The following is a 69,661-nucleotide window of genomic DNA, read 5'->3' on the forward strand; positions in this document are numbered from 1 at the left end:
GTTATCTCCCAAGAAGTGCTTTCTTTATAGCCATTAAGATGGGCTCAGTAATTTCAATGATGCACTCCCAAGAAATAAGAGTTGAAGCAAAAGAGAGCATCAAAAAGCAAATTCAAAAAAAAAATTAAGCCCAACCCACTTCCTATGAAAAGGAATCTTGTAAATAAACAAATTCATGAAGCATAATGCAACAAGCATAGAAAGATAAAACAAGTGTAACTTCAAAATTTTCAGCATAAAGAGGGGAAACTTAATATTATTACGATGCATATAACCATGTTTTCCTCTCTCATAATAACTTTTAGTGGCAACATGAACAAACTCAACAATATAACTATCACATAAAGCATTCTTATTCCCATGCATAAAAGTATCATTACTCTCCACATAAGCATAATCAATTTTATTAATTGTAGTGGGAGCAAATTCAACAAAGTAGCTATCATTATTATTCTCATCATCAAATATAAGAGGCATAGTATAATCATAATAAGCTTTATCCTCCATAGTAGGTGGCACCAAAATACCACTATCATTATAATCATCATAAATGGGAGGCAAAGTATCATCAAAGAAAATTTTCTCCTCAAAACTTGGGGGACTAAAAATATCATGCTCATAAAAACCAGCTTCCCCAAGCTTAAATTCTTCCATAGCATTAGCAATAATAGTGTTCAAAGAGTTCATGCTAATAACATTGCTATTTTGCAAACAAAGTTTCATGGGTTTTTTAATTCTCTCTTCAAACACCTCATGTCCTAACTCAAGATAAATACTATAAAGATCTCTAATATTTTTGTTGTTTTCCATTAAGCCTAACTAGTGAAAATAAAAACAAGAAACAAAAAGATGCAATTGCAGGATCTAAAGCAAAATAGCTTCGAGCACTCACACACCGGCAACAAGACTAGGAGATAGCTTAGTAGTCGGAGGATGTGAATACCTTTTACCTTACCTCCCCGGCAGCGGCGCCAGAAAATAACTTGCTGTCCACAACTGGCGCGTGGTTGACGTGGGAGGTAGAAATCTCTGTGGTGTAGCTTTTCTTCGTTCCCCGGCAACGGCGCCAGAAAATAGCTTGATGTCTACGCACGCTTTTATTCCTGTAGACAGTGTTGGGCCTCCAAGAGCAGAGGTTTGTAGAACAGCAGCAAGTTTCCCTTAAGTGAATCACCCAAGGTTTATCGAACTCAGGGAGGTAGAGGACAAAGATATCCCTCTCAAGCAACCCTGCAATTACGATACAAGAAGTCTCTTGTGTCCCCAACACACCTAATACACTTGTCAGATGTATAGGTGCACTAGTTCGGCGAAGAGATAGTGAAATATGAGTAGTATGGATGTATATGAGTGGTAATAGCAATCTGAATAAAATATGGCAGCGAGTAAACATGCAACAGAACAGTAAATAAACGGAGATTCGATGTTTGGAAACAAGGCCTAGGGATCATACTTTCACTAGTGGACACTCTCAACATTGATCACATAATGAAACCACTCTACACTCTCTTGTTGGATGACAAACACCATTAATTGTGTAGGGCTACAAGAGCACCTCAATGCCGGAGTTAACAAGCTCCACAACATTCGATGTTCATATTTAAATAACCTTAGAGTGCAAGATAGACCAACGCAATTATACCGAGTACTAACATAGCATGCACACTGTCAACATCAGCTATGAAAGGGGGAATAGATCACATCAATACTATCATAGTAATAGTTAACTTCATAATCTACAAGAGATCACAATCATAACCTATACCAAGTACTACATGATGCACACACTGTCAACATTACATCATGGAAGAGGAATAAACTACTTTAATAACATCACTAGAGTAGCACATAGATGATATTCAACTAGATCACAAAGAGAGAGATCAACCACATAGCTACGGTAGAGCCCTCAGCCTCGGGGGAGAACTACTCCCTCCTCATCATAGGAGACAGCAGCGTTGATGGAGATGGCGGTGGTGTCGATGGAGATGCCTTCCGGGGGCAATTCCCCGTCCTGGCGGCGTGCCGGAACATAGACTTCTGTCCCCCGAATCTTGGCTTCGCGATGGCGGCGGCTCTGGAACTTTTCTCGTATCGTGGCTTTTCCGTGTAGGGTTTTCGCGACGGAGACCTTAAGTAGGCGGAAGGGCAGCCTCGGAGGGGCCCTGGTGGGGCCACACAATAGGGGGGCGCGCCCCACCCCTTGGCCGCGCCACCCTGGCGTGTGGGGCCCCCTGGCTCCTCTCTGGCCCTTCTTCGGTGCTCTGGAACCTTCCGGGAAAAATAAGATGTTGGGCGTTGATTTCGTCCAATTCCGAGAATATTTCCTTACTAGGATTTCTGAAACCAAAAACAGCAGAAAACAGGAACTGGCACTTCAGCATCTCGTCAATAGGTTAGTTCCGGAAAATGCGTATAAATGATGTAAAGTGTGTATAAAACATATGCATATCATCATAAAAGTAGCATGGAACATAAGAAATTATAGATACGTTGGAGACGTATCAGAGACGTCATTTTGTTAATGGAGATAAGGTGCTGCCAGCCCGCCGATCAGTGACGTCAATATTTCCAATGTCAACAAATTTCAGAGCAGCGTATAAAACTAAGCCAAAGAGAAAGCAGGTGACATGGACAAAACCTCTGAGGAAACATGTTAAAGTTAACGTCAACGCCTCTTTTGATGAAGATTCTCTTCGATGTGCGGTGGCCGATGGGGATGGTGATCCTAGATGAAACCGGTAACTTTATTACTGCAAGTAATGACAAACTTGAGTTTGCTCAAGATTCCTTAACCGTTGAAGCTTATGACATACGGAATTCTACTATCTCAAACATTCGGATGTAACCAGATTATAATGAGCTCGGACAGTATGCAGGTGGTAAAAACAATGAGGAATGGAGGTCATGTGCAGGGTGTCGCTGCAGCTATATTTGATGATTGTTATTATCTATTTACTGAGTTTGTGAAGATTCAGTTCGACCATGAGCCAAGAGAAGCAAATGCAGTTGCGCATGAACTAGCTAGTATGGCGAAGGGTTAGGGTCAATCTGTATGGATCTACCAGTATCATTACTACCTTTGTTGATTTCAGATGTAACTTTGATTCATAATTAATAAAGAGGTAGTAAGTTGTCAAAAAAAACTTGATCCTCATATTTAGATGGCATATTCAAACTCTATGTTGTGGATTATGGTGGTAACAAGCGATGATTTAGGAGGCATGAACTATTAGGTAATAAGTATCTCAAGAATAAGGCATTGTCACAAGTGACAGCGAAATCCACGGATTTACAATTTTGGAACGGTCTAATAAAAGTAAAAAAAAAACTTTCTCTGAGCTTGGATCCATTGATATAGGTAGTGTTCATCAATCAACCCGTTCTTGGAAAAACACATGGCTAGGATAAACACCACTATCTGAATCATATCCGGCCTTAGATAGTAGTACGTTTAAAAAACATTTTAGTGGCCGATATTTTATCTCATTATCTTTGAATGTGGAATTTGGAGGAACACTTTCCGGAAATAAATGAGAATCTTAGCACCAGTTGGTTAAGACACTTATACTCATTAACCTAAAATACAAACAGGATAAATTTGTATGGAAGCTTATTACTTCAGGGATTTTCTTAGTTAAATCCATGTATACTAATTTCATGAATGAACATACGGTCTTCTTGAGAAAATATATATGAAAACTAGAGGTGAAGATTAAGATCTTTTTGTTGTTCCTACACACACACACACACACACAAAAAGTTACACTTACAAATGATAATTTGAAAAATCGTAATTGCAATGGTTGTAAGAAATGTGCTTTATGTGACTCTGATGAGTCTATCAGTCATTTATTATTCTTAAGTGTCCCTTTGTTGGTCTTTACCTGGAGAGTAGTTCATTTCACTTGTAATATTGCTCCACCAAAAAATTATAAGAAATTGTACGGTAATTGGTTGAACGGGATATATAAATAAACTAAAGCAAAAAAAAATCAAGTAGGGACCTATGCTTTAGTGTGTTTTTATGAAACTGCATTAACGGTTTAAATTTTTGCAAAGATTGAACTACTAATTTTCTATAGGTATAGGTTATTCATGTGCCTACTCACTGGATCCACGAGTAGTATTTTTTGATGCCGGAGGCGCAACAGGCACCTGTCTATTATGGGTGCACACATTAAGATACAATTGCACTTGCTATCTACAACAAGGGTGCCTGGCTGGTTTCTGGACGAATACAATTTTCATAGATGACTTGTTTTTCTATTCTTCCACTAATTGATCTTTGTGTACATCATGTAACCCGTGAGATGTAGACTCTGAAACTTAAAATTATGCAATAAAGTAGGTTGTGTGCATTGAATCATGCAGAGGGTCGGGGCTAGGTAGCCTACGTTCCCTAGTTTGAAAAATAATACTAAGGCTGCTTAGGCTGCACATAGTGGGGACTAACTTAGACTAGTAACATATGCCATGTTACTAGTCTAGGTTAGTATCTTCATAGTGGGTAGTAACTTATATGTGATGTCATGCATTGTGTCATTTATTATGTTGTAGACTCATTTTTCCTTGGGGTGTGTGATGTTATGGTAATATAGCTAGTTACCACCTCACTCTCTTTCTTCATTTATTCGCATGCCATGTCACCAAAATGCCTTGAGATGTGTGATGTTACTAGCTATGTTACTCCCACTATGAGCAGTCTTATAGGGGAGAGTAACTTAGACTAGTAACATATGTCATGTTACTAGTCTAAGTTACTACCTTCATAGTGGGTAGTAACTTAGATGTGGTTTCATGCAATGTCTCATTAATTATGTTCTAGACTCATATTGCTTTGGGGTGTGTGATGTTATGGTAACATAGTTAGTAGTTACCATCTCATTCTCTTTCTTTATTTATTGTTATGTCATGTCACCAAAATGTCTTGGGTTGTGTGATGTTACCACCTATATTACCCCCACTATGAGCAGTCTAAGGTCTTTGACGATGGGGAGTTTCTTAGCACCTTTTTATAGGAGCAATTACAACATTAGAGACACAACTACCCAAATTCATTGTCTCTTAAGTCTTAAGTGTACTTTGTTAGCGATATTGTATTTAACTATTTTTTTAGTCTAGTGTATGAGTGTGATTGGACTAGCCAAAAAATATTTCCTATGACGGCGTGCAAGGGTTATATTTTAGCAAAGATACAACAGTCCTATCTTTATTCCTTAAATGACATCGCACATCAGCAAAGTGCCTATGATATCACGTTAAAAATTCTTATTGTTTATATATGTCATATTTTTATAAGAGAAATATATTAATATCAAACATACATCAATTACACCTAGCATGTGCAACAATATGACATCCAAAGTTAGTCGAGACATCAAATATGCACACAACAACAACAATAAAAAAAAGGAAGAAAAAAATGCCATACCGAACTGAATAGCAAAGCACCAGGAACAACCACCACCAAAGGCCAAACCATGCTCCCATAACGACGCCTGCAAGAAGGAAACATTGCACAAACACCGTCGTCACCTGATTAAATATCTAGTTATCACCTAGAATATAGTCCAACAGATGTCTTCCACAAGGAGACGAAAAGAGATCCAACATTGCCAGGTACAACTAGAAAAATGTCAAACCTAGGGTTATCACCCCGGAAATCAATACTTGGTGCCCAAGAGCACCACCAAAAACGAATCCCCGCCCCACTTGTCGAGACTGCTGCAAAACACGAATCATCCAGATCAAGGACTTCACCACATCGAAACTCACCTCTACCATCACTTTTGATCACAAACTGAACTGAGCCATCAAGATCTAGTGTTCAACCGATGCAACCAACTTGACATTCCTCATGATTGCCAGCACCATGATAAACACAGCTAAATATGTCATGGTGTACCAGAAGGTGTTGACAATAGTAGCACCATGATGGTAGATCCACACCTGTCAGTGTGGAGATCTTGTCGAGGAGCTGAGCCGTGCCGCCCCTGCAAAGCTTCCTGCCATGTACTATACCACCCGATGCATGTGACGAAGATGATCTCTTGTTGCAAGACTGGTTCCAGAAACGGATCCGACGCCTTGAAGACCAGGCGTGAATCCATGGGCACCCACCTTGCCCCTACGTGCAGCACGTACGCAACAAATTAGTTGAGCCAGGTTGAGTCGGTGATCTCGGATGTTGGTCGGCCGAGCCAGGTCAATCCGGTGAGTGTGGAGGCAGATCGGATGGGGATGGAGACTGAAGTGCTAAAAACCGGGGAAACAAGCAGGGCCGTTCTGCCACCACCATCTGATGTCTACCATTGGAAGACCACCTTCGATTGCGGCGGGGAAGGGGAGGTCGAGGAGGGGGGTGGCGGTTGGGGCAATAGGGTTCCCCAAGTCGTACGTCGAAGACAATGCGAGGGTTTGTTGAGGGTGTGTGAGGTCCATGCCATACTTGTAATTGAGATGATATGTGAAACCCTATGTAGATTGTGGTGTTAATTACTAACCATTTACGAGGCTAATTGTTTTACAAGTGTGACAAGAGATTTTACTCTCCAATGATGCATTTGTTGGTTCACAATGCTTATGTTATTTTTTGTTGATGGTAGTGAGGTTGACTTGGAGGTGGACGACTTCATGACTTAACTAGACTCTTCACACGCTTGGCCTCGATGATCTCCACTATGGCGCCGATGAGGAGGAGGTGATGGCCGATGAGGAGGAGGCAACCGAGGAAGAAGTAGTTTCCAACGAAGAGGATGAGGTGGTCGAGGAAGAAGGCACTCAAGGAAGCGCGAAAAGATCAAGGACACAAAAGTATGGCGCACAAGAAGACATCGATTTATGCCATGCTGGGATGAATGTGTCACCTGATGCAAAGGTTGGCACATATCAATTAAAGGAAGAAAAAAATTGGAGTAGGATCAAGAACTACAACACCAACACTATGACCAATCCATCCAACCGCACTCAAAGCTCTATCAGCCACCATCCATTAAAGAGCAATGCAATCGATGAGGGGTTTTTTGGGTGAACTTGATCAATATTTTCTCTTTTGGGGTGAACTTGATCGATGTAGTGACTTTTGAATGAACTTTATACTTTTTTTAATTTCAATTGTTTGATTTGATGAACTATATGTATGTCTATTATCAATCCAGTTATATGTATGTGACAAAGGCTAAAAGAATTGATAAAAACTATTATAAGATATTAAATATAAGGGATTGTCTAGAAACTGCCGTCCTTTAAGAAGCTGAGTTTACTCGACCAAATAAGAGACTAAATTTTAAGGGACCAGTTAGAGATGTTCTCAGTAACTTCTAATATACATCAAAAAAAGAGTTTTTTTTTATCACTTAAAAATTATAGGAATATCATTCATGGGTGCAACATGCTCCATGCAATTTATCCCAAAGAGAGAGAACCTTAGAAACTATTCTGGAAGTTAAAGATCATGTTATTACCATGTACCCTCATGTGTCATTATGGTGATATGCGTGTCTAAGAGCATCTCCAGCCGCGTCCCCCAAACCGTCCCCCAAACCGCGCCGGATCGAGCGTTTGGGGGACGTGTTTCGTTCGTGCCGCGTTTGGGGGACGTCGCTCCCCAGCCGCGTCCCCCAAACGCCGCCCCCAAACATTAAAAGTATTTTTTTTTCTAGAAAGAAACTATTTAATAATATTCAAATTGGTTGAACATAAACAAATTATATATAAAACTTCGAAAAAATATAATTAAATACATATAAACTATCTACTTCTTCTTCTTCGCTGATGGCCCCGCCTCGTCGTCGTCATCGCGGTGGCGCTTCCTGCTCGTCACCTCTTCCGAAGAGGCGGTGTCGGCGCTCGACGCGTCGTCGTCGCCGGTGCTCGTCGGCTGCGCCTTGGCCTTGGCCTTGGCCTTGGCCTTGGCGGCCTTCGCCTTGGAAGCCTTCGCCTTGGCCGCCTTCGCCTTCGCACGGGCCACCGCCGCCGCCGCGGCCTCGCTCTCTTCTTCCTCCTCCTCCCAGCCCAGCCATTCCTCCTCGCCGTCAACCGGCGGCGGGGAATCGTCGCCGCTGCTCGGCGTCCCGGCTTTGTCCCACCAATGGCGCCAGCCGACGAGCTTTCCCTCGGCCGGAGGTGTCGGACGGGAGCCGGGAGATGTAGCTCATCGTCGCTGGAGGTGTCGGATGGAAGCTTGGATGAATGACGGCGTACGTACGGGTCTTATTGAGCGCGGATGAACGGCGGCGCAGAAGTCGAAGAGAGCAGCGGTTGCTCTTCCGAGGAGTCGGCGCTCCATTCCGGCGGGGTTGGCGCGTCGTCGACGCGCTTGCCAATGCGACGGTTCCGCTTCCTGTCAACTGCACCGTCGCTACGTATGTGGCGGTTGAGCGTCCGAGCCGCTGACGGGTCGGCCCCGCGCCTCCTCGCCTCTCATTTCGTTGTGTCCGGCGTGCCCGGTGCGTCCCCTGTGGGACGGGGACGGGCTCGGGACGCCGGACACCGTATCGGGGCGCGCCGGACAAAAAAGAGCTTTGGGGGACGCGGCTGGAACGCTTTTTTTGTCCGGCGCGCCCCAAATCCCTTTGGGGGACGGTTTGGGGACGCGACTGGAGATGCTCTAACCAGTAGTCTTACAGAACTCATGCATGAGAAATGGTTGATGACCCCTTCCCAAACGTCATATAAATTCAAAGGGTACCCCGATGGGTTCATCCAGAAGTGCAGCGTACGGGATCACTGCACCGGAAAGTTTGTATAACAAACAGCAGAGCTTGCCATATTGCTGGGATAATGGAGGAAACCAAATCACTGCGGCTACAAGTATGCTGGCTCATCCAGACGGAATTCAGGATCCTTAGTTTTGGGCAGGAATGCTAGCATGAAGATCTACCAACATGGTCAACACCTTCATGGTGATCAGATGGCCACTGGAGAACTCATGTGCAGTTTCGCGCTTTGAGATTTTTGGAAGCGTCAAAGTTTACAAGCTGCCAACAGATGGGGGTCTTCATTTGTTTTCCTTTTGATGCTTCAGCGGTGGACTTCTTGGATAGCTTGGTCATGTGTCCGTAGCGGTGGTGTGGTTTAGGACAATGTGCGAGTCACACCCCTCTTCCTTTTCTCCCCAATTCCACTTTCCCCAGTCCCTTCCCTTACCAAAGTTCCTCCCAGAAGGAGGCCCTGATCTTTTCCATACCTGGACTCTACCGCTTCCGACGTCACCATGGCTGCGACAGTGTTGCCCACGAGGAGCTCGCCGGCCAGGTCCAAGGCAAGAGCACAAGATGGAGGTGGTGAATCTCAATGTCAAACGGCTGGCGGGCGAGCAACTTTGTTGCTGAACATGCGATCTACTATTACCAAGGTATTCGTCTAAAAGGACGACCTGCACGCTGTGTGTCCTCGGCTACTGTTTCTACTTTCTTCTTTTTTTTTGGTTGTTCGTGGTAGGTTTCCCTCTGGTATTCCCAGTCATGGATGCTGAAAGTTTGTGTGCTCCTTTTTTGTGCGCATAATTCATGCTTTTGATATTGGTACATTATGTTGCAAATAATTGGTAGCTCATGGCAGTAGCTGCAGTTTTTCCCAATGCTTTGCATCGTGTTGGCAAGTGCCATGTCCTGAAGAAAGCTAAGGAATATCTTAGGAACATTTAGAGCAGCCGAGAAACATTTGAAGATTTTTAAAAGGTGCAGAGCCTCCCAGTAGATGAGTTTGAAACTGCATAGAAAGAACTAAGAGCATCTCCAGTCATATTCTTCAAAGTATTTATTTGGGACACGTCGGACATTTTTTCGGTCCCAGTTCCGTGCCCCAAACACCTCTTCCGCCCGGCAGTTCCGCGCCCCAGACACCTCTTCCGCCCAGCGCGGCCCAATACGCTGTGTGGCGCCTTAAACCCATTCCCGCTCCACGGGAGATGCTCCGGGCATGTTGAACAGAGCGAGAAATGAGACAAGTAGTGGCGGGCCCAACACATCATCGACTCATTGAAATCTATAATACCTAAATAGGTGATCCCCACTAACTATTTCTCTTGACATGCAGCCCTCCCACGTCAGCAAGTCTGCCCCATGCGTCCTTTGTCATCCACGTCAGCAGCAATTAGTAGTAACCATGCAGATCAAACGTGACCGCCATTTTGCAGCTAAAGCCCATATCATCCCTCTACCGGTGATCCTCTTCCAACCAGCAATGAGAAGCTAATAAGGCAGCTAAGGACATAAGGCCCACTAAAAAAGCAACGGAGGTTGATCGAAAAAAGAAACGAAGCGGCCGACGGCCTCTTTCTCTTCCTCTCTCCCACGATATGTGCAGCGCCTATTGAGTCCTCGCCGCAGTAATGGTGGAACGAATCGCTTGAGCCGGCGAGGCAAGCGAGCAGTAGCTGGCGGGCTGCCTTTTTATTCTTCTCCGCCCACCTCATTTGTGCCCCGTGTCACCAGTCCACCCTCTCTCGGTTCTCCCTGCATCAACCTTTCTCGGTTCTCCCTGCATCAAACCCCTAATCTGGATTTGAATGTCGAGTGTCAAAGTCTTATTACTATCAGCAATACTAGCAGTAGCAGTCCTCGGTGGGCATTACTGGACTAAGGAACTCTAGAAGCAAAGGTAATACCAAGTGTCATATTGAATCAGAGTGTTTGGATTTATCCATTTGCGGTGTTGACAAAATTTTAGTTTGAAGATGCACATCTTTCATACACATTACTGGCAAAGCCTGTTTGCGTCCCAATATTTCCATCTGCTGTCGTGCTTGATAACAATTCCTGCCATGCTCTATAATTATCTTTCTTGATTTTATTTGTTGTATTGCATCAACTTCTAATGCATTTTACTCTGATATTCTGATTTTTTTAGCAGCAGTTTGGTTGATGAGCTGCTCTGTTGTCATCGTTATAACTTCGTGACCGCGCCTCTGCTCTGAGAGTCCACAGATTTTGTACTAGGAAAATCGATGAGCTTGAATTGGTGTGGGCCAGATTTGAAGTCAGCTTTGTCGATATCTGGTTTCTGCTGGTACCGTTTGCACTTGCCTGTTTATTATTTTTCCCATGACGTCCTTGAGTATGTTCAGATACAGAGTCATACATTTGTGTGTTAACAGAGCTTCCACTTATGAATTTATTATTATATTTCTACTCTTTTGAGAAATAGAGCTACCAGCAGCAAATATGTTTTGTTCCTGAAATTCATGTTCATGGTACTACCGTCAGAAAAAATATTTTGTGCTCTAATGCACGTGTATTCATCTCTATTATTGGTTATCCAAAAGATTGCAGGTTATCCAAAAGATTGAAGGTTATCTGAAACACATGGCAGTACAACATGTGATCCCATACATTTGTACAGGCTCATATCAACATATATTTTGTATTTTTGTTGGAGACATGTTTAACTTTATTTTTATGAGCACCAACCTAATAACTCTGGATTACAGAAGAACACAGAATTATTTTTATGAGCACCAACCTAATAAGTAATAACTCTGGATTACAGAAGAACACAGAAATATACATTACCATTCAACCATCTAGCACTATCAATTTATCTGGTGTAAGATTGTTTATTCTGTGTGGTTGTTCAACATGATTTTGACATTACTGAATCTCAGGTTACCAGGTCAGGTACTTTCAACTTCACGATTTTATTATATTTTTACTTTCCACTAATGTCAATATTTCACGCTCTGCACTTGTCTGTGAGGATTATGTAGAAGGCCTGTTCATGATCAAGTGTAAATATTGACACTAAGTAGTAAATGGAGGCATGTTCCGTTCATATCTAAATGATTACACTTGGTACATTCTATACATCAAGTCTAAATGGAGGCATGTTCCTTTTCATGATCACGCTGCCTACATTCTACAGATGGTAAGCAGCTAGCGCATCCTTTCAAATGATGAGGTGGTAACACATATTAGTCGGTGCTTGGATTATAAGCATGATCCCAAATGGAGAGCTACCATTGGATAAATAATCAATTCAGTTCATATTTCTCTCATTTCCATTTCTGCAATTGAATAACAATGTCCCATATAATGTTAAACCAAATTCCTTCACTAAAACATTTGCTTTTACTTTATGTGCGGCTTCTCAAGGTGACTTGACATAGCTGTGGTTTCCTCATGGTGTTCAGGACAGATCCATTAGTCCGTCATTGCTCCTAAATTTTGAGAATGAACCTTGCACCAACAAAAAAATGACAATAAAATTGCGGTACACATTCTTTGTAGTTGGTGCAGCCAAAAAGTAGTTGACCTTCTGTGTAAGATATTCATAGAGTACGCCCGTGCATCTGTAATATGAAATTTAGCCTATTTGAATATAGCAACTCAATTCCTTGCAAAAAGGATGGTTATAGCAGTAGGTTGCTTTCCTTATAAATTGGCGATTGAGGAAATCTCCTACTGTTTCCCTCTAACAATTCCTTTTATTCAAATTTTATTCATGCTAATATCCCACAACAACAAACGTAGCGGGCAATCATCTAGTTTAACCAGTTTCCCGCAGCATAGCGCCCTCCCGCCACTTACCACCGCCAACCGCACATTCCACCAAAAGATTTCACCTCCTCCCGCCCGCCGCTACTCTCTCCCAGCCATGGGCCGACACACCCCAAAAAAGGCACCAGCGGCAAAGACAAAGCCGGACGGCTAGACCAAAGAAAGATGGCAGGAAAACTACCAACGGCGCAAATTGTCAACAGCGAAGCAAAGGGGGCGGCAAGTGGTGGAGCAGCAGAAGACGGCGACTTCACTTGGCCAGCAGAAGACCCTGCTAGCCAGTGTCGCTGCGACCGCCACAAGCCATGGAGTACATCAACCAGCTCATACACCCGGTTTCTTCGGCGAGGCCGCATCAACGACGCCAAGGTGCGTAACACCAAACTTGTCGCCGCAGTTCAAGGATGCACTAACGCATGGCACCTTCAACCCGAACGCCGAGTTCTTGATTTGGGATATCCGTGTGAGTGTATAATTTGGGCATTGGTTCAGTGAAAACATAAATTACATTTGGTTATATTTCGTCCAAATAACAAAGTTTGGATAGTTCTTTTTGGACTGAAATAGGTGGATATTTCGGTTCTAGGTACAACCACTTCTTTCAATTTTATTATTTCGCATTTATAAGCCATACACATTAGTACTAAGTGATTTCCGTCCAAATAACATAAACTACAAGTATGCTGGCTCACACAGAGTATAATGTTTAATTGCTTACGAGCATTAAATTAAGTGTTTTCATGTATGAATGTTATTCAACATTTTTTTCCTTCGAAGTGTCAACTTCTGTACAATTTTCTTGTCAGGCTAACACTGTAAAGATGTATTACTCTGTTGAACAACGCATTGCTTGTCAAGGCTAACTCTGTTAAGATGTATTACTCTGTTGAACAAAGCATTGCAGTGGAATCTGATTAACCAGATAACAGTTCACAGACAAATTAACTGGCACAGCCGATTCAGGCGAGCTGGTGACAATTTTTAATTCTCAATAGAGAATACCAATGAAAAGCCGAAAGGATTTTCATGCAAATTGAAATGTTTATTCGTGCAATGTCATTAAAGCATATTAGCTGCGCACTGTTTCGCATTACATTTGAAAACAAGATTAACACAGTTCAGAAAGTAATGGACATGTAGTTCTTGAGGAGAAATAATAATTCACACAAATGCATTTCTCGATTAAGTAATGAAGTACTACAGATTGTTCGAGAAATTTATAGCTGGGAAAAATCTGAGAAGCACAGAGAACTGCAATTGTTCTTTTTTGTAAGAACAGCCTTTGATAAAAGCTCAGACAGGCAAGATAATCAGTATCAAAGATTTAGCATCAGACAATTAGATGGTACACGAAAAAAAAGTGAGCTTCTACGTAATGAAAATGTAGCAGATTGTTCGAGGCCGTCACAGCATTGAAAATTCTGAGCGGCACGGAGAACTGCAGTTGATATCACCAACCTTCAATGCAAAGATTCGCCACTTTATCAGGCCCCTTTGCTCTGCAAATTGGCTAAATTCGTTCGTTTTTATGACAAACAGCTTTAGATGGTACACGAAAATACAGTAAGCACTACGTGATGGAGATGTAGCAGATTGTTCGAGGCCGTCACAGCAGGGAAAATCTGAGCGGCACGGAGAACTGCATTTGTTATGGCCAACCTTCAATGCAAAGATTCGCCACTTTTGCAGGCCCCTTTGCTCTGCAAATTGGCTAAATTTGTTCTACTTTTTGATTCAGCATCACAGGCCAAATTGTTTCTGAAGAGTCAAATCGTATTAACTATCGAACTGGAGATAAATGTTGGTCAAATCCAGGCCCGCGAGATCAAAGCCCGAAGGCGTCAAGGCGAGCAGACATATGCAGACCACCGGTATCGGTGCTCTCCGTGCACAGTACCATGCTTCCTTCCTACCTCGGTCCAGAGCATCGGCTTGTTGTGCACGGCAAGAATTCACAAATAATTATGGCAAACGAAAATCAAGAAAATCTTCAGAGCAAAAGTTTCATGGTTGATCAGATAATTGTAGTCTGTATTTTGGTCAACACAACAGTAAGTTTCTGAAAAGGATTATCCTCACATCAACCTGCGCAGGACAAGGTAGAAGGGAAAAGCGAAGACCAAGAAAGAAATCTGCAGTAAAATTCAGTGGCAGGCTCAGAAGGATCCATTGGTTTCTATCAATCAGGAGGAAGAAAACGAAGTTCCTTCCCTCAGAAAATCCCTTTACCATAGCATCACAGCAGCCACAAACTTCTAGGGAAAAAGCGACAGAAGAAAAGCAAACGACGAACAGAATCAAGCATACGCTAACGGAGAAGGATAAAATTTGTAGATCTCGGCTAACAAAATAAAGACACAGATCGTGTTCACAGGCTGAGTTGCGACGGCGGCGCCAGGGAAAGAGAATGCTGAAACTAGAAGGGAACCTTGAGGTTATATAGCTGAGACTGGTGGGCTAGGGTTTCGGAAGGATTGGCTTGTAGGAGCTTAATTGGGCTACTCCTCCTGTTTTCTCAGGGCCTATTCTAGCCCGGTGCTAGAAAATAGAAGTAGCCCATTATTCTTTTTGAAACGGAAGTAGCCCATTATGAATGGTACAGCATTAACCCTCCTAAATTTCCTAATATTCTGTCTAGAACTAGAACTCGGGAAAGGTACGACCCAATGAGAGACGAGTGAGACGTCTCAGCTGCGAGCCTGCGACCCCAATATAGGCCTATTTGATTTATAGAAATAAAATACAGAAATTGTGTATAATTTAGATCTTACAAAAGAATCTACATAAGTTATTTGATTCATAGGAACATATCCAATAGAAAATAATTTTATAAAAAAATTGTAGTGCAAATTCTATAGGAAAAATATTTTAGGTCACACCTCATGAAAAATTATTTTGCTACAATAAAACACACTTCATCTTCCTATAGAATCATCGCATTTTGGATAGTTATTATGTCCGTATTTGTTCGTATTTGGTGGCCAACGGACATCAAGGAAGTCCAGGTCCAGGTTTGTATGTGGTGGCCAACGGATATTTGTGACAGAATGTAGAGACCAGTAAAGTTCATAGCCTTCATACAGCACGAGTTTGACAAGATGCATAGTAGCGAGAAGCAACAGAAGATGATACTAGCACACATGTGCTTGCTATATCGAAATAAAGCAACTAAAGATAGATATGCTCTTATGCTCTGGTACCACTCAAGGGGATTGTGTATGTATTTCGAAAAATTACATCTACAAGAATATGCAAGGTCTATACTACCTAGTTGCACTAATGGGATTCGGTAGGCACCTAGTAAAGCGGAAGAGCTCGATGACAATGATGATCTGGCGATCCCTGTAACTAGGTGCTACCTCCTAGCCACGAGAATATCTCCTCCTTGCTCCAACAATCGAATAGACGATTCCTCGGGCGTAGTCCACGCGTCTAGAGATACAATCCGCGAGGGCTTCGCCGTCGTCCAGGACTAGGCAATCGCGACGAGCGTGGTGAGTAGGTAGGTTTGAGCTGCTATGATGGCTACTTGAGGTGTCTTTGGCTTTATGTTTCCCCTTGAGTCCATCGACATGAAGGGTAGATCAAGATCTCTCACCAAATTTTGCCTCTCATTTTCGGGGATGGCACTCAACCGAGAACTGGCCCTCCCCGGTTGTCCACCTGCTCCGAAACTTGTGTTTACGGTAGAACTTAACTACGCCCATCGAAGGCTCGATTCGTTGGCTGCTTTCCTTCGCTCGTCGAGTTGTCGCTTTGTCTTGATCAACTCGCGCTTCTGCCGATGGAGTAGGTGTTGGTATGCCATAAGCTATTCTCAGGTTGCGTCTCGTGCCATAGGGACCGCGCCACTCATAGCTTGCCTTGCATTGTCCCAGGTTTCTTGCGGGATCCGAACTTCGATCCGATCTCTTGTGTGTTGGTCACCGGTTTCGCTATTTTCACCACGGTCATCTTCGGCTTCACGATCCTCATTGTGGTCACCTTCGGGTGGGATTCTTCACCGCTTATCCCTTCTCATGGCGATGTCCACAGACCCGATAGGACGAATACGAATATGAAACCCTAGAAAACGAATATGGAAGCCCAAAGAACCAAAGAACGAATATAGGACTTTAGAGAAAGACTCGGAAGACGAATATAGGAGCCCAAAGAGTAAACATAGGACCCGAGAGGACAAATATGGAACTCTAGAGGAAGACTCAGAAGACGACTATGGGAGTCCTGGGGAAAGCTCAAATATGTCACCGCAGTTATAGCATGAAGGTAGATTTAATAATAAACATGGAGTTATAGATAATAAATAACTTTTATTATTATTGTCTCTAGGGAATAACTCTTTCAATGCCATCACTGCGCTCCCTTCGAGGCATGGCTCGAGCGCTGACTCCACCGGTGGCTGGCGATCGAAGTCTGGCGGGCTAGATCAAGCTTGTCGGAGAGGATGAGTGGCGGGCGAGATTGATGTTATTGGAGAGGATGAGTACTCGTTGCATCCACATAAATACTCGATAGTAAAAGAGAGCGCCGGTGGTGGGACACACTAGTCACCGAGCCATGTGTGAAAGGAAGCGTGAAATAGTTGACTCTTCTTAGTGTGGGATCACGTTTAACGACACTTACAATGCATGGCTCAAATGTTTATGCCTTCTCTTCCCCAGGCCAACAATAAAAAGTGCCGCAATTGCGTGATACCAACCACGACACCAATAAATATCGGTACGGACTCACTCACGGTGCATAATTATCTGCCTTCTTATCTAGAAGCCGAGAAAGCAGTATATCTCGGGCAAAAAACTTTTACAAGTGACTACGACTTGTACCGTCCAAACCCGATAATAGGAAGCTTTTTTGTAGTGGGCGAGCACCAGAGGAATGCAACATGCCAACACAGGACCTCCAAGCCGTGTCTTCAAGCACAATGCCCCTAACATTGATATAGTATGTCGAGGAAGCTGCCATCATGTTGATCCAGCTTCGAATCAAGGATTTCGTCCGAATACAACAACCAACTCCAAGCGAATGGGGGAGATGTCAACACACTTGGTCGATGCAAAGCAAGGAGAGGGAAAACACCCGTGGGCGCCAACGTTGTCGCCACCAGCCAAACTAAAGATGGGCATGAATTTCATCCCAATCTTCGCACACCTCCTCCCATGCCCGCCGAATTGGGGCAACGTCATCCATGTTGCTCACACGCTCACACCACCGCCGCTACAGCAAGCCACCGTAACATTTTGGCAAAATCTACAATAAGTAATTTGGATGGTGGAATACCATGTTATACTCCCTCCGTCCAACAAAAGATGTCTTAGATTTTTCTAAAATTAGACGTATGTGTCTAAATACATCCAAAGTTTTGACAAAGTTAAGACATCTTTGGCAGGATAGAGAAAGTATTGTTGTTGTTTTTTTTTTCTTTTTAGTTTTACTTGTGCTGATATGGAAAAAAAATGTGTATTTCAGAAGAAAAAAAATAGAGAACTTCTTGGAGCCGGAGGAATGACTGATGTATTCGGTGCAAACAAGTTGATGACTAGATGGAGGAATGACCAGATGTATCTTTGAAATCTATGCACAACTGATCTATCTCCTAGGCATGTACTTTTCTCCATGTTGATGAATCGAACTGGATTACTCCATGACGCCAGTTTCTCAAAAGTTCGCTCATTATTTTCTCTCAAAATCAATGCACGAAGAATATGGCAACCAAAGGAACCCAAAGAAAGGAACATGTCAAAATACATATATTCTTTCATTGCCAATATCAGCACATTCAGTTACATTACCGATACGGTACAACAGCATCGCTGAAGCAGGACCCCAAACAACATTCGGATTAGCAAAACACTGCCACCATCATGTGTTGTTAGGTTAGCCCAAAAATGTGCTTGCAGCAGTCAAATAAGCATTTAGTTACATGTTAACTAAATAATCAGTTAACTCTAGCAGCAACAGAATGAACTTTGTCAGGTAAAATAACACATACGTCAGCCAAAATCATATTAAAAAATCCTTTTTGCCTTTTGGTGATATTCTATATAAATGTACACAGGTATCAGAAAAAATGGCAGCAATTAACTCAGGGTGGTGCAAATATACACAAGTTAAAGAGTCAGGTGGTTGCTGCGTCCTCGCCCAGCCTCTGCAAGTTCCCTCATTAGAGGTTTCATTTCCTGTTGAGTCCAAAACTGGATGCAATAGAAGAGGTCTCGTGTCAACTTAACAATCAACAATATCCCTGTATGTTTGTAGCAAGAACCGCTTCTAACAAAAATCAGTACATCTGAATATGTAATAAGATTTGGGTATATAATTCAATCTAACGTGACCAGAGTGCAGTGAAGTTACAGTGGCTTTTACAAAAGGCTTCTTTTAAATTTAAACAGGGATCAAAATTAATTCAAGGCAGTTCAATAAATAAACCACTAAAATTCATGACCCCTATTTCTCGCCTTCAAGATAATCCTCATTTTTGTTTGCAACTATTGCTACTTAATAGCCTATCTATCTGAGGTGACATATCAAGTGCACAAACACCAAAAACATGTAATTATGCAACCCTTTCTGATTTAATTATCCAAAATGATTAAACTAAGCAGATAAATATGAGCAAATAGTGAGCGTAGGTGAAGATTCTTGCCTGTTGGTACCTTCGGTACCTTCATGACAGACACCAAAAACAGAAGGTGGGGGAATCTAGTATGTTCTCCTGAGTCCTCATCTAAGCTTCTGTAGGAACTGTAAGTTAAAAAGTTATATGTTTTACATTCTCCTGCTGAAATCTTCTCCCTGTTTGACAAAGCATGTATATCTGTTAGAAATAAACATACATGGAAAAAAATTACATCATCCTGCAGAAAAAATAGGAAGAAAATTACAACTTAGTGGACACTAGGGCATGCATATTGTAGTACAAAAAGAGAGGCGAGGTTCTAAGGAAAAACATAATTTCACAAACATTTCTTACCGGTAGAACAGTTGGAAATTCAGTTGACTTCAATAACATGGATTCTGTAATTTGTCATATGTCAACACTGAGAATTTTGAATGTAGCAATTAATGTCGCAGGAGACTCTTGACTTTAAACCCATTTGGCAATTGTCAAAATTATGATCCATAACCATGGCAAGGTGACTCCCCTCCATCGATCCATTCAGATCAATATACTGATTCATCCTGACAGACTCTTGGTAGTATCATTGTGGGGAGATGCCAAAGCAACTTGCCATGACACATCACTATTCACAGGAAGAATGTTTGTTCTGTTATTTAACACTTTCATGGTTGATAGATTCCAACGACTGCCGAATCAGTTGCAGCAGCGCCGTGACATTGTGGAAACTGAATTCAAGGACTTCTCTTACAAGAGCAATGCCATCAACCTGACCCTTTCCAATATCAGCAACATAAGCAGCAAATGAATTTTGTGATTTTCTTGTTCCGTCAAATGCATAATTAATGTCGTCTGCCTGTAAAAAACTGAGTCAAGAAAAAATACTCGATACTAGCAAATCGAGCAGGACATTCACTGGACGATCATAAAGATAATTCGTGAGACATTGCCATGCATTACAAGTAGTCCACCACAACAAGGGGGTGTTACCAAGAACTAACCAACCTGAACTAACAAGACAATTCACACATAATATACCAAATGGTTAGAAGTGTCAAGCTTAATGCACTAGCCAACGCAACCAAAAGTCCGAATTGATGGAAAGGGCTAGTACAATTCAATTATACACTTCACAACAACCCCTCACGTGTGACGGGAGAAGAGAAAGTCAACACGTGAATAGAAGAATAGCACACGTATGAATGAGCATATACGCGGCGAAAGAGGAGGGCAACAACAATTTGAGGATAAATTGCGAAAGCCAGGACTCGAACTCGAGACTCTGGGCTCTAATAACATGTCAAGCTTCATGCACTGGCAACCGCAACCAAAAGTCCAAACTGGTGGAAAGGGCTAGTACAATTCACTTATACACTTCACAACAAGAAGATTATTGATATTCGTGAATATGAACAACCTGAATTTATAGTAGAGCAACACTTCATTTTTTCCCCCAATCATGCAAGTGGTGTCACAACAATTGCCAAACAAGTGCATGCATATTCAAACAAGTGCACAGGTGCATTTGCACAAAAATAGGGGACTGCTTCACCATGTGTATGAGAATCAAGTCAAAAGAATTCCACAAAAATTAAGGAATCAGGACAAAATAGTATATGATGTTTTGTACTATATGTAAGGGACATAATTTGGGAACGTTGGTGCCTAGTCAAACCTCAGTGTCAGGTAATCCTTTATAATTAGACCTGAATCTTCTGACACATACTAGGTAGCGAAACGAAAAGAGTAGGATGGCCTATATGTAGCGTACACACTAGTTTTTGCATATGAACGCTCTTTAGTACCATTGCATGCCATCTAGAAAACTGAAAAGATCAGAAAAAGATTCCACCAGAACAGCAAGATGGCACAATTTGCAAACATTGAGTTCCATGATAATATTACAATCAGCAGCATTTTCCCACACTAAACTGAATGATCAATCATCAATAGAGAAAACTAGTTTGCGCAATGCAAAGTTTTAGAATTATTGGCTAACTAAAGTCAATTTTGATTTATCATGAGCATTAGGTCCTACACATCCAATGTATAACTTGCAATTCTGATACTGAATGTCAAAAACACTTACATAAGCAAGCAACCCCATCAAGTGATGATTGTTCCGAGGTATGGAATTTCCAGCAATCTGAGGAGAGTACAAAGCTCTTGCAGAAACAGCCTTAGCAGCTGTACTCTGGTTATTTAAATTGTCAACATCTGAAGCAGACGATGACGGCGACTCAGCTAGCCCAAAAAAAAGAGAAAAGAATTTGAGCTATCAGAAGGTCAATCGATTCAAAAAAAGATGAATGACATACTTATTTACGCTGATATGACCAGATAAGACAAAAGTTGCCTTTGTCTAATAAATCTGATACTAGAGCAGATGTTTAGACATCTCCCCATTCTGAAAAGAGATGCATTTAAAATTTCACATAAGAGGTGCACCATGATCATGGATTGAAAACTTACTTCACCTCAGTCCTTAATTGGTTGCGTGTGAAAAAAATAACTTTTCAAATCATGCTTTCAAAATAAAAGCTGTTACACTTCCACTTTATGATAGAAAGAGTAGAGATCAGATACTCAGATATTAAAGTTTACTAGTTTTGGAGGTATATTTGGTTCGTGGAATGGTAACCCTGAAACTGAAATTTACGTTGGGTCAAGAAATAGGATATATTGGTTTTCATCACCATACAATTCCATAAAAATGAGGAACAAAATAGTTCCACAAAAATCAGATTGCCTGCCTGGCGATGCACCAACCTATTCCAGGAATTCGTTCCTCAAACATAGCAAACCCTTAACTAATAGCAGAGGTTTCGGGAACTATTTAAATAATTAAGCAACTAGATGAGTTAAAGCATATGCGGAAAAACCTGGAAGAACCATCAAAGATGTTGCTTGCAATGCATGTTTGTCTTTAATTGCACCAGGATGTTTGTAGAAGGCAGCCTTCATATATGCCACTTCCACACATTTATAGGCCAAAGCAGCATTTGCCATTTTCTTAAGTCGCTCAAATTCACGGGCACAAAATCTATTGAAACAAGTCAACAGTGAGATATTAACATAGGTAACTGCTAGTAAGCATCCCATGGCATTGAAATATGTACTAATGTACATAAGAGCTGGAATAATAAACTAGCCACTAAATATGCAGACTTTCTGTAATAAAGCAAAAGGTGCTTACAAAAGATGGAAGTCCTAACATACTAAGTATAGAGCAGCAGGAATAAGTAGGCAATAAAGGCAGGGTATATCAAACCAAATACTATCAACAGATTGTAACTACTGTCTGCATGTTAGAGACGACTTTGTTGCTTACCCACAAAGGTTGCCTGTTTCAGAATATAGTCTCATAGCTTGTATAGAATCCCCTTGTTTGGAGCTATCAATACTTGGAGCCTCCAAAAGAGATGCAACATGGAGGAATTTCAGGCCAGCCTCAAAGCACATGCTTGCGCTCTCAAGGTCATCGCCCTTTTCCTGCAGCAAGGGATGCACATGAAGGACATCAGAGTCTGCATCAAAAACATAGTAGAAAATGTTTCAAGTGATGTACCAAACATTCAAACCTTTAAACGTTTGGACAAGTGCTTCAAATCTCGAGCCTCCTTCAGTAGGACAGATGTGTTTATAGGATTCGGCGCATCACGACTAAGAGTTGCTTGCTTTGTATTTTCGATAACAGCCTTCTTTAATTGTTTTGCCTTGTAGGAGACATCGCCATTTGCTGTATTATTTAATGCTGGCTGCTGCTTACTTCCTTTGACAGTTGACAAAGGTATTTTCAGGTCCTTGTGTTCTGCATTCTCTTTATCAGGCTTAACCTGAGTTGGATGCTTCCCGGAAGTCAACTTTGCATGGTCAAATTGGTTTGAGTTTAAACGAGGCGGTCTTTCTCCATTTTGAATGGACGGTGTCTGTTTGTCATCACCATTGCTATGAACCGGAAGGGTATGTGAATTAACTTTCTGCGCCTTAGATGGATTCAATTGACTGTTCCTTGTACCAAGTCCAGAATCTTCATTTTTTGAGCATTGGTTGTCTTTTTTGTCCTCCAACTCTCCATCCTTCAAAACATGAGGATGCAAGTCTCCATTAAAGCAACCAGAACCATGAGCCTTGGAATGATCAGGACCCGATCCCAAATCATAGTTTTCCTTGGAAAATGACAAACCACTTTTCCCTGACTCTTGCGAAGGCACAGTTTCTGCGACAACACATGGGTGCCTTTTATGTTGATCCACAAGATTCTTATCAGAAGTTCTCAATGGTGAAGAAGAAACTGATTCTACAGGAGAGGCCCTTGTTTCTTGAAAATCAACTTTACTCTTGTGGGAGCTAGACACCTTAGATGAACTGGAGGCGGCAGCTGTAGATGACATATTCCTCCGCATGGAGCTTTCAGAGACTAATGAATGCTGGAGATGGATATTCTCGTGGTGTTGCTCACTTAAACACTCTTTCTCAGCATATATTGTATCACTACCAGTCCCAGAAACGGGGGGCCTGGAGTTGGCAGCTTTCTTATCATCTGTCTTTGAAAACTTCAGCTCTTGTATGGGCTTTTCCTTGGCACCATTACTTTCACCTTCTGTTACAATATGCTTTGAAAATGCTTCGCTAGCCACAGGCTCAGGACCACGCTTGCTTAATTGTCTTTGTTTTGATTTCCTTATCTTAATGGATAATTCTGGACGATCAGATCGCCCCTTATCTGAAGTTCTAATGCCCCCGTCTGAGATAAATTTATCATCATTGCATTTAATTGATGAAGATGGACCATATTTTCCCATGCTAGATGAAACACCACTATCAGGCTGCAAGATTTTTGGAGTTTCCTTGATTGAAGGACTGCTTTTGCTAATTTCAAGCTCAGAAAGACGGCGCTTGGCTGGCTCACTGAATTCCTTCTTCATTTTCTTTGATGCCCTAAGATTATCATGATCAACACTGCTCTTCGATTCTGGATGTGTCTTATCTTCTGCAATAGTTTCTCCTGCAGAAATTAAACCATTAGAATCAAACTACTGAAATTAGATAGAGAAAAATGATTAGGCCTTGTACCTTTATCTGAAAATCCCATGCGCTTTCGTTTTTCCCTGTGTTTACGGAAGTGGTCAACATCATCAGGTTTTCTACTTGTAGAAGTCTGTAGCTTCTTTGATGACTTTGGCATCTCAGCTATATTTGATACATTTGCATTGGATTCAACTTTCGGCGTCCCAGATGTAGTGATGGACTTCATATCGCCCTCAACAGTTCGTGAAGTCGTAGTTGTGCATACTCCTGATGTAGCAACATCATGGCGAACACCCAAACTAATGTTATTTTCAGGCGCGCGAAGGGCTTTTGTGGTCTCGTCCTCACTTATTTTGCAGTTATTCATTCCAGGCCTACAAGAAATTATTAAAAAAACGTTAAAAAATCATGGAGATGTAAAGCAAACAGCATATCAGCGGTGCTTGCACACCCAATTATCTATACATGACCACAAACATACAAATTCCAGAAGCAAACAGCATATTCAGCAGTGCTAGAGATTAAGTTCGAAGAAATTTCTGGAAGCAGAACACAAACATACAAATTCCAAAATAAACCAGAATGAATTCAATATATTTTGTTGCTCTAAGGAAACAGAACAGTTAGAAATATTGCACCCCAAAAAAGTCTAAAAATAACACGAAAGAACACTTAGTCCAGTGAGTTATATTGCAGTTTAGAGAATATATAAAAGAGTATGACTAAGAAAAGACAGGGGAAGATCTAAAACTGCATAAAACAGGGAGTAATGTCACTTGCAGAAACTTACAGGAGCCAACTCTGCATGCTACAACGCCATTTTTTGGGAAGTATATCTGGATTCATCCCATAGGGTAAAAGGCGCCATTTCTCACACTTGTCACAGCAAACCCATTGTTCGTTTATTACAACAGGTTCCACAACAGGCGCAACCACGGATAATTCCATAGCCTTATTCGCACATGCTGATGGCACAGGAGCTGATCTGTCAAAACTAAAGGGAGAGATCTTGTGGTCATGGTCATTTCCACCATCTGACTTGCCCTTATCAGTTTCTCCAGATGAAACAGTCTCCTTCTCAGGCTTCACACTCGTATCACTCACATAAGATTTTCTAGTGAATTCGCTCAACTGTTTGTGTGCCTTAAGCTTCAGCTTCTTCCCAGGCAGAGCAGTTTGCGAAGAGGAAATTTTCTTTTTCCTTTTCAGCATTCCAGAAGGATTTCCACCTACATTTTCTGTGATGATATCCATGGATACTGCACTAACTAGACCCCCCATGCCCTTACTTTCGCACTGAGATTGTTCATCTTTTACATGCAAAACATTTCTTTTGTCTCTGTCAAGTGATGTTTTGTTAGGAGGAACATTTGGCGGTTGACTTGGAGTTGTAGAAGGTCGATCATTATATCCATCAGAATCATATTTGATTTTATCCAAAAATCCTTGATTAAATGTAGGTCCTGTCTTACTGTCCTTGCTCAAATCTACACTTGCTTTTAAATTTGCTTTACCCTTTTTATGATGATCATCATTTGCTGAAACAGCTTTAACATCTACTATTGGCTCAATATCTCTGAAAGAACTCGCGTCCCTACCTCGTGCTTTCAGTGGACCATTCTTTGTTTCCTTCAGGTGATTCGGAATATCAGCCACCAATTTTTCTGATTCCTCAACTGAATGTTGTTCTGTCTTCATGCTTCTAGGTAAGAGGACTGAACCTGCATCATCTGACATATCCAGTAACTGAGGCATAGTCCCCTTATTCACAATTGTTGAATCATTATGTCTGCATTGTGAATTCTTGATACTTGGGAGGTGATCTTTCTTTTCAACATACTTATTTTTATTTGACACCTTATTTTTGTTATCTCCTGCAGCAGAGGTCATGGGACACCAGTCTCTGTTCAGTTCTGCTTTGTCATAATCAAATTCAGGTGCTTCATGTTCCTTTGTTACAGATGCTGACTTTTTTCTCAGCGACATAATATTGTCTGCAAGTGGTGAAAGCAAGAGTCCTCCAGGAATAGGATGGCAGGTCATTATCTGTTCAAACAACACAGTGGATAACCCTTTTAAATCAATCATCTACTATTTTTTCACCAAGATTAAATTTATTAATGGAGCAAAATGTAACCTGCAAAATGGTATGCGGAGATGCATCTGGTAAATTTTTGGGCTCAGGAGCTCCAGCGCTCCCACCAAGGCTGTCATCCATAGAGGATGAAGGAGAAATGTCGAGGCCCAGACCACTGTAGACAGCAGCAGTATTTCTTGCCAAACTTCTACTGCTGTTCACCTTGATACGTATTTTAGGTGCCTTTTGCTCAGGACCATTGGCTGCTCTGTTCAAAATCTGTTGATGAGGATTACCATTGATCCCATTCGATGTTCTTCGACAATAATCATCTTTTCTCTTGCTATCTAATTCAGTCTTGACAAAATGACTCTTCTGTGCACTCTGGAAGTACATAATAAAATTTCATACGGTGCTAGTATATAGGCAGTACAGCATGGATCCTATTAAGTCAACATATAAAGGTGAAATTTGCAGAAGTATACCTCCACTGGAACATAAGGTGATCTAGAGGCATTGCCATGGTTTGGAGGAACTGCAGGACTTCTAGATTGAGATATAATAGACAGAGAACGCTGGGGGTACAAGAATGAACCATAACCTCCCATTTGTGACCCTATGTAGTGAAAAGATTTTTCAGATACAGCAATCCAAGAACAGTACCTCTACAGAGCAGGCAGGGTGGCAGCTTTGTTTCCTCTTACCCGAGTTCTCAGCACATACTCCACCTTCATAGTCCTTCTGGAAATGACCCAACAATTTTTGAAGTTTTTCATCCTGTAGAGATATATTTCGCTTAAAAGTTAAGCTTCAATAAAGAGAAAAATGCTTGCTTAAGAATTCATACAAAAGATAAGGAGCATATGTGAAAGAAAAAAAAAAGCGCTATTTAAGAGCACGCACAGCAACTCAATTACTCAAAATGAAGACCTGGTTTCTACAGCTCATTAACAACAGTTAAATATGTCCACCAAGAAAGGTCCATGCCAGAAAAATGCTGAAATTCAAATATTAACCAAGAGATAAGGAGTGCAGAAGTCCAGAATAGCTCTATACTTGATATATGTATCTATGGGATATGGTATTATTGGTATGTCATTTTAGACCATTGCACCAATAGGTCTGCAAAGACACAGGCATATCAAGCAACAAAATAACAATTATCCAGCTGAAAACCATTTTGGATACTGAATCAAATTTCTAATATACAACGAAAATCTCATAGGATACTGCATTCCTAATCCATAAACTATTCAGCTCTTATCTCTGCAAGGTTCTAAAAATTTGGTAATCGGTATCCGTTTGATCACCCACCTAACAGCGAGTATGTGACCTAACCAACCCCTTTGTGCAACATAAGTAGCGCTTATACGGTACAGGTAGGGGAGCCCATTCCATGTACAGGGGATCGTATATCTGTGTATAGAACACTCCACTTTTGCCAAAAGCAGAACTTTCTGTAAGCAACCTAGTACTCAAACTCCTGATGCACAAAATCAGTGCTCATATTTCTACCAACCCTACCAGCACACATATTCACATGTGGAATAATAAATAAGGAATGGTAAAGTGTATGATTACAAACATAGCAATCCAAAAAGCTGTCAGCTAATGTTTGAAGCAGGAGTCATGTGAATGCACAATGTTGTCAGCTAACGCACGATAAAATACAGGTATACCCAATTATTTGGCATCAATCTGAAGCTTCTAACAGATCATTTTATTCTTTGCGGGCTTATAAAAAACATAACACAACCAAAAACAATAACGGTTATGTTTTAGCAGGTTTAGTTGTTGCTTCTAGGTTAGAAGCTGATGAGCAAAGCTTATCAGAAGCAACTACGAGACAACAGCAAGTGGTTTGGTAGGACTTTTTTTATGCGTGTTGACAAATGTGGATAGTGATCTACAGAATCTACCATTCAAAAGATAAATACGCTATCATATTTAATAAGCATGAACTTGGCACAACAACGTATACGGCTCCAGTGCCACGTGACCACGTCAACTCCCCCACACCAATTACTCCATTCTATTTATACACAATAAGTAACCGCCTCGCACACTTGTCACCAATACAAAATGTAACCGAAACCATTATAGTTTCATCATGTGTGCTGAAACGATGCAAGCAACAGAACTATTTGCAGCTTAAAATTATGAAAGCTCCTGAACTCGACTACAAGATGTGGCAGAAGTTGCTGCAAACTAACATAGGAGCACACAGTAGAATTTTAAAAAACTAATTTGAGCATTACTTACTCCACACATGGTTCCCAGGAAATAACACATTGGCTGCATTTTCATATGACCGCAGCGGCAGGCGATTGCCCCGAATTTGCAAAACCCCAGCCATGGTAAATACGTTCTAGATTTAAAGGAACAGCCGTGCTGATCAGTAATCGCGTCATCAACCACAACCAGCCGCGGATAAGCAGCGCACGATTTCACATTGCCACGACCGAGGTAGTAGCAGCAAAATTACCGCCGCACGAAACAACAAGACGAGCACGCCACGGCACCGTCAGCTGCTCATCCATCCAAAATCCAATCCAATCCACGCGGAGAAGAAAACAAAAACAAAAACAAAAACAAAAACAAAAACAGGAAGCGGACGGAGAAGCAATCGCTTACGATGTACGTGAGCGAGTCGGGATCAAAGAGCTCGTCGCCGCCGCCGCCGCCGTCGTGGAGCTGGAGCTCCCCCTCCTCGCGTCCCGCCTCCGTCCGCCTCGCGCCGCCCAGCATCTCCTCACATGGGCGCGTGACGGCGCCCCGCGATCGCCCCCACCCCACCAGCGGACGCGCCGCGCCGCCGCCGAGATCACGGCCGCCGCCGCCGCCGCCGCCTTCGCGGCCCTAGGGTATCCTGCGTCGTTTTTTATTTTAGATCTTCCTATTTCTTTTTACTATTTCGTTATTTTCTCGCTCGCTCTCGCTCGCTCGTCGCCTTGGGCGTGCGCGCTCTGTCTCTCTCTCGGAGGAGGAGAAAAGAAAGAAAATAATGAGAGAAAATATATTCCGGGGCAGCGGAAATATACTCTGCCGAATATTAAACGCGCACGGACGCCGGGCCAGTATCTAGCGACCTGCTTTTTTGCAGATTGGCCCCTGCGCTTGTGCTATCTGGTACTGACGCGTGGGAGGCCTTGTTACCGTTGGATCTGCGTTTAGCGGCTGGGATGGGGTCTGTGAGGGAGCAAAAGGTAATTTATGTGTTTGGCGTGGGTGGATGTGCACGTCGTGTCATGGCGTGCGCAGGTGCAGCAGCTCGTAGGAAAAGGAAACGTGTGCCGATTGGGTGAGACCGAGAGCATCAGCTGCCTGGTGACGAGACACGTATGTGATGGTCTTTTGCCGTATTGGTCTCCTCTCGTGGAAACCAGCCAGCGAACAGGAACCTTTGGAGGCATCCATGATGTGTGGCATGGCACCAAGCACCTGTTTTGTTGCGTCATGAAGAGGGTGCTTATCTTTTTTCATCCAAAGAAGAGAGGGTGCTTATCTGATTGCTGTGTAGCAAGATGTGCACGTGTCCTCTAGAGTATATCACGCAATCTAGGAGATTCAACATCATGGGTTTGATTTGATAATCTCACACGTCGAAGTCGCGCAAGAATCTGAAGGTACGTACCAGTATTTTCGAAAAATAAGAAATGGTGTTCAAAAGTTTCAAAAATATGACTTCTTGTTGCACAAATACATAAAAAATAAAGTTTAGTTATATAAAGACGTAAATTTTGTTGAAATAGTACTATAATTTAGTTAACCCAAAATACGGTTTTATGTAGACATCGATGGCGGTCCTCAAATTTGGCATTTTTTGTGTTGTTCGCGTGTGAAAGCATAATTGTATTAACAAAATATGTGCATACTAGACTTCTGCATGCACTTTTTGGAACATGAAAATCTTGAAGTTTACGAAAATCTCGAATCCCTCGTGCTCGTGCGTTGTTTGTAGTCTCCAGTTTGAATGGGCTAGTTTCCACACATATCTTCGAAGGTGTGAGTTGTGTCTTCTTGTGACAACTTCTTACGTGACGATTTGCCATGTCGGAAGATATGCAACAATCTTATGCCACGAAAGAACATAATATTTGTTTCCGGGTATTGGAGCTAGCCAGTTTCCATGCCTATCTCGAAAGGTATGAGGTGTGTTTCTTGTGACAATTGTTATGACTTACGTCTAAGGTAGGGTTGGAGTATCATTGGATTATTATGACGATATTCATGAAGATATCATGGAGATTGTGGTAGTTATGTGGAGAGATCTAGAAAGAATTATGATGGATTATGTATATTGTGAGAATTTTGAGATAGCTACTACTGAAAATGCTTGCGCCTATCCACGCAGTAAATTGTGGTAGTTATGTGGATAGATATAAAAATATATGGTAATTAACAAATCAATTCGTGTACTATTCATGAATTTTCCATAGCAATGATTCCTATAAAAAAATGCATTGAAACAATGTTTTTATTAGGACAAAATAATCTCATTAAGGTATTATGATAATGGATATAAAGCTTCAATAGAAGTTTAGACTTGTTTTTAGAATCTATACCTGGAGTTCAAATGATCATGGATTGAGTTTGAAGTTTATGGGTTGGAAAATCTTGCATCATGATTTGAAAGTGCGTATTGTAAAGCAACACCTTTTAAGATTTAAAGATGAAACAAATGAATTTTATATTTCTTAGGCAAAGAAAGGTTTCAAATTATTTGTGATACTTCTATTTTTGCAAAATATACATGAAATATAGAAATATTATGATGCATGAAACGCAAATTAAGGCCTCACCGAGGTAGTCCGGCTGAAGTGGTTCAAAGGACATCATCCTTATAAGGTCCGATGAGTTCCAACAATTCAACAATAGCAAGAGGGTGTTTTGGAATATCATATGTGTTGTGTGAATGTATTTTTCCCATTTGTAACGTTTTCTTAGTGAATGGAAGCCATCTTTTACATTTTTTCAATTATAACTTGGAGCTTGACAACAAGCTGGCAATTGTAGGTTTAGACTTCCTTGTTATAATTGGATTTGGAAGCGGGGTGAAGTTTCACGGTGCTAGTGCAACCGCCACAGAGGCTAACCTAAGTATCTCAAGTTGACTTTTAGTGCTCTAACAAATGTTGACAATTAGTCTCCAACAACAAGGGGAGAATCACTTGTCACTTGTTACTCAATTATATTGTTTTGATGTCTTGTATTCAATGGTGAAACTATAGGTGTGTCAGGTTCCCCCGAGCCCATGAAAACTTGGCCTATGAACCCTAGCTAAGTGGTTCATTTTTTCAGGCATGATTGTATAAGAACACCTACCCAACCCATTCTCGGCACCCCAAGATACGTTTTCCACTGTTTGTGTTAGTAAATTGCATATACTAGTTCAAGTAGTTTTTTTTTGCGAAAATTACGTTAATCTATTAATAATCATCAATAGAAGTATAAGCAAATCCAAAAGCAATAAAAGTTACAAGTAGGTCATTGGACCACCTAGTGATGACTATAGACACTGACACAAGCTGAAGGTGCACCGCAGTCATCGCCCCTCTATCACCGGAGGCGAGCAAAGCTTGTTGTCATAGACAAATGGGAATTCGCTGTGCCTAGTCCCCAAAGAACCAGTGCACAAGAGCAACAACCATCACAAAAGATGACAACCGTAGATCGGAAGAGACTGACCTGAAACCACACTTGAGCGAAAACCGACCTGATCCTAAGAGATCCATCCGGCACACGACTCCACATGCCCTCCATCGATACTAGACGCAACACCTGAGCGAGGATATGACGGGGAGGACCTTATCCCGACTTTAGGATGTAGCCTCCGCCTCACCATCCCAAAAAATACAAACAACCTATCAAAACACGAAAAACTCTTCTGCCGCGCGAGAGCCCGCCAAGGCCCCAAGAGCACCGGAGGCTAAGCAGACCGACGATGCCGCGTGCAAGAGGACGAATCCCTAGATGAGTTTTCTTGGTCACCTCCTGGTCCCGGTACCATACGCACATACCGGTTGTATTGAATCGACGATAAATTATTTGACGGGTAGTTTTATGTTGTCACTTAGTTTAAGTACCTTTCAACATGTGCAAAGATTCATGTAGGTCATTTGCTCTCAGCGGAGCTCTCAGGACTACTCGTAAATCAGGATAACTATTTTCTTGTGTTATTTTTTTTCTAAAATGAAAAAAAAAGGATTAGCTGAAAACTTTAAGAAACCCAGCTCACCGAGGCATCATGGCCCATTGCTCGTTTCACAACACTTTCAGATCATTTTACAAACCGAGCTTGTCTGTTTACCATACTCTACGCGATCTATTAATTCATACTAGTGGTCATAGAGTTTTTTTTTTGCGAATTACTAGTGGTCATAGAGTTGAAGTACATCGAAATACAATTGTGCTGAAACCAAAGTACACTGAAGTTTCCAAGATGTTTTGTACGGAAATACATTTGTACACCCAAGCATGGGTGTGGGTGCTTTCAAAACCGTTGGATGCGTGGAGATTCGGACAAGATGGCATGTGAGAGAAGTGATTTTGCTCTTTTTTCCCTCATTTCTGTAAAATTGGTGGGTCCCATGAACAGGGGCAGAAAGCCACCCAACACGGCTTTTGACTCCACGATTCGCTGCCGCGTCTCCTCTCTCACCCGACACGGCCGGCCGCAACCAGCATCCTCTCCTCCCGATTCTCCGCTCTCAGCCTCTCACCCGACATGGCCGGCCACAACTATCATTCTCTCCTCCCGATTCCACTCTCGTCCACCATCATCTCTCCACTTTGAACCGGAGGAGCACCACGTCCCAGTCTACTCTGCGCAGCAGCACCGGCGGCGGATGCGGTGGCGCCGGATTCGGGGGCGGCGGCGGAAGCGGCTATGCGGTAGGATGCGGTAGCGGCGGAGGATGCGGTGGCAGGGGCGGCTCCGCCGGAGGATGCGGCTCCGCTGGAGGATGCGGCAGCGGCGATGAACGCGCCGTGCGTGCGCTTGTTGGCGTACTCGGACATGATGGTGGCGGACAGCGGGTAGTCGCCACCAATGCCGAAGCCGAGCCAGAACCGGAAGAAGCAGAGTGTGGCCATGACGGTCGTCAGCGTGTGGCTGAACGACAGCCCGTACGCCACGGAGCAGATGATCATCAGCAGCAGCGTCATGCCGTACACGCTTTTCCGGCCCACCTTGTCGCCGAGCCACCTGAAGAAGAGCTGCCCGGAGAGCGTGTTGACGAACGCCACGCCGTTGACGGCGGCCGCAACGGTCGGCGGCAGGCTTCCCGGATGGGGCGACCCTGGCACGGTGTAGTAGACTCGGCCGATCAGCTTGGTGACGAGGGAAATGCAGAAGAGGTCGTAGGCGTCGGTGAAGAAACCCATGCCGGCGACGACGATCGCCGTGAAGTGGTACCACTGCGTCTTGGCGCCGTCGAGCGCCGACAGCACGTGCCACAGCCTCGACGAAGAGCTCTCCGATCCAATTCTCCCACCGCGGAGCATTTGCTTTCTTTCTTTTTTGTCTTCCTTGCATTTTTTTTCCAGATGAACACATACCATGCAATCTTTCTTATTTTTGTCTGTCTGAGGCTTAAACCTTTTCTTGTCAATCTGGTTTAAACTTCCTTTTCGAACACTTGACTTCTGCAGCGGCGCAACCAGGATGCCCGCCACAGGACAACATGATATTTTCTTAATCGCAAGAGTTTGCAAGTCAATTTCATTGATCACCAAAATTGGTAACAACACAACCATATTACATATTTACATCTACCACAGCTTGGTACAATATGGGATTCCTTGCTAGTTGTCATCGGCCAAAAAGGTCCAATAAAACATCTTCCACTAATTGCGTACTGATGACTAACACCGGGTCTGCTAGCTGAAGACTAAATGCGAACAGAAGACAAGTTCCGGACGCCATCGTCGCCGGTGGCACATCACCTTGTCGTCGCTATCGTCGGCGGCTCGCTGTGTTCGAGCGGAACCAACACGGCCGCAAGCTCCCATGTTCTCCACTGCCTGCTCTTCCTCAACGACATGGTCAGGAGCAACCTGTGATTTACTGTTGGAATCAAGTCAATGAATCAACAAATCACAAAACAAGGCATTCTAAATGTTTCGAAAATCCACAGTTTGTTGACATGTTAAATGCTCTCTCTTATGTATTGCAATGTATAAAAAAGGTAACCAACAAGAATCTGGAACAGAGCACCGGCTAGCTCAGTGCCAGCAGCCGTGGAGTAACAAGAACTAAACCGAGAACACTCACCATTTTCGGATAAGACATCAACAAGGAAATCACTCCATACAAAATGAACAATTCAACATTTTAGCAACAGGAAAAATTGGGGTAAAATATGAACTTTTGAGAGAGAGGACGGCTCTGCTTCCCTTGCCTGCCTTCTTCTACTCCGTCGCGAACCGCCGCCATCCACAGGGGTTGGAGCTGCTCGTGTTTCTCCACAGCTAGAAGACGGCATCTGAGAGAGAGCTATCAAACGAGGCGGCCAAGGCGGAGATGCGGTCGCTGCTGTTTCCTCCGCGCAGAAGCAACAACACCGCAATAACAGCAAGCCGGGCCGCACGGTCGTGTCGCGCCTGCGCAAGGAGCTAGCTCGGTGTTATCCGGCCGGAACCGGCAGGTCAGCCTCGGCGCGCGCCTCACTGGCACGCTGCACAGCCACGTCCACCTCGCGTTCCAGGCGCTCACTGCGTCGCCAGTGTCACTGGTGCGAGAGATGGCGTCAGCCCCATGCATACCGGGATTGAGTGAGAGCGCTCCAAGTGCGCCTCCGCGTTCCCAACGGGCGCTGGCGTGGCGGGCAGGAATCTGCTGGAGAAGACGCGCACAGGGGAGCAGACGCGCCGGTAGCCATTGCCTGCACGCAGCACTAGTCGTTGTCAGTTCTTAAGCAAGAAAAGAACATGGGAGAGAGAACAGATTGGGTTCCGGCGACGAGGTACTCTACCTGCACGTCGGCGGCACGGTGGAGAGGACTCGAGGCAAGGCCCGCCCACCGGCACTGTGGAGAGGACTGGTGGCGGCAAGGCGGCACGACGGAGCAGTCGTCACGCCGGGGCAAATCCGACCGCCAAACACAGCGGGCGGGGGAAAAGCTCAAATCTTTGCCGGCGGGGAGAGCACGAGGAAATTGAAGAGAGAGAAGAGAATGGAGCACCGGACTCTTTTTGGGATACAGTTAGCTGTAGAATCTCTGCCAAGGGCCAAGTCCCGACATGGACAAAATGCCTAAGGTTCTGTCCCGGGTTGCGCGGAGAAAAGCCACGGGAAAAGGAGCAGATGATGAGACAGATAAATTGAGGGATGGGGAGGAAAATGACCTACTGACATGCACAGACGTGAATCTCGATGAACCAACGAACGGCACAGAGTACACCCACACTCATGCGTGGGTGTACAAAATCCACACTCATGTTTTGTATTGGAAAATCAAAAACTCGAAAAAAGTAAAATTGAGACAAACCCATCCTCATGCTATCGGCTAACAGGGCTCCACAGCCCAGCTCTTCCAAATAGGGATAACGCAGCCCAGCTCTTGCACAAAGCATATCGTAGTCCGGTTCCTTCACAAAGGATACCGCGGCCCAATTTCTCCCTCAATAAAAATACTCCAGCCTCGCTCTGCGCAGCAGCGACCACCGGGTACTCGCGTGTGTGCAGCAACCGCAGCAAGAAGCGATCCGAAGGCGGCGAAGGCGAAGCCATGGAGCGGCTGCAGAGGATCTTCGGCCAGACGGGGATGGGGCAGCCGGGGAGCGACTCGCCGCTGCTCGACTCCTCCGAGCAGGTCTACATCTCCTCGCTCGCGCTCCTCAAGATGCTCAAGCACGGTCAGCCCCTAACCCTAACCCTAGCGCCCCCCCCCGCTCTCCCCTCCTCCGCCGGCCTGGCCAGGGCTAGGTCCCGGTGCGAGATCTGTTCTCACGCGCCGCCGACGATGCAGGGAGGGCCGGCGTGCCGATGGAGGTGATGGGCCTGATGCTGGGCGAGTTCGTCGACGACTACACCGTCAGGGTCGTGGACGTCTTCGCCATGCCGCAGAGCGGGACCGGGGTCAGCGTCGAGGCCGTCGACCACGCCTTCCAGACCAACATGCTCGACATGCTCAAGCAGACCGGCAGGTATGCGCTGCCTCATGACTTGCCTCTCCTGATTATAGTTTTCTGTCGATCCCTGTTTTCAACTGTGGACATCAGAGCATGTTAGAGATCCGTTAGTTGTGGTTTGCTCTGTCTTACATCCGTGCCAAGTTAAATCAAATTTCCAAATTTGATTCTTTTCAAAAGCTATAGGTTCCTCGATGTTAATAACCATGATGCCATATGCAATATTGATGTAAGCAAAATGCTCCCACCCATCCTGTTGTTAAAGATTGACCCTTTTTTGCAAAAAAAAGAGAAATTATCAGACCTTATTTGTTGCTAAGCATGGTCGTTAAGATATATCAAAAGCTTCCTGTTACAGCGAAGCTGGATCATCATACAACGAGGCAACTATGGAATCATGCGTTCAAAATACACTGGGTTGATAATCTAGCACTAATATTTACTCACAAAATACGTGCAAAAGTTATTCACCCATGTATGATCTGCTAGGGAAATTGAAGTAGCATTACTTCTCATGCAACGTGCAGATCATCTTGATACATATCTTGTTTTTTGTATGTTCACTGCTAGCAAATTGTTTCTAGTAATAATATTGGCCATAGCTCTAGTGGGTGCATTTTCTTTAATAAGCATTGGATGGATGATCATGTGTGATCTTTGCTCGGTTATCACGTAGGCAAACATGTTTGTTAATAGTTATATTGCTTTTACAGACCTGAAATGGTGGTAGGCTGGTACCACTCACATCCTGGATTTGGTTGCTGGCTTTCAGGAGTTGACATCAATACTCAGCAGGTCTATGCATTTTCCATCTATTTCTTATTGTTCCTTATGCATTGTAAAACATTGTTTCACAAATGTATATGTAATTTTGCCAGTCACACTACTGCATCGTATCCACTAATTTATAAATATATGTTAACCTATCATTATTGTTCTCATTTATTGTAAAAACGTCCTGATTAACTTGTTTTGACAAACCGATATGTTGGCTGTTATGCAGTCCCACTGTACTGTAGGATAGCGAAGTGAAAAAAATAGAGTAATATACTAGTATAATAGGTGATGATCTATAAGTTCGCAACAAGCCAAAGCTTAATTATTGAAGGAAAAATCTACTTATAGGCGCCATACAGATGTCTTAGCTTGCGGTGCTGTCACCCGCACGTCTGATTCCACTTGGATCCATCCAAAGACGGGTGTTGTTTTACCTTATGCTACCGGGGGGAAAGGTAGCTACAAGAGTGTTATAGGCTGACTGCTACATTGGAGCTTCTGCCTTCTAGTATCACAGTAGGCTATGCCTAGTCTCCTTTGTTAGAAGCTACTATTACTGTATTACAAGATACGACACAGGAACCTAGCAATCTGCTACAGGACGCTACAAATTAAGTAGTATGCGTAGCCAGCTTCGCTGCAGTGTGCACAAGATCTTTTGCAACGTTCATATTTTCCTTTCGCAGCATCATGTATGGACTCTACTTCACTTTTAGCATGGAGCGTGGAACAACTCGAGTTAAAAAAAAATGTAACAACTAGCTATTCCAAAAAAATGAAGATAGGTGATACACTTTTTTTAATTAACCGGTAAATATGTGCTACAAAATGGGTATCTAGGACCAGATAATCTGGTGCGGCTACAACAACTTTCGATGCTTTGGCGCTCTACTCTGCGAGCGTGGTAGTTGCATCAAACAACCTCGAAAAACCTAGTGATTGTATTTAAAATACATCATAAGGGTATCTAAACAATATGGTAGCTGCTTTCTAAAACCTGGTAATTGAATTAGAAAAGATGGCAATGGTGTCTAAACAATCTGTAGCTGCTTTCTTAAAATCTGGCAACTATGTCAGGAAACCTGGCAGTAGTATTAGAAAACCTGGCAAAGGTGTCTAAACAATCTGGTAGTTGCTTTCTGAAAACCCGGCAATTGTATTAGAAAACCTAGAAAGAGTGTCTAAACAATCTGTTAGATGCTTTTAAAAAATCTGCTAATTGTATTAGAAAAAGGAAGGGTGTCTGAACAATTAGGTAGCTGCATTCGAAAATCCTGGAAATTGTTTTCGCAATTTTTTTTCTGGCAATTGTATTACTACCTATTAATTAATTTCGAAAATCTCAAAGTTGTATTTATAAACATGTTAAGCATAAAAGTTAACAACATAGGACATTGGTTTGAATAGTGGCAAACTATTTCCTCCCATGTAACATATTGTAGTGGCAACCTACTTTATGCTTTTAGTGGACCTTATTATACTCTTTTCGGAATCTTGTACTGAAGTGGCCAAGTACGCTCGCGATATTTAACATCTTCAAAGTTGACATGCAGAGTTTCGAAGCTTTAAATCCCAGGGCAGTTGCTGTTGTGATAGATCCCATCCAGAGTGTCAAGGGGAAGGTGGTCATTGATGCATTCCGTCTCATTAACCCTCAGACCATGATGCTTGGCCAGGAGCCACGACAGACAACATCGAATGTTGGCCACCTAAACAAGCCATCTATTCAGGTAACTACTAGATAGTCTGGGCCTTATGAACGCTTGTTTTGTTAATTTCTCATAATTGGTTGTATTATCTCCATTGCCAGGCTCTCATTCACGGGCTGAACAGGCACTACTACTCCATTGCAATCAACTACCGGAAAAATGAGCTTGAGGAGAAGATGTTGCTGAACCTACATAAAAAGAAATGGACTGATGGTTTGATTTTGAGGAGGTTTGACACTCATTCAAAGACCAACGAGGAGACTGTTGAGGTGTGTGGTGTTCTACTTTTACTCAGAAGATCCGTTTAGTGGACGATGCAAGCTCACGTATTCTTTGTGGTCTGTTATTTACTTATTTGTGTTGTCTTGAGCAGGAAATGCTGGGCCTGGCCATCAAGTACAACAAGGCTGTACAGGAGGAGGATGAGCTGACGCCTGAGAAACTGGCGATTGCAAATGTTGGGAGGCAGGATGCGAAGAAGCATTTGGAGGAGCATGTCTCGAATTTGATGTCGTCGAACATAGTTCAGACCCTAGGGACCATGCTAGACACAGTTGTCTTTTAGTTTGCTTTCCAACTCTTTATGCTAAACTGTCTGTTATCACAATGCAAAGAGATTCATGCCATCTACAGGTTGGGTAGGTCTTATTGTCTGCTGTAGCACTATGCCACTATCTTCTGTATTCTTGTTTTTGCTATTATTACTGTTATTACTACTTGAAGCACTATTTTTTCCCAAAACAAATCTACTATCAATATTCTTGTTTTGGCTATTAGTGTTCTTTGTGAGACTATTTTGTTATTGTTCTATGTACCTCTAGCACTGGAGCATGTTGGCAATCTGCCTGACCGTATTGGATCACAAAGATTATGAATTTGGACCCATCTATTTTGCCATCAACAAGGCATGCATAGATAATTTTCTTTGTAGAATTCAGTTCACGCCAAATGATCTTCATTTGCCTGGCCTAATGAATCATAAGATACAAGTGTTCAAGTTTTTAAGCAGAAGTGAAGAGCATAGACTAGCCTTCATTTGCCTGACCTAGGGAATCACAAGCCTAAATTTATGAATCGGAGCTGATACACTACCAACTTTTGTAGCACTGTCCGTTGTTTTCTCCATTTTTTTCTCTTTGACCCACGCTTTAGTTTGGAAGCTTGGGACCTCTAAGTGCAACTTTTTTGTTTGGTTGATCATCTAAAATAGAGTTTGGATGATGGATAGAGATGAGAGGATGGCAAAATTGTGAAAGATGCAAGCTTTTGCAACTAAGTGCAAGAATCTGCCTCCCACATTCTTTCCAAGTGTTGGTTCACTATTCGAGTGTGGTTCAATGTCAAGAATTAACTTTGCCTTAGTTGGCACACTATGCATACCGTCAATGAGTGGTGGATTGAGGCGATACACAAAGAAGACCATGGCGTCACTTCTAATGTTGATTTTATTGGAAATAGGAGGTAAATAAACACACACATTTTCTAAAACAACGCGCTACCTCGAACATGCTTTGTAACCAAAAAAGAAAAAGAAAAAAAGGGCAATGCCGAGCCTCAGATCAGGCTTTGGTTTTGGGCTTAACCTCTCTATCAAGGCGTGGTTTGTAAGACATCTAAAACTTTTTCTTAATTAATAAAAATGGCAAATCTTTTGACTTATTTTTAAAAAGAATTTCGATGATATGTTGCAGTGAAAAAATTAATGAGCCAAATGTTGAAGCATTGAGTTGCAGACTAATACCGACCGCACTAAACATTAGAAGGACCTCTCTCGGTCAAGTCGTGGTTTGTAAGACCTCTAAAATTGCTCCTTAATTAATAAAAATAGCAAAAAAAATTAAACTTTAATAATATAGTTCAGTGAAAAAAATTTAATGATCAAAATGCAGAAGCATTGAGTTGCGGACTAAAACCGACTGCACGAAAAAAGAACGCAATATGGTCCAGTGAAAAAAATATAATGATCAAAATGCAGAAGCATTCATGAAAAAAGAACGCTAGAAGGAGGGCTTGAACCTCCGACCTTGTGGTTAACAGCCACACGCTCTGGCCAACTGAGCTATTCCAGCTTAGGTGTTGGCCTTCGTGTCGTTTCTTACAAGTACCTTTGAAAAGTTAAGCATTGGACCAGCACACGCACGCGTAATAATCCCATCTCGAAAAAAAAATAAGCCGGTCTATCTTGTCCCCCTCCGGCTGACACCTCCGCCACCCACAGCTCAATTCCGGCACGGCCGCTCCGCCACCAATCGAATCGACCCCGGCGACCACGCCAGCGTTCTCTCCTTGGTTTGTTCCCAAGTTTCCACACCGGCGGCTAACCCCTAGGACCCTAGGTCCGTGGCCCGCGGCGGTGGGATCTCAGACCAGTAGCACCGCGATGACTCGGCGTGCTGGACGGCGTTGGTCGCGCTCGTGCCGTTCCTCTCCTCGTGCTACGTAGAGAGGCCTCTCGAGGAAGGCGACGCGGTGAGCTAACCGCACTCTTACTAGTTGCTAGTACTGCAACTCGTCTTGGTGGACTGATTTCCTCCTACCAATAGTGCTATGTCAATAATCTTTGGTAGTACTCAATTGCTGATTAAGCAGAATGACGTTTGTTTAGAGCAAATAGCTTTAGTTGTCCATCTTTCATCAATTTTCGATATAGCTACCAGGAACCGGGTGGACATTACTGAAAAACAAGTTTAGGGGGGGGCGTTGTAATATTTGACAGGTCCCAAAGTATATCATGTTAGTTTGGTATGTAAACGAAGGTAAAAATTGGGTGACAGCATTATGGGTGGTGTGTTGTCTCCACGCTTGATCTACATATGTGTTCCTAACATCTGGTTGCAAGCTACAACTTATAAAGTTAATTTTGATTTCTTTCATTGTAATTACTGTTTACTGGTACGTGATTGGTGACGGCAGCTGTATTTACGGATGAACTCTTTTTGATTCATGGATGCAGGCCAGTGCAGCAGATACCGTACACACTGAGAGATCTTTTGTGTGTGGCGCGCCTGAGGAGTCTAGAGGATGAATGCGCTCATCAGTGCAGCGCTATGGGTGGTGGGCAAGGCACTGGCTCCCGTTGCCAATGGCGTGCTGGGGGATTGGGATAACAGCAAGAACCTGGGCCTCAACGTTGAGGCCCTGGGAACAGAACTGCTACTCGTGAAGGCCACGCTCGAAACCGCCAGCCGCAAGCACATCGGCGGCCAGGCCATGGAGGAGTTGCTATGGAAGCTGCGGGACTCGGCGAGCTGTGCCGAGGACTTGTTGGACGAGCTGGACTACTTCCGCATCCACGACGAGCTCCACGACACGTACGACGCTGCAGACCATCATGCCAAGGGTGGCATCCATGACCTTGCCCTCAATGCTCGTCACACTGCCAGAGCTGTGCTTGGTTTATCCTCTGCTGCCGCCCCTGCTGAACCTGGACAAGTACTAGAAGATGCAAGACAGCGGGTCGGCTGCTGCTATTGGCCACGTGCTAGGCAGAGGTCACATGGCAGTTCCTCCTCGGTGCCAAACGCCAATCAGGCTGATGAGGAGAAGGTCAGTGGATGCATGCCCAAGCTCGGTAAACTTCTCCCTCACTCATCTTCCCCACATGTTCATGATGATAATTCTGGCCAGTCAACTCTTTATGGTCCGCCCCAGATTGAGCATTCGCAAGAAACACCATTTTTGGGGTTTAATAGGGTTGACTTCTCTGAAAGAATGAAGCACATTGTAGAGCAACTGCAGCCTGTGCGCAGAGAGGTTACCAAGATTCTGCAGAGTTGTGACCGTATCACTGTCCCAGATATTGCCCATAATCGTCCCATCACCACCGGTCAAAGTATAGAGCCAAAATTGTATGGGAGGGACAATATCGTGAATAGCATCATATATGATATGACCAAGGGTAAATACCGTATCAAGGATCTAACTGTTCTTCCGATTGTTGGTCCAGGGGGAATAGGGAAGACAACTCTCATACAACACATATATCACAACAAAGAAGTGCAAAATCATTTTCAGGTAGTGATTTGGGTATGTGTATCCCTCAGTTTCAATCTGAATAAGCTGCTTGAAGATATTAAAAAATACCTCCCTCCAGTTGAAGGGGAAAAGGGGTATAGACCAGAAGAGCTGATTGAAAAACGATTAAAATCCAAAAGGTTCTTGATTGTATTGGATGATATGTGGGAGTGCAGTAATGAGGATGACTGGGAAAGGTTATTACTGCCACTCAAAACATCACAAGAAAAGGGTAGCATGATTCTAGTGACAACTCGATTTCCAGCAATAGCACAGATGGTTGGGACAAATGACCATTCAATAGAGTTGGAAGGTTTAGAATCTAAATATTTTAGAGAATTATTCCATGCATTTGTCTTTGGTGATGACCAGCGTAGAAGGGATCACGGTTTTCTTCTTGAGATTGGAGATAAGATAATGGTAAAACTAAAGGGATCCCCGCTTGCAGCAAAAACTGTTGGGAGATTACTGAGAAAGGACCTTAATTTGCGTCATTGGAGAAGGATCCTAGAAAGTAAAGAATGGGAGACTCAGACCGGTGTCAATGACATTATGCCTGCCTTGAAGCTTAGCTATGACTATCTCCCTTTCCAGTTGCAACAATGTTTTCTCTATTCAGCACTGTTTCCTGAAGATTTTAAGTTCAGTGGCGGATATCTGATCAATTTTTGGATAGGACTAGATATCTTACAACCTGATGCTCAAAACCGAACATTTGAAGACATCGCTTTGAGCAATTTAAATGATTTGGTCGCGCATGGATTTTTCATAGAGGGAATTTATGATTCTCCGTGGTATGTTATGCATGACCTGCTACATGATTTAGCATTGCAAGTTGCATCCCGTGACTGTATTAGTTTACATCGCTCCAATGCGGGATCAGTATACATTCAGCCATCCATCCGTCACTTGTCTATAATCATAGATGATGATGATGATGATACAGTGTCTCGTGAAAACTTTAATAGCCAATTAAGAAAGCTGAAGACACGATTGAAGGTTAAACAATTGCATACTTTGATGTTATTTGGAGAAATAGATGAAAGTTTTGTCAACACTTTGGGTGATTTGTTTGGGGAAGCAAAGGCTCTTCGCTTTCTCCATTTGGTTAACATGCCATCTTCTGTGGAGTCCGTGTTAAATAACTTTTCAGAACTTGTCCACCTACGATACCTATGTCTGGGGACAAAATATGGGAGGGATATGCATTTACCACTTGCCATTTCTAGATTTTATCATTTGAGGATTCTGGATCTAGGACATTGGTATGGTTGTTGTGATTTGCCCAAAGACATGAGCAACCTTGCAAAATTGCGTCATTTTTATGCCCCAAGTGATGAGTTGCATTCTGATATGCTTAACGTGGGAAAACTTGTACTCTTAGAAGAGTTAAAGATATTTAGAGCCAATAAAGAAAGTGAAGGATTTGAACCAAGGCAACTAGAGCATTTGACCGAACTAAGGGAGCTTGGCATCTATAACCTTGAGAATATACACACGAGAGAAGAAGCAGCTAAAGTAAAACTGATAGAGAAAAACTACTTGGAGAGGTTAACATTAGATTGGGATAGTGAGCGGTGTTATACTGAGCCTGGTGTGGAAGCAGTCGTCCTTGAGAGCCTTCAACCACATAGATATCTTGAAGAGTTGTGCATTAGAGGGCATGGAGGTCCTTCTTGTCCAACATGGCTGGGTGATAATCTCACTGTTGAAGCTCTTCAATCTCTTCATCTCGTTGGTGTTTCTTGGAAATGTCTCCCTTCTTTAGGGAAGATGCACGGTCTTGATACATTAAAATTGTACGATATTGCCTTAACGAAGGAGTTTGTGATAGAGCAAAGCTTTTGCAGGCTAATAAGGCTTGAACTTGTTGGCTTGGGAAATTTCGAAAACTGGGTACCATCGCAGGAGGCTCATATGTTTCCTCTTTTGCAACTACTGATTATAAGAGGCTGCCCTAAACTCTTGGGGCTGCCACTTTCAAACCACATTGTTTCCCCTAAACCAGATCAAGACGGGACCATTGATTGGTTTCCTAAACTGCAAAATCTTATCATAAAAAAATGTCCAGAATTCTTAGCGCCTTATATCCCCTGGACCAAAACTCTGCGTTCTGTTAAGCTTGGAGGTGTAAAGCTACTAGAAAAGTTTCAGTACTCCTCAGAATCATCCGATGTGTCTATTATTGGGAAGGATGATCTGCAGAGCTTAGATCAGGTGTTAGCATTCAATAACTTGACAGGTCTTGAGCAGCTGACACTCCGGGAGTGCCCACCTCTGGAGTCGAAGCACCTTCGGATGCTAACCTCTCTGAAGAAACTGGATGCAGACAGTTTATATGGTCTAGTTGGGCCATTAGGTGAGGGTGATGTTGAATGGCAACTGCCTGTTGAGTGTCTTGTGGTCCGAGAATATCGTGGTGCTAGTGGGAAGGAATTGACAGAGCTTCTCACCCACCTCCCAAGACTCTCCATATTGGGGATCAGCAGCTGTACAAAGATAACACAGCTGGCAGTGGGGGTGGATGTGCAGCAACACACAACGTCAGCAGCAGCATCAGAGGTCAAAGAAGGAGGCAGGACAATGCCAGCAACATCAGAGGTGGAAGAAGATGGGCTGCTGCTCTTACCGGCCCATCTCTCTGACTCGCTGCGGGAGTTGTACATCGACGGATGCCGAGAGCTGGTTCTGGTGGACCCTTCAACTTCTCTTCCTGCCAGAGGAGGAGGACAAAGAGGGCTCCAAACCCTGCGATCCCTCCAGAGCTTACATGTTATTTACTCCCCCAAGTTTCTATCTGCCATCAGCTTGTTTTCCTGCTGCCTTTTCCCATCTTCTCTGCAAAACCTCAGTCTTAATGGTGTGGAAGGCATGGGGATGCTGGATCCCCTCTCGAACCTCACCTCCCTCACCCAATTAGAATTGTGGTGTTGCGGAAATGATCTAAGATGCAATGGCATGGAGCCTCTCCTTGTCGCCGGGGGGCAGCTCAGAGAATTATACGTCTGTGGCAGCCCTAGATTCTTTGATGGATGGGATGCCAATCCCAGGCAGCTGCTGCTGCAGGATGATGGAGGAGAAGAGCAGCTTGTTCCACCCCCTGCAGTTTGTTCTTCCAAACTGCAAATGCTCAGTACAGATGACGCCATGGGACTCCTTGCAGTGCCCACCTGCAGCTTCCTGTCTCCCTCCCTCACCTACCTGTCCCTTTATGGGAACGGAGAGATGGAGCGTTTCACCGAGGAGCAAGAGGACGCCCTTCACCTCCTTGCCTCCCTCCAGCAACTCAAGTTCAATTATTTCGGCAAGCTTCAGCACCTCCCTGGAGGGCTGCACAAGCTGACCAACCTCAAGCGGTTAGAGGTCGATTCATGTCCAGCCATCCGGTCACTGCCCAAGGATGTCCTCCCCAAATCACTGCAAGAATTAGATGTCTGCGCCTGTGACAACGAGGATCTAATACAGCAGTGCAGAGGCTTAGTGGGAACCATCCCAGAAATCATACTATGACTGATCCAAGGTAGCAACACAAATATATTTCATTGCTTTCTTCCACCTCGCCCTTTTCTTGCATTATTATGATCTAATCAGTGTTTGTTTCCATCTACCACACAGGCCTCTGCCTTGGAGGGGTTTCGCTTGTACATTCTTCTAGCCTTTTACAACTCAATTCTCATCACACATGCACATTTGCTGCCATATGCATGACATGCGGGTGTTGTGGCCACCCCTTCCTTCCTGTACATAAATCTGGTAAGTATATCCAACTTGGAACTTTGCTCCTGCTGCACCATTCCAATTATCTAAGATGTGTTCTCCACTTGCCTCGTCTTCCCACTCGCACATTAAGAAAACCAATGTGATTTTCTTCATGGACGAGAATCATGAAATCAGTCATTTATTGACCATTTGTTTTTGTTTTCTATGCAGGTGTTCTTATGTTTGTTCTCAAAGGTTTCTACGTACTTTGCATTTAAATTTGGGTTTTCAATACTTCTCAAAGACTCGGTGGTGGTTTACTTGGATAGTTCAAGTGTGAGAATCAAAATACCACTTGGGCATAATTCAGGAATGAATTAGACTATGGTGCTACACTAGTGACATTATGGTCATCTTGTTACTTTCTGTACATAAATCTGGTAAGTACATCTAACTCCAAGTTCACTCCTGCTATATCGTATCAATTATAACAACTTCCGCTTATGCTCTTGCTATATCATGCTTCCATTTTTCCTTCTCAGGGCAGTGAAAATGGTTCTCCTATGAAAGCATTATTTAATAGTTGTTTCTCTGTGCACCTTGTTATTTTTGCTCACAAGTTGAGGAAATCAATATCACTATCAGCTAATTCCTTTTGGGAGGTTCTTTATTTCCTGGACGGAATTCATGAAATGTTGCATGTACTCACCCATTTATTTTGGATTTCTATGCAGGTGTTCTTATGTTCGTTCTCTTAGGCTTCTCCATACTTTGCATTTAAATTTCGGTGGCTGTCACTCATCCAGACTTGGTTGTGTACATGATTAATTCGAGTATTAACTATTAAGATCAAAATATCACACGGAATGGTTGTGGAATAAATCAAACTCCCGTGTTCTGCTACTGATTTTAAGGTTTTCACTTTGTTCACTGCTGCATTGCTATCATTACCGGGTGTTCTTGCATTCAACATTTCTCGTGGCTTGTTGTGCAGGTGTCTGTCGTGTTTACATCACTCAATTGTGCATCTGGAAGCTCAGGTTTGAGGATCAGAAGATCATCGTGGATAACTATTGGAAAGACCTTCCTTCACGTACAGAACTCTGGTAAGTACATCTAAATTAGAACTTTACTCTGGATGTACCATATCAACTGTGTCAACTTCAACTTAGACCTTGTTTAAAAAAAAAATCGACTTATACCTGTCACTGAAAGAAAGAACTTACCTTTAATATTCCTGCCGTGTCAGATTTCTATTTTTCTTCTGACTAGAAAAAGGGCATACCCAGTGCTGAAAGCTCCCACACATTGTGGGGTCTGGGGAAGGGTATTTCTAGGCAGCATTTCCCTTGCATTATTTTTCTTCTGATTGTATGAAAATATTTCTGCTAAAGCATTATTAAAGATTTGTCTCTCCATGCTCATTGTCTTCTCCCAAGTCGAGAAAACCAACATAATTATCAGTCAAAATGGAAATCAACCAAAATCTTTGATGTAATCACCATTTAGTTTGATTTTTGTGCTGGTGTTTGTTCGCTTTTGCCGGGATCAAAATTTTGCTTCTGCATATTTTGCGTTTAAATTTGAGTTCTTGTCATTCATCGGGGCTTGGTAGTCTACTCGGCTAGTTTGGCTGTCAGGATCAAAAAATCACTGTGGCATAAGTATGGAATAAATGAGATTTTGGGGTCATTCTACTGACATTAAGGCTAGTAATTTTTTGCGCTGCTACATTTCTACTGAAATGGCCAGCGTTTGCTTGACAATGATATAATGCTCCTCATCTGTCTTGCTTGAGCTTGTTGACTGCCGTAACATGGCACATGCGTTGGTGGCTTGACAATGAATATAAGATGCGTCCTCATCTGTCTTGCTTGAAGCTTTGTCGGCTGCTGTCGTAGCGCAGGAACATTCGAAATTGAGGAGATGGGGGTGCTGCGGAAGAGGAGGAATGCACCAGGGGTGCAGGAGGACGATGAAGGCGGCGACCGACCGTGAGACCTCTGGTATCGTTTGTGTTCAGGTTATCATCAGGAGCTACCCGTTTACTGCAGTCTGGCATTTTTTTCCTTCTTATTTTGAAGGTGTAAACAAACAACAAGAGAGACAATACAGTATGTCTCCACTTGTATCTCCACACTGAAACCAGCACTTGTTTTGTCCAAATTGTTGGCTCTCTGGTTTTGTACGCTATCAATGGTTGATAGAGGTGGCAAAAAAATGGTTCATTTTTCTGCATGGTCTAAACGCACTGGACTTGTGGAGGGCCAATTTTCCTCTGAAACCGAAAATAGTTTGTATGGATGTGTTTCAGATGGCAGATGCAGCCTACTGAACATCTTGTTGTCAGAAAATTGCCAGGTTCAGAGTTCTGTGCACTGCACCATGTAATGAGGTATAGGATGTAGAACCTATCTTTGATAACTCCAGCATGGCCCGTTTTGTCTGGTGTTTGTTGAGATGATTTCATTTCCTTTTGCATGGCTCACACTGGATCTAAGTAATCATGCATATTTTCGTATATGTTGGTTGCGATTGCATGGTTGCTGTGTATTGTGCTAAATGACATGGTGTTTCGTCTGAAAAAGTCGCATAGCCCTTTCCACCAACTGGTTAAAGCAGTTGCCTTCGTGCATGAAAAAATTCTTATATGTTGCATGCTCGTTGCTCCAATCCAAGAAGAGAGGTAGGGGAGAGCATGAGCCTTGATACAAGAGAACCGTGATGGAATTGGCCGAGTCACCTGGGAACGCTATGATGATCAATGCATATATGGAGTACATTTGAAAGCTTGGGGTATCCTTAGTTCTTTTCTCCCTTTTTTGTTCTCTTGCCTGCCAGCCAGGTCGGAAACTTTGTTCGAAGGCTGAAAGCTTTGAATATAAAAGCTGGGTGAGCCTTTTGTCTGCAAAACGTGTTATGTAGAATGCTGATGCCTCCATTGTTTTTGACTTGGCTCCTCAACGGTTCATGTTGATAAGGGAATGCAAAGGGAATACAAGTTCTTAGATAGAAACTTCATGCTTAGCTAGTAAGCTACTATGTTGTAGTTAGAATAAAATGGATAGTACCCTCAGGGGTGTTTAGATTGACGAGAGAAATAAACAAAACGAAATCAAGGGAAAAGCACACTCGTGAAACCAGTTTACTTTCTGGTCCTTGACACAAAACTATTTTTCAACGAGGAGAATTCAACAGTTATTTCAACTGGGGTAGACAGTTTCCTGGAACACCGTTACAGAGATGTTCAGCAATGCAACCAACAATACTAAAGAATAAGTTCAATGGAAACTATAACGAAGTAATAATTGGTAACCCTTTCAAAACAAACCATACATCCGGGCTCTGGAGCAACCCAATTCACGAACAATTTAATCCACAGAAGTACCATAAAGCATTTTTTGACCAAGGGAATATTACTGAGAATATCAGACATTAGAAGAACAGTTTAGGAAACTCCAAGTTTTGCCACAAACAGATCATGAAAGAGGTACATCATGCCGAACTGTGTGGGTCCACCGACAGAGAAAACATATCAACTACACCAAAGCCAACAGCTGCGACCATGGCACACTTCCAATTTCACTATCGATGCTGCACTGGAGCGTCTACATCGATTTATCAAAAGAACCCGCACCAGGATTTCTCTCCAGAGTAGAGTTCCGTCGCCAATTCTCGACTGCGCTCCTTACGGTGGCTTCTGCCTCACGGATCTCTGCGTCAGCGAACTTGTGCTCCAGAATTCCGATCGGACCTGGCTGCAGAACGTTGATTACAGTCTCAACATCTCGCTCCACCTGCCTGCGTGTGGATACAAAGAAAGCAAATTAAGACATATATATCTCCATTTAGTGATAATGGTGGGCAGGTAACTGGAGGTATTATGAGAACGATAAAGCAAATGCTTGCTCAAATTTTAAAGGTGAGATGTGCAGGTACCTAACAAATTGGGGCAACCTTTGAGGTAACAGCCTCAGGAAAGACATCACACCAATCCTTGTCTTCAATTCAGATTGTTTCCTGTAACAAAAATGGACCATATTTCAAATGAAAAATTAAGACTACTTGAAGTATCATGCCAAAGAGACAATGTATATCTATCCATGTAGCGACTTTTCCTGGTCCAGTTACTATTCATAACCATGGTTAGCTAGAGTAAACTGAACCATGGGTACTGACTTGATCTTCATTTAGCCTAGTACAGTTCAAAAGTTGAGCAAAAGTATCTCAAGGAGAACACAAAGTGGATTACGAAGTTCTACTTGCGCTATACAGTAGGTGTTCCAGAGTCTGGTCAGATTCTACGACAAACCCATCTAACAAAATGGAATTGCAAGAATCTCAAGGAGAACACAAAGTGGACTACGAAGTTCTACTTTCACTTTACAGTAGGTGTTCAGAGTCCGGTCAGATTCTACCACAAACCCATCTAACAAAATGGAATTGCAATCAAACAGCCACACAATGAGACGTATCCATGATTCAGGCTCGCCTTGCATGTTCCTCTACACATGACAAAGGTGGCTAATACAGAAACCTGCAGCCTGAAATGCCCGAAAACAGGAAACTGGAGCATTTAAACAGCCTAATCATGTAAGCAATGCAGTATGCAGCGCTGACTTAAACGCAGGGCATTTGGGTACAGCTGAAGCCCCCCTATTTCCTTCTATTGGAGTAAACTACTATTGAGTTGACTACTATTAGTTGAGAGGAATATACACCGAAAATACAGTGGCAGAGGACGACAGAATTTAAGGTCGGGCGAACTCTAAAACAAATACTCCTATACTTTAATAAGATTTCTATCTAGTTTAATATGGGAGTGAAGAGGTCCGAGTCACAACAAATAATAGTAGTAAATAATAATTACCACTAACATTAAATTAGTGCTTAAAATCTAAAGGAGACTGAAAGTATATCACTGTATATCGACAACCAATCTTTTCAACTTTCTGGTCAATCAATCCAATAAGGTAACTCTAGAGGATACGACCAGGCATCCCTTGAAAATTACAGGCTCAACTATCTTGAAGCTGATCTTGTTTTAACTTATACTTATTACTTGTGAAACAAAAGCAGCCCGCGCTACTGCCTCCTGGAGAAGTGCCACGCTGGCGCTCCAGCTAGTTGCCGACCTCCCGCTAGCCGCCACCGTTTGCCTGTCCGGCTGACCGGCGAGGCGCCCGCCCCTCGATTTGACCCTGGCGGCACCACGGTCTCCAGAGTCGAGCGATTCTGCATGACTAAAGGTCTGGAGCCGCCCGCCCGCACCAGCTTCTCATCGACTCTGGCCAAGACCACACGGCGGGCTCAACTCCCTTTCCCTTTCCATTTTCTGCCTCCAAAGGATCCAGCAGAAGTACTATCCATCCACGAATTAACGAACGCAAACACACACGGCCAGAATTAAGCTAGGGCGAGCGCCCGACCTCGCCCTACCTCCGCCAGTGGAAATACATGGACATATGGGGATATTCGCGAGGAGCGAGATGGTTTGGGGCCAACTGAGATGGAAACTGAAGAAGGAGAGGAATGATCCTGTCGGCTCCAATCGGGCTCCAAACAAAGGGTCAATGATCAGCGATCCAGATAGCTAGGTCTCCACGATCGCACGCCTCAGTCCCCCATGATCTTTCTCCTTAATCCCTCCCCGTCTCAAAACCTAGGGTTTGAAGGGGATGCACGAAGGGGAGAGACCTTACCTGGCAGCTGGCGGAGGCGCCTCCGGTGGAGGACGGGACGAGCTGAGCGGCGCAGCTCCGGGGAGAGGCGAGTCAAGGGAAGGGGAGGTGCTGGGCGGCGACGCAGCAAAGGTGGAGATGGGCAGGTGGGTGTTGGGTCAGGTCAACTCATTTTGATGGGGACGACAGGACAATTGGCACATGACTCTGTAAAAAAAATCGCACATGACAAATACTACTTCTGTACTTGTAACTAAAAAAGAGCGTATTTAGCATGTAAAAAACGTATTTAGAAAAATTAAATACTAACGTGTTTACGATATGAGGCTGCAAACCTGGGGTTATAATCTCATCTGCTGATGGCTCTATTTTTAAGGGAAAGTCGTATGGCGTATTTTATTAAATTTTTTTTTGAGCTGAAAACTGTAGGGGAGGCTCCGACAGTAAAATTTTATTAATTAGATATATGGTTACATCGTTTGCCAATATAGAAAACAAAAACTCAAAGGTTCCCTCATGTCATAGAGTTGACATAGGGTTTAGCTAAAGTACCACCCACAACATTAGCTTTTCCAGCATAGTGATAAAACTGAACTTCAACAAAATTGTGACATACGGAGGTACATTCTTTATAAATAGCAACTACTGGTCTGATGGAGTCATGACCTCGATCAATTGGAATTGAGAGTCACAAGCAGGTGAGTCGAGTTCTTCCAAAAATAAAGAGCTCTCGGGTTTTGGCTGGTTTCCTACTAATAAACTGACCAAGGTTTTTTTTTTTGGCTGTCAGGATCATGTTTGGTAGAAAATTGGTTCTAAAAATTAGTGGCAAAGCAGTGGCACGAAGCACCCCACCCTCCTCCCGCACCCCACCCTCCCAGCCCTAACCGCCGCCGCCGCCGGTAGCGTCGCCGGGGCAAAGTCCCACGGGGCGTGGCGGCGGTGGGGGCCCTTCCTCGTCGATGCGTGGTGGACGGCGGCCGGATCTCCCCTCCTCGACGCATGGCGGACCGACATGCGCGGATGGGATGGGCGGCGGCGGCCTGCGCTGCGCCCCCCTTCTCCCGTCGGCTCTCCCCTGGTGGACCGGCCGGCGCGGATGGGATGGGCGGCGGCGGCCTGCACTGCGGTCTCCCTCCTCCCGTCGGCTCTCCGCAGCACTCCGACAGGGGCTTGTGGTGGGCGGCGGTCAGGCCCATGGCCTGCGCCAATTTCCCCCGCCTCTCGTCGGTGAGTGGAGGCGATCTCGGGCTTCACCCGCGACACGAGGTTGCCCGGGGCAGCAACCTTGGGTACGACGGTGGAGGTGGCCCCCTTCTTCGCCGGAAAGGGTCATCCTGTGGTTGGTGGTGGTGGATCTATCGATCTATCACTGCGTTCCGGCGGAGAGATGGAGAAGCATGGAAGCCGGCGACGGTGTCGCCGGTGGAGGGTTGGAGTGGCCAGCCCGGGATGGTCGCCGACGTGGGGGTCCGACCTGAATAAAGGTGGTGGTCCTAGGGTCTCTCTTGCGTGAAGAGGAAGACCTACCGGAGGCCTGGACTCGTGATTTGGCTAGAGTGTTGAGTTCCGGAAGGCTCCGCCGGCGAATGTAACGGTGCTTTTTGCCTGGAGTTTGCTGGATCGGTGGTATTCGGTCGTGCGCACCCATGCTTTTATTTCGACCGATTGGTTCTGGAGGGAGCGGCGTGAAGCTCTTTTTCTATGTTGACATCAAGTGACTATGGATCCATGATGAAGTCGGAAGAAGAGAAATTCATGAAGGCCGGAGGGGAGGACTAGCTAAGGGAGGTTCAAGTCTCCGCGTTGTTGAGGGACTTGCTTGGTGTTCTGGGCTTCACAGCAGCGGTATGAAAGTGGGGGCGACAACACATGTGAAGTTCAAAGTCCTACCTTTCAGGGTGAAAACCCAAGGTCTGGCCTTAACTGGTTGTGCCTGACAATGACCTTGTTGGATGGATTGTTTTGAGAGCGGGGACTATCTTCAGGGTGAAAAACCTAAGATCGTTGATCGGGCGACGACGGTGTTAGAGCACTGTTCCCTTCTTGAAGGCGTCGTTTTTGGAGAGTCTGTATTTCAGGTGTTGTCTTGGCGGTGGATGTATTTCTGTTGTTAGGCCTGAGATACTGTAGCGGGACTTTTGTTTCTTAAATTTTTTTTTTGGTTGTGTGCATCTGTAGTGCCATTAGGGTGGTGCGTTGTTGCAGAGGCTAGGTGTAATTGGTATCTTTTTGATATTAATATATTCCCTTTATCGAAAAAAATAAACTGACCAACTCTCTTATGCTTAATTAATGTAAATCGCAAGTATTTTGCCTCATTAAAAAAACCTAGAAAATCATAGGCAGAACAAAAATCTGCCTTCCCAATTGCAGTTGACAGGAATTACAAGGTGGTACATGGTCCAAGTAATGAAACTGCAGGCAATTACAATGCATGCTAATCAGTTAATCCGAACCAAATTAGCAGAAGAAGTCAAATCAACTTCGAGGGATTAAAACAGAACAAACAACTTGAAAACTACATACAATTTCATTGAAAGAAAATCGGAGGAAGAAAAAGAAATATACATACAGCTCTATTTCTTCTTGCCTCTCCTACCAAATAATAATTATAACCATGATAAGCCTAAAAAACAACCATACATGGTAATTCAATTCGCAGCAACACGGAGCCTGTACAACTTATCATAACCAACAGCTGCTAGACTCTACAAACAATCATCATGTCATCAAATACCAGACATGCAATCAATCTTTCGTCTTCAAGACGTGAAGAGTTGGCTCCCAAGGGTGATGATGGAGGTTCCATCGCCCATTATTGTTGTCATGGACATCTCCGTCTCCAGAATCTGGTCTAGCTCAGCCGCAACCAGCCTCATCTTCGGTCGCCTTCTGGAGGATGGGTTCAGGCACTGGAAAGCAAGGCCAACAAATTCTTTCATACCTTCCGATGTGAAACCGCCACCTAACCTTGGGTCAATCAGTTCATTTGAACTGAACTTTGCTTCCAGCTATCAAAAGGACAAGAAAATGCCTGTCAGTGGGATATTAGGATATATATAATCTGATGGTGCACAAGCAACTGCAATTCTCTTTTTAAGTTTTTTCTATGAATTTGCTTAAAGTTAAGTCTCAGTGGAGGTAAGGAAATGACATATAAAATGTCAAGTACTACTATTTAACAGAAGCAATCTTACTAAAATCGACATATATATATGTTGCATAGAAAAAGAGTGCAAATGTTTCAAGACAAGTATTTTCTAGTTATTGCCGAGTTGGCGAAATTCATGCTTTATTTCCTTTGCATTTGCATTACCAACGCAACATAGCTCACATTTTGTCAGTGTGAGCATAGACAACCTAATCATAGGCCAACCATTGGAACAGTGAATGAAACATTCTATTATTTCTTTCTAACAAAAAAGGTAGAAGAAGTTTCACATGATTCCTCAAATATTATAAATACAGTCTGACAACTTGCTGAAGATTCTTCTTTCTAGGCAGCTTACAGCTACATGTCGAAGGAAATTACCCATTGGGCCAGAGATTCTCTGGATTCTTGAGGCGCCAAGCTAGCAGCTTCTCTGCCAGTAATTAGCTCCAAAAGGAACACTCCAAAGCTGTAGACGTCGCTGCTTTCAGATAACTGTGCCACCGAGTGTGCCCTAAGAACAAACATGCCACACTGAGTGAGTTATGAGTCACTACAGAGAGGAGTACACTAGTCATCCACAATTGCAAGACATGAATATAAAACTTATGACGTTTTTTTTATAGAAGAGACCGATAAAATAAGCTTTTGGAAGAAATCAATCTCCAACAGAAACATAGCGGTCTAGCTATTTGTTGCCTAATGGCCTGAAAAATGGAAGATAAAAAGGATGCGGCACTTGGACTTACTCAGGGTCTTGGTAGACACTGCTGCTAAACCCATGTGATGAACCGACATCTTCATATCCTCTAATCAACCTAACAAGTCCAGCATCAGCCACCTTTGCAATGAAATTTTCATCAACCAGTACATTGCTCGTCTTGAAATTCTTGTGGATCAAAGGAGGCATAAGAGAATGCAGATGATTCAGACCTGCAAGTAAATCAGCAATTATACTTACTATTTACTAAATTCATAAAAGCAATGGGCAACAGCTCTCAGTTGACATTCTCTAAGAAAACAACTCCCAGTTGTACTACCTTTTGCTGCACCAATGGCTATTGCGAGCCTTTGTTTGAACTCAAGCCGTGTCGCAAAGCCTTTCCCTGAATCTGGTAAAAGGTGCAAGGGCTTCAGAAAGAATAGTCAGGGAAGAAAGGCAGAATTTAATATTTGACGAGAATAACATATTACCATATAGATGGCTAGAGACATTGCCATTGGGCGAGAATTCAAACACTAGCATTTGTAGACCCGCTTCCTGGCAAGAACCGATGAGGGTTACGATATTCCGATGAAAAATCTCTGAAAGCCTCCTAACCTGCACAATGCAAGGGCACCAAATAATAAGTTAAGAATGTCAATCTATTATTAGGCTGCTACAAATGCATTTATTTATCTGTCCCTGTCTAAATTCAGGAAACTTCTCGTTTTAATAGCAAACAGCAATTATTGACAAGAGACAGATCTTCCTAACTTGCCCCACAAACAAGGCACTCGACAAAAATGTTCAATGTCTGACCATAAATACGGCACAATTTAGGTAGTAATGCCGTGAAGTGTTGAATCCGAATAACTATACTAGAAGGCATATTGAAGAATTCGCAAGTCAGCATCACGGAGAACATCAAAACCAGTAAAATCAAAACAAAATGATGAAACAGTCTAGTCTAGGCATAAAATTCAGAAAAAAAGATCAAATTTTCTCTGTTCGCGAGCATGGCAGAACGGAGGTGAACTCCAAAAGTACAACAACGTCGTTCCTGCATCTGCAATTTGCATCCATACTGTTTGTTTACCTCGTCAGCAAACTCCTGCCTGGGTGCTCCTATGCGCCTCTTGATGGCGACAACGGAGCCATCAAGAAGCAACCCCTTGTAGACCAAGCCGAAGCTCCCGGCGCCGACCAGGTTGGCCTCGCTGAAGTCGTTGGTCGCCAGCGCCAGCTCCTCCAAGGAGAAGTGCCTCGCGCCCTGGTGCTCCGGCGCCGAGGAGCTTCTGCCCCCCTTGCCCCACTCCACTGATGCCACACACACATCGCGTCAGCATAACTGAAAAAATGCTAAAGAAAGCTAGCAGCAGCAGCAGCAGCATTGTTATCCTGTCCATGGAGATGACAGTGTGACACAAGGAGCAGGCAGGCAGGCAGCAGGCGCAGTTCACCTACCTAAGGTGGAAGGGTCGGAGGAGCCGGTTTCAGAGGTCCGGTTACGCCTGGCCCTGAGGCGCGCCCGACACCAGAGCGCGATCGCCACGGCCACCGCGAGGAGCAAGGCGGCTCCACCGGCGGCAATGCCGGCTACGACGGCGATCGGCAGTGACATCCGGGTGCCGGTGACATCGAATCAGCCAAGTAGTGGAGGAGGGGATTTTCTGTCCGTCAGAGTAAGCAGCAGCTGCGGTTGACAGATGGTCAAAGCAGCCCCCTCCCAAATCTAAACCCCCAGCTAATGCTGGCTGGACCTCACCTACACCTACTGCCAGTCCCCAATTCGGTGGGTGGTGTAGCTCCGGCACACATGAATGCGGATGCAGCCTCCAAATTTGCGCCTCAATTGGGCAATGCGGCTACGTATATGGGTTGTAGGAGCAGGACCAATCAAGAAGCAGTTGCAAGAAGAGAGTGGACCGGGGTGGGGGTGGTGGCGATCAATCAATCAAGAACAAGGAGCGAGAAGGGGCCGGAGGAAGAGGATGATGGATGGGGGGCTGTGGTGTGTAGGGGCAGGCGAGGCGAGGCAACCTCTCCGCACATGGAAAATCGTTGGATCCCTCTCTCCCTCCCTGCGGCGGCCGCCCTTTTGTCAAAGAAGAGGAGGGGGGCGCCATCGCCAGGGCCAGGCTCCCCCACTCCACCCCATGTGTGTGCGCGCGTGTCGGGGGCGTGACTGTAGGGCCCGGCCGCCGCGCTGGGGCTGGAGGTTGGTGTCTGTAGACAACACAGGGCGCGCGTTGGAATCTTTCTTTCACCGTCCGTCCTCTGCTTGCTCACTTGCTCTGCTCTCCCCTACTACATGGTGGTCATGGACGTCATGGACATGGGTTGCTGACGCATTGCCATCTCGCGCGCCGAGAAGAAGCGGAGCTGCGAGCAAGCAAGCTCTGCGTGCGTGCGTGGAGGGAATCTCGGCCGGAGATGGATGGAATGGGAACAAAAAGGGTAAAAGGGAGAGAGGAGGGTGACGGTGGTGGTGCGGTGGTTGGTTCCCACTTTCCAGTACACGGAAAAGATGGAATCTGCTTGCTCCGGAGGAGGAGGCCATGCCATGCCTCTCGTCCCGTCCGCACTCCTTTCGTTTTCACCGAGCCTATAGCCTGTAGGACATGCCATGTCCTTCCTCGCTCCTCCTGGACGGCACAACGGACCCCATGCCCTCTCCTTTGCAGGATCCTCTGCGATATGCATGGTCGAACGCTGCCGATGGACCCTCCGGCGAAACTATTTCACCAATCTAACCCTTTTGTGTGGCGCCCCTCCCACGGGCGCCACACATGTCCATGTGGCTCCCCTCCTGCCGGCGCCACACACCCAGCCGACGTGGCCCCCTCGCCGCCGAGCTGGTGCGCCTGTCCCGACGTGGCGGCATGTGTGGCGCCCTCCCAACGGCGCCACACATGCACTTGGAATCCCCCAAAACATCTCGTGGGACAAATCCTGCGGGACTTAGCCGTTTTGCGAGGCTCGATGTGTGGCGCCGATGACACGGGCGCCACACTAGCTTGTGTGGCGCCGATGCCACGGGCGCCACACATAGAGCCTCGCGAAACGGCTTAAGTCCCGAGATTTGTCCTCACGTATGTTTTGGACCCAATGGTTCATATAAGTTGGCATGTGTGGCGCCGATGCCACGGGCGCCACACTAGCACTTGTGGCGCCAGGTGGAAAGGGCGCCACACATGGACTTGTGTTGAAAACATGAAAAATCCTACCAAACTCCAACGATTCTACGAGTACAACATTGGACACAACAAGTAGAAATTTCATGACATACACATATAACACTTCATACGTCACATTGTAGCACGTAGATTCAAACAACAAGTAGCATTACGAGACCATGGTTCGAAATGACATAGGGTTCACAAATCGATACTTATGAATATAGAGTTCACAACAACACGTAGCACATCCTAGTAGCGTCCTCGACGTGCCGTCCTCGTGGGCTGCTTCCGGACGGCCATCCTCTTCGTCACGCTGCCTTGGGCTGCTGCTGCTTGCTTGCTCCTGCTGCTTCGCTCTGCTGCTTGCCTCTGCTCCTCCTCCTCCTCCTCCTCCTCCTCCTCCTCCTCCTCCTCTGAAGAGAACGGCTCGTCGTTCCTCATCCTCGACATAGCTGATCTCCGCGGCGGCCCGTCATCCTCCTCAGTGACAACCTTCTTTCCTCGGTTGACATAATCTTCCGGAGTGTACCGGTTTGGAGCCTTGCCCCTTGGCTTCAGCCAGTAGGCTGACCGTTGCTTGGAGGTACGCTTCGGAGTACGCCTTGACTCGGAATTGGGTCGTCCTCGGGAGGAATCTGCACAAACATGAACACATGAGATTACAAAAGTTGAAATTAGTAAGAACATGTTTCACGGCAACAAAATAGTCCATACATGTTCTTCGGAAGAGGAGGATGTAGGGATTTCGCCTTCGCGGCAACCTAGCAAGTTCGCTAACCGCCGCATCTTTCGTGCGGTGTTCTGCGTCATGGAACTCACGGTTACAAAGCCACCAGAACATAATAGTGTACATTCAAAGTTGGTGATCATACCTTAATGAAATTCCGCAACGGTCCGACAGGCTTTTCATCTCCGTGGCTCTGGTCCCACATAGTCTCGCACTCCTCAGCGGTTTTCCGGATCTCCGTCCGCTGTGACAAACATAGCATACACAATTTAAGCGAGCACATGGCAATCTAGATGATGTACTAGTTAGTGAGAGAATCCATTACCACGAAGTTCAGCTCGGAAGCAATAGAAGTCGATCTCCCTCTGCAAGCAAAAGTGTCGTGCTGGCTTTGCCCAACCTCATCGAACTGGATGGGGTCGTCCAAGATGTCCTCAGCATACGCGTGCTTAACTAACTCGATACGCGCACTACTATAGGAAAATAGTACATAGAACAAATCATCACCTGCCGGTAGAGGTAGGCAAGTGCCGCTGTTCCCCAACTCCACCGGTCGTCCAACACCGTAAGCGCCTTCAGCCAACACCAATGGGCCGGCTTACCCCCACCGTCGGGAAAGAGAGTCCCGGAAATCATGTACCATAAGTACACGCGGGCGTACGTCCTCCGAGTGTCCTCGTCGGCCTCTATGGGGCATTCACGCAAAGTTAGTTCGATCCAAGAGAAAGACGCGCCGGCGGGAACTCTCTCCTTTGGATTTTACGGCGGCGGAGGAGCCCCGCCAATAAGCCCCACCATCTGCTGGCGCCACCCATCGAAGGCTGTGTTCATACACGGTGGCTCGCCACGAATAGGTAGTGCAAGGATCATGGAAACATCCTGCAGAGTAGGGGCCATCTCGCCGGCCCTCAAGTGGAAGGTGTGAGTCTCCGGCCTCCACCGGTCGACAAGGGCGGTGAGTGCCGAGGGGTTCATGTGTGGCCCCCACGGCTTACAAGGGATATGAACGGCATAAGACCGGTAGGCCGGATGAACTCCGTGTACCTCTCGTCATAAGGTATATCCGGTGTGCCATGGTAACGAATCTTCAAAGGGTGAAGATCCGTTCCCCTCTCCGTCATATGAACAGCCCGGTGCTCCCTGTCGTACTCTTCATCCGGAAGCCACACCATCCTACATGTTTACACAACCATATTATGAGTCATTCCACTAACAAAAATGAGCAACACATACATGAGAGTTCATATCCAAATACATGAGAGTTCCATACATACACACATACATTCATATCTAGGGTTCCAACAAATATTTGGTTCAAATATGAGTTATTCCATCACAAATAGTAGACATTTCAAGACATACATACATAGAATTTGAACACATACATAGCCATTTTATATCTACATAGCCAAATCTAGGGTTCATATCCAAATCCACCAACATATCCAAATCTAGGGTTCATATCCAAATCCACTAACATATGTAGGGTTCCTACACATACACATTCAACACTTACATAGCCATTTTATATCTACATAGCCAAATCTAGGGTTCATAGCCATTTCAACACATACATAGCCATTTTAACACATACATGTAAAATTTCATATCTAGGGTTCCACCAAATCTAGGGTTCATATCCAAATCCACCAACATATCCAAATCTTGCTAGGTTCGGAGCCAAATGCACTAACATATCAATGGTTCATATGTAAATCCACCAACATGAATTTCCATGTCTAGGGTTCATACCCAAATCTACCAAATCCACCAACAATAGTGGACGAATCGAGAGGGAATCGAAGGGGAATACCTTGAGGAATGGAGGAGGAAGGACTTGGCCGGCCGGATCCGACGATTGCTTGGTCGATTTGGTGGGGGAAGCGAAGGGGACTCGGGCGGCGGCGGCGGTTTCCTGGGAGGAACAGAGAGAAGAGAAGAAACAGAGAGAAACTGGCTGGGTCGGGCTGGGCGCGGGCGCGGGGGCCACACTTAAGTGGATGTGTGGCGCCCGTGGCATCGGCGCCACACATCGAGCCTCGCAAAACGGCTAAGTCCCAGACGTTCCGGAGCCCCTGGATGTTTTCGACCGAAAACATGATATAAGTTGGCATGTGTGGCGCCGTTGGGAGGGCGCCACACATGCTGCCACGTCGGACGGGCGCACCGGCTCGGCGTCGAGGGGGCCACGTCGAGCTGGGTGTGTGGCGCCGGCGGCAGGGGAGCCACATGGGCATGTGTGGCGCCCGTGGGAGGGGCGCCACACAAAAGGGTTAGATTGGTGAAATAGTTTCGCCGGAGGGTTAGTCTGTGCTTTTCTTCCACTTTTGGGTTATTTTTGTGTAAATCGCCAACCCAAGATGCCCTTTTCCCCAATGTAAAAGCTATTGGTCACCTTTTTTTTTCTTCGGGGCTCTCCAGAGGGTCCATCGGAAAGCGATCTAGCGACCCTCGGCCGTAGGCACCGACGCTGTTGGTCGCCGCTGCGGCTACCTCGGCTCTCATGACCGGTTTTCGTAGGGTTTTCGAGTTCTTCGCCTTGCATCGGCGCCGAGAGAATAAAGGTCCTTCAACTAGCCCCAAATCAAGGTTCTTTCATGGAGGAGCGTTGGCGAGTTGGAGTTTTGAGTCGATCGTTGGACATTAGGTCTAGCGTGTTAAAGTTTTGTCTACGACAACGGTGTTTAGTTGAGGGGATGATGTCGCAACGTATTAATATCCTCAAGTTTCACCTTCACCTCATGAAGCTCAACCAGGTAAGGTTTTGTTGGAAAACTTACGAGTCTTACGTCCCCCATCTCCGTCTGGCCGGAGATGGCCTTCTCGGTACTAGCTTCTCCGGGACGGCGATCTCTCGAGATCGTGGTTGCTGGCATCTTCTGATCTACATCGATGACTTCTCGGACACTGTTCTACAAAGTTCCTAGGTTTTTTCAAGTTTTTTCCGACACGAGCTTTGCTACACTAGAGGCCTAGAGGCGACATTGAGCTTTGCTCATGGCGCGCCGTCGAAGGGTGTAAAAGGAAGATTGTGTTTTATTTCTTTTTATAAGGATGTTCTTGTCAGGGCTGGTTTCAGTTGGCTCTGTGCCTTTTCCGCAGAAAGAAGCAATTGGTCACCTTATCGAATAGGCCCGGCTAGTGTCCACCATGATGGAACATTTTTAGAGCGCACCGGCGACCTTAGGGCATCTCCAACGGAGCAACGCAAATGGTCGTTTGCGTCCGCCGTGGCCGAAAATGCGTCTGGGCCCTCCTCCAGCGGGGCGACGCAAAATGACCGGACGGTCCGCGGCGACGCAAACCTGGTCCAAATATGCGCCAGGTTGGGGTCTCCACGAACGCTCCACGGTCGCGCCGAGTGTCCGCCGAAACTTACGTAGGACCCGCGCGTCAGTGGGAGGGAGGCCGATAACATTCCCGCCAGTGGCCATTGCCCGCGCGAAAAATCAAAGTAGACCGGCGCGCAATTCTGAAGCGATGGACGTCCTCGTCGCCGCAGCCACCACCATGGATTCCGAGATAACCCTCGCACCCGCCGCCGCCCCACACTCCCCATAGCCACGACCATAGCTACAATGGAGGCTACAACTCTGGCGGAAGCAAAGCGGGCCATCACCGGCGGCCGGGACGCTAAGCCGAAGGCGGCAAAGAAGGTGTTGTCCAAGGAGGAGAAAGGCGTCGAGCCCGCGAAGCGTCGCGGCCGGTGCAAGAACCTGAAGGAGAGAAATGCAGCGGCCGCCGCCCTAGAGGCCAGCGAGCAGGCGTGGCAGATGCAGTTGAAAGCCGGCGCCGCGCAAGTTGGCCTCCATCCAAGCTCAGCGGAGGCCTACATGCTCGTCAAGCGAGAGGGGATCACCGGCGTCGCTCCTCCGGCCTCGTCGGTGAGCTCGGTAAGTTCCCAACTGCGTCCTGGAACTCCCGCTCCCTTGCAGGTCCACCCGGCGTCGCGGTTCGCCTCTGGCGTGGCGCCGGTTCCCGACCTCAATCGGATGCCTAGAAGCGATGACTCGTGCCCGGGTGCCACACACAAGACACGTCAGCTGCCAGAGGAGAGCATGCCGGTGCCCCGCATCCTGTTTGACAAAATGGCACCGACTGCCCCGACGATGGACGACCCGGTACATGAGCTCTCTCAATGTGTGCGACTGACGTGTATCATGCGTCTGACGTCTGGTGATTCGTAGGCCTACTGGAAGGACCGGAATGACAGACATCGAGGCCATGATCTTCGGCGGCGGCTTCGTTGGTGACGTCGGGGCCGGGACAGGCCCGCATGATGAGTGGGCACCGACGCAAGATGCGGAGGACATCGATGGCGTACGGCTGTTCTCCACCCAGCCCACGCAGCCAACACCCATGTGCGTCGATGACTTTGAGGACGCACCAACAGGGCTGTCCTCACCACAGACAATGCTACGAAGAAGAAGGAGGAGAGCCACAAGACACAAGGATTCATGACAACGAGGACAAGTGTTTGTGCGACGTGTGGCTGGCAACAAGCCATGACTGTATTAATTGCGCCCAACAAAAGGGCAAGGTGTACTCGGCCAAGGTCATGCAGGAGTACAACGAGAAAAAGATGCAGGCGCCCTACCACATCCCAAGCTCTCGCACAGAAGAGTCTGTCAGAAAAAGATGGAACTACATCAAATAAGAGACAAGCAAGTTCTGCTCGGCCGTCGAACATACTATCAACCACCCCGTTAGCGGCGCTGGCGTGATTTCAGTGGTAAGACAACCATCATCATTCTATTCTATTTACATCATTCTATGTACATCATTAGCGGTGTTGGCGTGATTGCAGGTATCCCGGGCCTTGGAGAGGTTCAAGGCAGTGCATAAGAAGGGCTACCATATGGTCCATTGGTGGGAGAAGCTCAAGGACGCACAAAAGTTGAAGACAAGCTTTGCGGCCTACGATGAAGCTGTGAAGAATGGGATAGCGGTTAACCTCGACGGCGAAGACGACGATCATGGTCGTCAAGCCCTTCCACCTCGTCCTCGAGGCCATAAGGCTACCAAGGCCGATCTAGCCCGGGAGGCACATGCCATTGCGTTCACCCGAGAAGATGATGGCCGACAATCATGCCGCCATGGCTACTAGGGACAAGAAGAAGCGTCTGGAAAAAGAGGCCGCAACTACCATCTACCTCAACCTCACGAAAGAGGTCATTGAGGTCCAAAGCATGACGTTGATGCCAAAAAGGCAGACGCCGAGGCCAAATTATGTGACGCCGAGACCAGGAGGATAGACGCCGAGGCCAAGACTCGTGCAGTGGACACAAGGATCATGCTAGCCGACTTGAGCAGCGTCGACAACGATACTAGGGCCTGGTTCATGAAGAGGCGCACCGAAATCAGTGCGCGAGACGCCTGATCACCCGCGCCATGCGCCCAGCACCATGGCCTCCTTTTGGACTTTTTATGCTGTTCAGGCCTTGTTGTGTCCCTTTTGGACTCAACTTTGCGCTGCACCGTGCGCAAAGTGTGATGAACTTATTTCAGACCTCAATTTGACGTAATTTGAGGCTATAATTTCGTACAAATTTGAGCTAATTTGAGGCTACAACCTCTTTTCTGAATTTTCTGAAACTAAACTGGCCCGCGCTGGAAATGCGTCGGCCCGCTGGAGCCACCCGACGCAAACGGACGCACGACCATTTTTCCACGGGCCGACGCCAACGGACGCTCGCGGACAATTTGAACGTCCGAAATGCGTCGCCCCGTTGGAGATGTCCTTACTAACCAAAAAATCTAGACCCTATCACAAGTTTTTTATTTACATTTATTAATAGCAGGAAAGGCTCCTGGTGCTTCTAGCCACAAGTCTTTTCTTTGATAGTTGAATGCATCTGGTGAAACAACTTTTGGGGTTGACCAAAGATATATTTTGTAATGCGTCATTTATCACTGTACATATTATAACTGGATATGTAGTAGTAGAGTTATTATTTACTATGTTTGAACAACTTTGTACCGCTATACTTAATGGGAATAGAATGGTGAAATCACCATGATTGAACTCTTTGGAAGCAAACCAACCTTATTAACCAGAAAATCTAGATCCTATCACAAGTCCTTTTTTCACATTTAACAGTAGGAAAGGCTCCTACTTATTCTAACCACAAGTCATTGATAGAGGGAAAGCATGTGGTGAAACAACTTTTGGGCTTGACCAAAGATATTTTGTAATGTATCATTTATCATATGGTTATACTATAACCGGATAGGTGATAGAGTTATTTTTTATATTTGAACCCAACATTGTATCGCTATACTTACTGTGAATAGAATGGTGAAAGCAATATAAGTATCTTTCAAGAAATGTTAAAAATATTACTGAAGTGTTGTATTGCATTAATGCAGGAGATGAGAAATTCTCTGGAAATAAATACTACGTGGTGCACAAGATAAATACATTTGACAAACCATACAATCCCGCGGTGACCCAACATTTGGAACCAACTCTCACAATTGGCATTATACATATGTTGAATTAATGTTGACAATCTCACTGCAGGCCAACACCAGAGGACCTAGGCACATTCCAAGTAGAATCAGAAGGAACCAAATAAATATTCATCAGTGCTAAACTAATTTGCATCCCACATTGACCAGGCAAACGAAGTCTAACTGCATCCCCGTGAATTTCTAATAGGCCTGCTAGTTTAGTAGAGGAGTAATGTCAAACTAATTAATCCACAGAACATGGAGCAGCTATGTGGATACATAATTCAGGCAACGACGTGCGATGCATGTCCTTCTATCATTCTATGGATGCAAGTGGATACAAAATTCTAAACATAGGATGAACCAAAAAAAACAGGGTAGCAACGGGCCCAGTAAGATACTCACCCAAGATCCAAATCTGGATCAATGGACTAGTTTGGCTGGCTCACACATATTCATGCAACCTAGGCAGAAATTTGGGAATTCCTTTGTATCGTCGGCCGTTTGGCTTTATTTATAAAGCGGGGCGAAAGCCTATTTAGAGGAGCATTGTGTATTCCCATTTTAAAGAAAATTGGGAATCTCACCGCAGCCCAACAATACATATGTTTAACTAATGTTGACAATTTCTTGCAAAGTATGTCCTGAATACAGAAGTGCTAAACAAAGTCAGAGTTGGCTTCATCTCAATACAGTCTTGACTTTATAAATTTAGTCAAAAATCAACATCTATAATGCTAAATCAATATCACTAGATCCACCATAAATTATATTTTCATGCTATATTATTTACTATTTAGATGTTACTATTTTCTTCTATATATATTTGCTCAAACTTAGTAAATCTCGACTTTTGACTGAACTTATATGCTATATATTTTAGAACAGAGGTAGGAGTAGTACGTAATTATATGCACCACACAAAGAAAAGTACATGGAAATTCAGTTACATAAACGTTTTGTTAATGTGCGTTCATTTGATTTGGAGATTACAACTTCAAATTGTTCTCTCGCATTTTTTCTAATCAAATACCTGTAGACCAGTTGAAAGTCAAATTTAACTTTATCGACTCTGATTGGCCGTACACCTCACGCCAAACATAAGCTAAACTCAAAAAAATCTTACTACTTTAGCATGTAAAGTAATCAGGAACAGATAGTTAAACCAGCCCAGCTTAAAAGTATGGGAAATGAAACCTGATGCTAACCAGATCACATCAGCTCAGATGCTCGATCAACTGCCACAACTGAAGCAACCTAGACCTGGGCAGCATTTCCGAAAAGTAAAGGTCATCTCAAATGCATAGTTAAATTGGGAAATCCAATTCGGCTCACGGGTGCATATGACCCTGTTGTGTAAAAATATATTTCAAATGTCAAAAAATTCTGAAATAAAATTCCACATGTCATCTAGATACTCTATGTTCCTTCACAAGTTTTCCGGAAAAAGAACATTTTTTGTATCTCATGTGAAAAGACAAAAAAAAAATTGATGCTCTAACATGATTATTCACGTAACATTTATTTTTGTGTTTTTCATAAACCCACAAAAAATGTTCTTTTTTCCCGAAAACTTGTGTATGAACATATAATATCCCGATGTACAAGCGAAATTTTATTTCAGAATTTTTAACATTTTGTTGTTTTGTTTTTTATGCATTTTTAAGGTCTACACATGAAGAGGAACATATCAAGATGCCAAGTTGACCAAAATAAAATAAAAACCAATCTGGAAAGAAAGAAGCCACATGGATGGAGATGAGAATCCAATGACTGCCACAGCAGGAACACTCATTACAATAGGCCAACACTTACAGCCTGTTGCATGCTGCAAGATTGTAGGGATAGGAAACCTCTTGCCTAATCTATATGTAGGCATAGCATTATTGCAAATAGCTGCTGATCAGATGTAGCACATATTAATATACTGGTGTCACAATTGATGACGGAGACCTGTTATTAAAAGCAGAAGCAAAAGAGTTATCCGAATTAGAGTGCAGTCCATGAAAGGGCAGATGAATGCACTGGATGTAGCTGATGGGACATGAGCTAGTCTAGTATGGTCTTTCTATTGTGAACAAAACTGAAAATTATAATCCTTTGATTAAGAGCAAAGATGAAAAAACTATAAAAACAGAAAAGTGCAGATATCTCACATTGATTATGGGTGTCTGCCGATGCAACATTGACCGCCAGCTTTGCCTGAAAACAACAAGGCTCGTTTTTCTGTCAAGGAGAAAACAACGAGGTTCTTCTAACTGTTAAGACTATGCAGGGGGATTAAACCAACAATCAAATCAGCAGACCCATTAAAAAAGATGATAGTCAGAGACGACAGATACAATGACACGGCAGGTTGTGAACTTGTAAACAAAGATGTGCGCTGCGCTGAGACCATAGCGACCATATCTACCTTCTTCTGCCATTGTTGGCTGGCTGGGCCATCCATTACACATGTTTTGTGGCACAGGTCGTGGTCCTCCGACTGCAGGCAACCCAGGCACGAACGTGACATGAGATCTGAAGAAATAAAAGCAAGAAAGCAAGGGGAGAACAGGAAAAGAAGCCAAATCCAAGAACCCCCTTCCGTTTCCTGTTGTCCACTACAGCATTTTTCAGCTCCCAGTGCCACTCATTGCTCTACAGACAGACGGATACATCTTCCTTGAGGCACTGGTAGGATCGCCGTGTGCCTGTGTGAGTGCTGATGCCACTCACTGCACTCACATGTACCCATTCTGCCGCAGCTGTGAACGGCTGCAAGATCTAGCGGCAATTCAGCCTTGCAGGGCTGAAGACGCTGTTGCCAAGCCACAGGTTTTTTGTTCCAGCTGCAAAAGAGGAGGAGAGCCCCAGTCTGCAGAGCAGAACAGAAGCAGTATTCTTCTGGTTTCATGTGTGAATTTCTCTCACGGGTTTCAACAAATAACAGTTACATCATAGGATACAGAAGTGACAGAGTCTGCATGCCTGCAACAATGTTTCCATGCATTTACCAAGTTCCTGCAGTAACTATTGCCGTACTGAAAACAACAACTGGAACAAAAAGCATTCAACAGCGACCATCAGCAAATTCACATTTTTAACAGCTGCAGAAGCAGCAACCAACTAATCAGCATATTTACAATACCAATATGACTATATGAGCAAATGACAACATTTTGTAGGACGGAGAGTTGTAAAACCTATAATGATAGTCGCACCTTC

At 44.4% G+C, this 69,661-nt stretch overlaps 5 protein-coding genes and 6 non-coding genes across 16 annotated transcripts; 2 read left to right on the forward strand and 9 right to left on the reverse strand.

Annotated features, from left to right (window-relative positions):
* Positions 1-13,880: 13,880 nt before the first annotated feature.
* Positions 13,881-14,000, reverse strand: LOC124650716. Its single transcript, XR_006987141.1, has one exon. It is a non-coding gene; the product is annotated as a small nucleolar RNA snoR86 (small nucleolar RNA).
* An 82-nt stretch (positions 14,001-14,082) lies between these two features.
* On the reverse strand, positions 14,083-14,201 carry LOC124650715. Its single transcript, XR_006987140.1, has one exon. It is a non-coding gene; the product is annotated as a small nucleolar RNA snoR86 (small nucleolar RNA).
* Positions 14,202-14,296: 95 nt separating this feature from the next.
* On the reverse strand, positions 14,297-14,413 carry LOC124650761. Its single transcript, XR_006987178.1, has one exon. It is a non-coding gene; the product is annotated as a small nucleolar RNA snoR100 (small nucleolar RNA).
* A 95-nt stretch (positions 14,414-14,508) lies between these two features.
* On the reverse strand, positions 14,509-14,586 carry LOC124650745. The gene has a single exon (XR_006987165.1). It is a non-coding gene; the product is annotated as a small nucleolar RNA Z155 (small nucleolar RNA).
* Positions 14,587-14,648: 62 nt separating this feature from the next.
* Positions 14,649-14,749, reverse strand: LOC124650706. The gene has a single exon (XR_006987131.1). It is a non-coding gene; the product is annotated as a small nucleolar RNA R41 (small nucleolar RNA).
* Positions 14,750-19,148: 4,399 nt separating this feature from the next.
* Positions 19,149-28,972, reverse strand: LOC124648779 (cysteine-tryptophan domain-containing zinc finger protein 5-like). Its single transcript, XM_047188487.1, has 12 exons — positions 28,859-28,972; positions 26,929-27,001; positions 26,710-26,840; positions 26,285-26,608; positions 24,938-26,193; positions 24,193-24,521; positions 22,698-24,124; positions 22,448-22,608; positions 21,999-22,159; positions 21,206-21,360; positions 19,471-19,972; positions 19,149-19,292 (listed from the first exon to the last, which is right to left on the reverse strand). Exons 1-11 carry the CDS (start codon positions 28,970-28,972, stop codon positions 19,769-19,771), a joined length of 4,335 nt encoding a protein of 1,444 aa, XP_047044443.1. The 3' UTR covers positions 19,149-19,292; positions 19,471-19,768.
* Positions 28,973-35,884: 6,912 nt separating this feature from the next.
* On the forward strand, positions 35,885-39,620 carry LOC124707748 (26S proteasome non-ATPase regulatory subunit 14 homolog). The gene is made up of 6 exons (XM_047239427.1): positions 35,885-36,082; positions 36,196-36,373; positions 37,072-37,153; positions 38,689-38,865; positions 38,946-39,113; positions 39,218-39,620. The coding sequence occupies exons 1-6, from the start codon at positions 35,956-35,958 to the stop codon at positions 39,407-39,409; spliced, it is 924 nt and encodes a 307-aa protein (XP_047095383.1). The 5' UTR covers positions 35,885-35,955; the 3' UTR covers positions 39,410-39,620.
* Positions 39,621-40,839: 1,219 nt separating this feature from the next.
* TRNAN-GUU lies at positions 40,840-40,913 on the reverse strand. The gene has a single exon. It is a non-coding gene; the product is annotated as a tRNA-Asn (tRNA).
* An 808-nt stretch (positions 40,914-41,721) lies between these two features.
* LOC124707749 (putative disease resistance protein RGA3) lies at positions 41,722-48,791 on the forward strand. 6 transcript variants are annotated; one of them, XM_047239428.1, is made up of 6 exons: positions 41,722-46,378; positions 46,474-46,611; positions 46,789-46,997; positions 47,292-47,471; positions 47,552-47,663; positions 48,438-48,791. In XM_047239428.1, exon 1 carries the CDS (start codon positions 41,866-41,868, stop codon positions 46,366-46,368), a length of 4,503 nt encoding a protein of 1,500 aa, XP_047095384.1. In that variant the 5' UTR covers positions 41,722-41,865; the 3' UTR covers positions 46,369-46,378; positions 46,474-46,611; positions 46,789-46,997; positions 47,292-47,471; positions 47,552-47,663; positions 48,438-48,791. The 6 variants fall into 6 exon arrangements, with proteins under 6 accessions (XP_047095384.1, XP_047095385.1, XP_047095386.1 ...); XM_047239429.1 differs by having other exon boundaries at positions 48,459-48,791; XM_047239430.1 differs by having other exon boundaries at positions 48,464-48,791.
* Positions 48,792-49,942: 1,151 nt separating this feature from the next.
* LOC124650579 lies at positions 49,943-52,377 on the reverse strand. Its single transcript, XM_047190092.1, has 3 exons — positions 52,260-52,377; positions 50,497-50,577; positions 49,943-50,358 (listed from the first exon to the last, which is right to left on the reverse strand). Exons 2-3 carry the CDS (start codon positions 50,541-50,543, stop codon positions 50,166-50,168), a joined length of 240 nt encoding a protein of 79 aa, XP_047046048.1. The 5' UTR covers positions 50,544-50,577; positions 52,260-52,377; the 3' UTR covers positions 49,943-50,165.
* Positions 52,378-54,757: 2,380 nt separating this feature from the next.
* LOC124650581 (probable leucine-rich repeat receptor-like protein kinase At5g49770) lies at positions 54,758-57,716 on the reverse strand. The gene is made up of 7 exons (XM_047190093.1): positions 57,560-57,716; positions 57,192-57,412; positions 56,587-56,713; positions 56,433-56,504; positions 56,142-56,325; positions 55,774-55,906; positions 54,758-55,252 (listed from the first exon to the last, which is right to left on the reverse strand). The coding sequence occupies exons 1-7, from the start codon at positions 57,714-57,716 to the stop codon at positions 55,004-55,006; spliced, it is 1,143 nt and encodes a 380-aa protein (XP_047046049.1). The 3' UTR covers positions 54,758-55,003.
* Positions 57,717-69,661: the final 11,945 nt, after the last annotated feature.

Source organism: Lolium rigidum, chromosome 4 (genome assembly GCF_022539505.1).
Source record: "Lolium rigidum isolate FL_2022 chromosome 4, APGP_CSIRO_Lrig_0.1, whole genome shotgun sequence".
In the NCBI taxonomy this organism is placed as follows: Eukaryota; Viridiplantae; Streptophyta; class Magnoliopsida; order Poales; family Poaceae; genus Lolium; species Lolium rigidum.

Excerpts from the sequence above, each read along its gene's own strand:
- LOC124707748 (XM_047239427.1), top strand. The coding sequence starts at position 35,956 with ATGGAGCGGCTGCAGAGGATCTTCGGCCAGACGGGGATGGGGCAGCCG. Across the intron at positions 36,083-36,195 it reads CCTCAAGATGCTCAAGCACG|GGAGGGCCGGCGTGCCGATG; the intron begins GTCAGCCCCTAA and ends CCGACGATGCAG. Across the intron at positions 38,866-38,945 it reads TAAACAAGCCATCTATTCAG|GCTCTCATTCACGGGCTGAA; the intron begins GTAACTACTAGA and ends CTCCATTGCCAG.
- LOC124650581 (XM_047190093.1), bottom strand. The coding sequence starts at position 57,716 with ATGTCACTGCCGATCGCCGTCGTAGCCGGCATTGCCGCCGGTGGAGCC. Across the intron at positions 56,714-57,191 it reads GGCAGGAGTTTGCTGACGAG|GTTAGGAGGCTTTCAGAGAT; the intron begins GTAAACAAACAG and ends TGCATTGTGCAG. Across the intron at positions 56,505-56,586 it reads TGTCTCTAGCCATCTATATG|ATTCAGGGAAAGGCTTTGCG; the intron begins GTAATATGTTAT and ends ACCTTTTACCAG.
- LOC124650579 (XM_047190092.1), bottom strand. The coding sequence starts at position 50,543 with ATGTCTTTCCTGAGGCTGTTACCTCAAAGGTTGCCCCAATTTGTTAG. Across the intron at positions 50,359-50,496 it reads AGGTTGCCCCAATTTGTTAG|GCAGGTGGAGCGAGATGTTG; the intron begins GTACCTGCACAT and ends ATCCACACGCAG.
- LOC124648779 (XM_047188487.1), bottom strand. The coding sequence starts at position 28,972 with ATGCTGGGCGGCGCGAGGCGGACGGAGGCGGGACGCGAGGAGGGGGAG. Across the intron at positions 26,194-26,284 it reads CTCCGCATACCATTTTGCAG|ATAATGACCTGCCATCCTAT; the intron begins GTTACATTTTGC and ends TTGTTTGAACAG. Across the intron at positions 19,973-21,205 it reads TGATGGGGTTGCTTGCTTAT|GCAGACGACATTAATTATGC; the intron begins GTAAGTGTTTTT and ends AGTTTTTTACAG.
- LOC124707749 (XM_047239428.1), top strand. The coding sequence starts at position 41,866 with ATGAATGCGCTCATCAGTGCAGCGCTATGGGTGGTGGGCAAGGCACTG.